At 42.3% G+C, this 63,018-nt stretch overlaps 1 protein-coding gene across 14 annotated transcripts; it reads left to right on the forward strand.

Moving 5' to 3' along the window:
• Nucleotides 1–951: 951 nt before the first annotated feature.
• On the forward strand, nucleotides 952–59,977 carry EZH2 (enhancer of zeste 2 polycomb repressive complex 2 subunit). 14 transcript variants are annotated; one of them, XM_057730805.1, is made up of 21 exons: nucleotides 1,001–1,049; nucleotides 20,746–20,825; nucleotides 24,881–25,004; nucleotides 25,608–25,736; nucleotides 36,912–37,028; nucleotides 39,722–39,842; nucleotides 40,621–40,761; nucleotides 41,676–41,778; nucleotides 42,329–42,507; nucleotides 49,467–49,558; nucleotides 50,921–51,161; nucleotides 51,791–51,960; nucleotides 52,517–52,611; nucleotides 53,541–53,581; nucleotides 54,000–54,125; nucleotides 54,853–55,031; nucleotides 56,842–56,937; nucleotides 57,541–57,622; nucleotides 58,464–58,544; nucleotides 58,668–58,752; nucleotides 59,656–59,977. In XM_057730805.1, the coding sequence occupies exons 3-21, from the start codon at nucleotides 24,888–24,890 to the stop codon at nucleotides 59,714–59,716; spliced, it is 2,256 nt and encodes a 751-aa protein (XP_057586788.1). In that variant the 5' UTR covers nucleotides 1,001–1,049; nucleotides 20,746–20,825; nucleotides 24,881–24,887; the 3' UTR covers nucleotides 59,717–59,977. The 14 variants fall into 14 exon arrangements, with proteins under 14 accessions (XP_057586778.1, XP_057586779.1, XP_057586780.1 ...); XM_057730795.1 differs by lacking the exon at nucleotides 20,746–20,825 and having other exon boundaries at nucleotides 952–1,049; XM_057730796.1 differs by lacking the exon at nucleotides 20,746–20,825 and having other exon boundaries at nucleotides 952–1,049; nucleotides 42,329–42,492.
• Nucleotides 59,978–63,018: the final 3,041 nt, after the last annotated feature.

The raw sequence follows: 63,018 nt of genomic DNA on the forward strand, positions 1-63,018 counted from the left end.
TGAACAGGGCGCTCTGACTGAGGGATCTGAAATAACTGCGACGCCGCTCTTCCCCAGGTTGCTAAGGCGATGGGCACGGCGGGCTGGACCAGCCGGAGTCCAGCGGGCCGGGGGATCGGGGTCGGGCCAAGCGGCCGAGGGATCGGGGTCGGGCCAAGCGGCCGAGGGGCGGCAGCAGACAAAAGTAGCGGGCAGGGCGCTCCGCTCGGCTCGGAGGGCGGCGCGCCGGCCCCACCGGAGCGCGGGAGGCTCGCGGCTCCTCGCCCGAGACCAGCCGGGGCCCCAGAGCGCCTCTGGCCAGCAAACGGGGCTCCATGGGCTCTCGCGTCCGGGCGCCTCTCGCGCGCCCGCCCGCCGGCCCGGGCCTGGGCTCCGCGCGCGGGGAAAAGAGCGCGGCGGTTGAAACCGTTACCACCCCCGAGTTTTGAACTGGTTCAAACTTGGCTTTCGGCCCCGCCCCGCCCCTCCGGCCCGGGAACTCCGAGGCGGCGGTTCCCGCCAAACGTCGCGAGCGCGCCGGCCCGCCCTCTGGCCGGTTCCCGCCACCCCGCCCTGCCCGCCTCCCTCCGGCGGCCCGGGGTTCGGGCTCCAGAGGCCCCTGGTCCCCGCGCGCCGGCCCACCGCCTTCCTGAGGGGCGCCGTGCGTTCGGCGAAAGAACAAAGAGCCGGCGCGGCGCTTCCACTCGGCGGCCGCGTCCCTCAGCGCCCGCCCGCCCGCGCGCACGCGCCGCCGGCCGGGCCCGGCTGAGTCCCGCGGGCGCCTCTGCGTGGGGCTGGCTCGGCGCCTCCGAGCCCGGCGGGCCCTGTGATTGGACGGGAGCCCGTCTCGCGTCCCGCCAATCGGGGCGGCGCTTGGTTGGACGGGGGGGCCAAATAAAAGCGATGGCGATTGGGCTGCCGGGTTTGGCGCTCGGTCCGGGAGCGTCCGACACCCACTGGGACGCAGAAGGCGGTGGAGCCCCGGCGGCGGCGGCGGCGGCGGCGGCGGCGGCGGCGGCGGCGGCGGCGGCGGCGCGCGGGAGCGGCGCGGGCTGGGGCGCGGGGCGCAGGTAACGCGCCGCTGTTGGGCCGGCCGGCCGGCGGGGCTCCGGACCCCGGCGAGGGGCGGCGGCGGCGGCGGGACATCCTCGCCGCCGCTCTACCCGTCCGGGTGTCGCCCCGAGCGGGCTTTCCCGGGGCGCCGCTCTGGCCGGCGGGGTGAGAGGAGACCCCTCTGAGGGGGCCGTGGGTCCGCGCCGGCCCACGCGAGCCCCGCGGGCGGGCAGTGCGAGACCCCGCGACCCGAAGCGGGAGCCCCGGCGGGCGCCGCGGGGGGCGAGCGGAGGGGTCCTCCCGCGCGCCCGCCCCTCCCGAGGCGCCGGGGCTGGGCTGGGGGCGCTCCGGTGCCTGAGGCGGTCCGGCTGCCCGAGCCCCGGTCTCCTTTGTGTGGAGCGCCGCGGCGGGAGCGCCCGGGTGGGACGGGACGCACACAAGTTGGTGGGACCTCGGCGCCGAGTGCGCACTCAGACAAAGGACGGACTGTGTCTCGGGGGAGCTCGGCGCGGGGAAGGGGCAGTGACACCGGGGCCTGACAGCGGGCGGGAGAGGGGCGTGGGGAGCGGCGGCCGCGGCGCGGCGGGCGGGCTCGGCCCCACGCCCCCTCCCCGCGAGCGCGCAGGCTCGGCCGGGGCCGCGGGGGCCGGGACGGCGCGCCGAGACCGGACTCCGGGCGGCCGCGCGTCTGATATTTCCCCGGAAAGCAGCCCCGGAGCCCCTCGTCTCCGCCGGCTCGAACCGGGCGATCCCGGCCGCCCTCGCCTTCTCGGCGGGCTCTCGGTTGTTAAGTTCGAGGGAAGGGTCGCGCTGTTCCCCGCCTTCCCGTTTTTGTTCGTTTCGGAGGGCTTCCCGTCCAGTTCCCGCGTCATGGTGTCCCCCCCTCCGCCCACCCAAACGTCGGTGCCACAGGGTCACTTTTTGAAAAACGGGAGGAATCGAGAAGCACGGTATTTTGGAAAACTTGGTGAACTCACGCCTGGTGAGTCCCCACTTTCTAAAGAATCATAATCTTAAAAAAAAAAATTACAGGCTGTTTCGGCCAACTTGTGTGCTACAGCTGAGACTGGCGACAGGTGCTAACGAAATCAACTGTCATTTAGTAAGCGATTATTCCCCAAATCCCTAGGGGATGACTGAGGATGAGATGGTAAAAGAGTTGATCACAAGAAAATGCTCATGACAAATCTGTGCTTAGATGGTATGGTTAGCAATTTCTCATTAATTGCTCTTGTTTTCCTGAACAATAGCTTTGTTGAGTCAGAAAAGACTGGCTCCAGAAATGTTTGTTGCCTAAGAAATCGAATGTGTGCTGTCCACAGTTAAGCTAAACTTCCTTTGTCACACAGGATCGGTAAAATTTAAATTCATTTGGAGGTAAAGATGTGTCTTTGGTATTTAAAAATATTTTACTACAAGGTTTACTTGCTGGGTTGTAAAAGTCATTATCAGCTTAGTTTTATGGCTTTTTAGTGTCACATAAAACAACATTTAAAACGACATTAAAAAAATCTTTAAAAAACTCTAATGTTGACACAGTTGAGTGTAGTTTATACTTTTAGGGGGTTTTGAGATCGGGTGGGATCCTAACCGTTAGACCACCAGGGAGCTGGGGGGAGGGGGTCTTGGAGTTTATTTTCCGTTACTCTTCATTCACGGCCATTAGCAGCTATTTTATGTTTGGGAGTAAAAGGTAGAATAAGTGTGTAATCCTAACTAGTTTATTGATCATTTTATTTGCTAGAAAATGAAAGTATTTAAGATGTATTTTAATTTCTTTTCCTATTCCCTAGAGTTAGGAATAGATAGGATTGTAGTCCTAGATATAAAGAATCCTGTTCTCTCTTTTTGGAGGCGTGTTAGAGAAAGTCATGTTTAAAGTCCTGGAAACATTTAGGAAAATGACATCTTAAATTCTGATTTTTGTGGAAAGTGAACATATTCAAAGAAACGGAATTTAGAAACACATAGGCACTCTTCTGATTTGCATTGTTCTGATGATCTAGTGTGCAACCTACTATCTTATGGTTTCATAAAAATGGAGACAAAGAAATGCAGTGTAAAAGTCTATCACATATTTTGCGGTATTGGACACCACTGAACAGACAGACATTCCAGGTGCTCTTCCTAAGTACTGTTTACTTTATATTAGCTGCTGGTAATTATATATTAAAAAGTCCTGCTGATAATCTTGCCCATTGTTATACATTGAGCTAGTTATGCAGATTTTGGCAGAAATTTGAATCTGTTAGGATATGAAATTCCAGTTTTTCCTTTCTTGCGTGCACTGTATTTGATAATTAGTGTCTTTGTACTTGCCACAAGATTTAAAAAAAATTTTTTTGGGGGGGAATTAGTTTTAAATTTTTTCTATTTGAAATGAGAATGTAGTTTAAGTAGCAGTGATTAAAATAAAACCAAACTTGTTGGTTTAGTGTAGTTAGGCCAAAAAAAACACCTCTCAATACTTTTGTACCAGCTTTGCCTTGCATGCATACGTATAAGTGATTATCTTTGTGTTGGCCACCTACAATTTTAAGCAGATTTTCCCAGGTCACACTGAGGTTTTACAGGATATCTTCCATCCTTTGAGCTGGCATGCTCAGAGTGTGAATTAGTTTCTGTCTTGGCCTAAAAAAGTAATTAAGAAAGTTGATCTGCTTTTAAAAAACCAGCAGCAAGAAAAAATCCTCTGACAATCTAATGCATTCTGGGGTCAATTAGAAATGATTTATGGATTTACCTTGAAGTCTTTGTGTCTGTACAAACGAAGAAAACATATTCTGTCAATGATGAAGTGTTCTAGATAGACAGGTGAAATCTTCAGTTTGGAGGAGAGCAGGAGAGGAACAGCTTATTAGGTTCAGAGAAAGCTTCACCTGCTAGAGGCCTTCCTTGTGTCCGCGAGGGCTTTGTTCATACCTTTTTTGTAGCATGTATCCAATTGTAATCACTTGCTGGTGCCTCTGACTCCTTCATTACACTCTTAAGTGCCTTGAGGCAGAGGCTCTGTCTTACTTTTATTCGCATACATGGTAGTTGCTAGAGAGCAGGGGTTAGTAATTGAACGAATGAAGGAAATCCGAACAATGTAGGAAAATAATTTGACAAAGGAACTTGCAAAGCAAACAGGATATATTCATATTTATGTTGTGAGGAAGTTTGGGAGGTGTTTTTTCTCCCCCTTTGAGAGGCAGTGGTTACAAAGAAAAATAATTGTCATGATGTACAGGTTCCAGGGTTTCTCCTAGTTATTAGTACTCTGAGGTATTGAAAATTGGATATCCTTTAGATGCAACGGTTGGTTTTCACGTTTGGTATTTCAGGCAGCTAGAGAGAAGTGTGATGTACCATCTGGTTACCTGGCATATAGTATCTGCTTACTTTGCTTGTAATGAAATTGATAATCATACACAAATGTAAGGGGCGAGTACATCTTTTAATCGAAAGGTGTCTAGCTACCATTAATGAGTTCTTTATTGGAATAATTTGAGGTAGGTTTTGAAGCTAAAATGGAAGGAAGTAGTGTCAGTGTAACTACAGACTATTGGGATGCTCTTCATCGTTGTTTAAAATGATACGATAAGTGTATCATTTTAAACAAATCCAATAATACCTTAGAAGGCATAGCTGATAAATTTGTAAGATGGTTATACTGTTTTATATCTTGCCACTGCACCACTACATGGTGTAAAAATATGACAAAAATGAAGCGATGGAAAGACATTAATATTAAAGAGCCTACTATTTTCCAGATGCTTTATTCATTCATCCGTTTGGCTTGCTTTTTATTGTGGTAACATTCACATCAGGTGCTTTGTTTTTAATTCTTGTAAAAACCACCTTGCATCCATCAGCATACATTTGGATAAAGAAAACATGGTGTATACATACAATGGAATGTTCAGCTCTGAAAGGAATGAGGTACTGACACATACTATGACACGGGTGAAACTTGACAGTGTTCCGCTAAGGAAAATAAGCCAGACACAGAAGGAAACGACTGGTTGATTCCATGTATAGGAGCTACCTAGAACAGGCAAATTCACAGAGACAGAAAGTAGAATAAGAGGTTTCTGGGACTGAGGGGAGGGGGGAATAGGAAGTTAGTATTTAATTGGGACAGAGTTGCTGTTTAGAACGTGAAAAAGTTCTGGGCATGGAAGGTGGTAATGGCTGCACAACATTTTGTGTGTGTTTAATGTCACTAATTGTGTGCGTAAAAATGGTTAAAATGGTAAATTTTATCTTATGTATTTTACAATAAAAAAAAGCTTTAACAATGACAACACACTCTGCAAACCTTTGCAGATAAGGAAGCTTTGATGCAGAGGGTTAAGAATTTGCCCAGGATTATCCAGCTAGGAATTTGCAGTCAGGATCCAAACTTAGATTCTGTTTGGTTCCATTTGATCTACTCCATGTCACCTGCTGGTTTCCTGGATGATTGAAGGCAGATTGGTTTCAAGAAGAGTGAATTTATTTGAATCAATCAGAAAGTTATATTTAAAAGTAGGTAATTGTAGTTTTATGGCATCTGATGCCCTAGACAACTAAAAGATGTCTTTGTGGATTTCAGCCGGAGTTGTAACAGTGCGTGCTCTGGGGGGAGTACAGGAGAGTTTTAGGAGTGTGGTCTTTGGAGTCATGTTCCTGGGATTCCAGTTCCTGAGCTGCCAGTTTGTGTCCTGTCACGTTGTCCTTGGTGTCTAAGTTCCCTATCTGTAAATTGGTGGTTTTAATGATAAGTGTTCATTCCATAAGGTTGTTAAGAGGATTAAATGGGTTAATACATGTGAAACCCTTAGAACTACACTTGGCATAAATTATTTGATAAGTGATTCTTAGTTATTGCGCCAGTATTGTTTTTAAGAGTTGATATATTTTCTCATTCATGGGACTAAACGCTTCCCAAGCTTAAATACGTGCTTAGAACCCATACGTAAAGAAAATGGTGCCACATATGCTTTATGTATTTCTGTTTACTTAGAATTCTGTTGATTAAAAATAGGTAATATGTGTTCAATTTAAAGTACTGAAACAATTTAGACATTTATATAGTGAAAACCTTTTTGATCCCTGTAACCCCATTTCCTACCCTTAACAGGTTGCTGGATATTCTTTCCAGACTTTCCAGTATGTTCATATGAATATGTATATATACATGTATTTCACAAAAACAGGATTAAGTTATTTTGTTATAAAACCATTTTTTAGGTCCATACAGAGATCTGTTTCATTTTAAGAAGCTGGTATTTCTTTAAAGCTTACTACGTGGTCAACACTGTTATAAGTGCTTTCATTTATTGTTACGTAGACACTGTAAGAACAAGAGATAGAGAGCTTAGGTAACTAGTTAGTGGTGGAGTACGGATTTGAATTTGGGCATTTGGGCTTCAAAGCCCTGATTTCTCAGCCTGGGGGGGGGGGGGGGATGTGTGTGTTTGTTTGTTTTTTGTTTTTCTAAGGCCCGTGAGCTACCCATGATTTTAGCATTTCTTAAAAAGAATTGTAAAACAGCAACAAAAACCCCAAAAGAATATGCATCGCGACTGGATGTGGCCTGCCTCGCCTCAAGTACTTAACCATGTGGCCCTTTGCAGAAGCTTGCCGCCCTCTGCTCTGAGCTCTCAGGCTGTTGTTACGTGGAATACGCAGTATTCCAGCTTCCGTGTCCTCACGCAGTGAACCAGCCGTCTGTGTGGAGGCTGTGCTCTCCCCCTAAAAAGCAGGGAACATCCTTATGTAGCTTTGAACATTTGTGTAACCGCTTTCTATTGGGAGAATTGCTGGTTCGAGATTATGCACGTTTCAAGTTTTAATAGATGTTGCCAAATCACTTTCTAGAGAGGTATCCATTTTTTTTTAGTGTTAAAAAATCAACTTTATTGAAGTGTAGTTTATATACATTAAAATGCACACATTTGAAGGGTACAGTTTGAGGACTTTCGACAAATGTAAACATCTGTGTAACTGTCAGCTCAGTCAAGATATAACCTTGCTATCATTTCAGAGTTCTCTTAGGCTCCCAACTGCCCATCAGATTTCTCCTGTTCAAGAATTTCACATGAATGGAATTATGCAGAATATACTCTTTTGTGGCTGGCTTCTTTGATCCAGCACGTTTTTGAGATTTAGCTATGTTGTTGCTTGTTTTAGTAGTTTCTCTTTATTTCTCAGTAATATTCCATTGTGTGAATATCCTTTGTTTTCTTCATTTACCTGCTGATGGGGCTGTTTCCCGTTTTGGCTCTTATTAGTAAAGCCTCTGTGACCATTCGGGCAAGTGTTCTATGGACATATCTTTTACTTTCTCTTGGGTAAATACCTTATAGTTGGACCACAGAGTCATGTGGTAAATATTGATTTAACTTTATGAGAAACTGCCAGGCCATTTCCCCAAGCGATTGGGCCATTTTGCGTGGAGTTAGGACTGTGTTGTCCCCGTGTGTGCGGGAGCTGTAGTTTCTCCTCATCTTTGCTGAGTCTTCACCAATGTACCGTGTTGCTGTCGTTTTAGTCACTGGCATCTAACGAGTGCAAGTGATCAGTGATGTTGGACATCTCTTTTTTAAAAAGAATTTATTTATATATTGGCTGCCTTGGGTCTTCACTGCTGCACACAGGCTTTCTCTAGTTGCTGTGAGTGGGGGCTACTCTTCGTTGTGGTGCGTGGGCTCCTCATTGCAGTGGCTTCTCTTGTTGCTGAGCACGGGCTCTAAGGTGCATGGGCTTCAGTAGTTGTGATGCGTGGGCTCAGTAGTTGTGGCTGATGGGCTTAGTTGCTCTGTGGCATGTGGATCTTCCCGGACCAGGGCTCGAACAGAGGCAGGCGGATTCTTAACCACTGTGCCACCGGGGAAGTCCCAGTGTTGGACATCTTTTTAGGTGCCATTTGTATGCATTTTTCGGTCAAGCCTTTTTGTCCATTTTGAAAACTGAGGTGTTTGTCTCATTGAGTTGTAAGAGGTTTCTGTATATTCTGGATACACATTCTCTGTCAGATGTATGTATTGCAAATGTTTTCTCCTTAATTTTCTACTTTGATTTTGTGTATTTTTGACAATGTATATAGGTCAAGTTAAGTAATAATACTGGAAGCGTAATTGTTTAAACTCAGTTAAATAGTGTGAAAACAAATTTGTTCTTAATCCACAGGTCATTTAGTTCTTGGTACAACAGAATGTCTTGCGTTTGCAGAAACATGGGCATGAAAAGGATGTTATTTATATTGATGGTATTAGGTGTGTGGCATGGGGAATTTTAAAATTAAGCTAACTAGTTTTGAAAGTGATAATATTTAATAATTCGTTAAGTTTTCATTTTGGATAATTTGGGCCTTTTCGTTTATTAGTTAACATTTTTCTTAAATTTTTTTCTTCAGAGGGTAAATGGGGATATTAAAAGTCACTTTGATCTTAGAATTTGGTAATGTAGAAGTGATTATAAGATTGCCAATCAAATTGTACACTTTAAATATATGCAGTTTATTGTATGGCAAAAAAAAAAAAAAAAAAGATTGCCAAGCTTGGTCTACCTATTTTGATAGTTAAGTACATTTTTTGTTATATAATCAGATGGGTTTTCAGAGTATATATACTTGATTTGTGTACAGTTTTCTTTTTAGAAGAAATCTCACATTTAATTCTGATCAAGCTTGTGTACTGTTTTATTTCTGCAAAGTAGCCATTCTTTTGCTTAACACCTGACTTACTCCCACAGTAGTTTTGAGTTTTTCTTCATTGTACAAGTAATACATCATCCTTCTTTTCCCCTGCTTAATTAAAAAAAAAAAAAAAAAAAGCGTTTGGGCTTCTGCTGGGTGTGGTACACCTCTGCAGGTGGTCCCCTCCCTGCTCAGCTCAGTCTTCCATGGCTCTGGATTCCATGAGAAGCTCCTGAAGCTAGTGTTGCAGGCTGGCTGTGGAACAGCCCAAGCTCTTTCAACTAATCTCACCTCTGATAGTTTTCTTATACTTTTCCCCTGTTGAGCTCAACTGGTCTTCCTACTTGTCTCCAGGAAGCCTTACCTGGAGAGTCTGTACTCTGTCCTCTTTCTGGAATGTTTCCACACCATTTTAGCATCTCAAGATGCTATTTAGCCTATTTGGCTTAAAACACCCCATCTCCCTCTCGCAAACTAGACAGCTTCTCTCTTGCTTCGAGGGAAATACCCAACAGTTTGTTGTCTTGTGTTTTTCTCTCTCCCTCTCCCCTTCACTTTAAGCTGTACCTTACTCATCTACATGGTATAGGTTAGAAAAGGGTTTTATATACAGTAGATAGAAATAAAATTTTGTAAAATTGATTTAGGACCAGAGCCCTGAAAACTTGAGGCTCTCTTCTTTAGCAGCAACTCAGTAAATAATTATTTAAATAGCACTCCCACCCTTTAAAGCAGAGCCTTCAAAAGAGTCTCTTTCAAGTGAGTTTTGTTCAGCTATATTGTGTATCACCCAATGAACTTTGCTATCTGCTGTCAGGTACCCATACAATTTTATGTCCCTAATGTACTCTTTAAAAAACAAATTAATTTATTGGCTGTGTTGGGTGTTCATTGCTGTGCCTGGGCTTTCTCTAGTTATGGTGAGTGAGGACTACTCTTCATTGCGGTGAGCAGGGGCTGCTCTTTGTTGTGGTGTGCAGGCTTCTCATTGCGGTGACTTCTCTTGTGGACACAGGCTCTAGGTGTGCGGGCTTCAGTAGTTGTGGTGCATGGACTCAGTAGTTGTGGCTCACAGGCTGTAGAGCGCAGGCTCAGTAATTGTGGCTCATGGGCTTAGTTGCTCCGCAGCATGTAGGATTTTCCCAGATCAGGGATCGAACCCGTGTCCCCTGCATTGGCAGGAGGATTCTTTTCTTTTTTTAAAAAAACTTTTATTGAGATACAGTTAACAGACAATAAACTGCATATATTTAGAGTGTACAATTTGGTGTCCCAATCTCCCCCTTCATTCTCCCCCAGCCCTCCCCACTTTCCCCCCCTTGGTGTCCATATGTTTGTTCTCTACGTCTGTGTCTCTGTTTCTGGGCAGGCGGATTCTTAAACACTGCGCCACAAGTGTAGCCCCCCTAATACACTCTTTTTTTTTTTTTTTTTTTTTTATAGTTGTGGCACATGCGCTTAGTTGCTCCATGGCATGTGGAATGTTCCCAGGGCAGGGCTCGAACCCGTGTCGCCTGCATTGGCAGGCGGATTCTTTACCACTGCGCCACCTAGGAAGTCCTAATACACTCTTGATTAGTTCGAAAGCTTGAGAAATTCTGATGATGGAAAAAAGTGAGGAACATAAAATGATTCTGCAAATTTATCTCAGGAAGGTCTTTATCCTTCTGTCGCGTTTATGTGGGCTAAATTCGTACGTAGCATGTCAGGATGTTTCCAGTAAATTAAAGTGTCAAACAGACAAACATCTAATGCTGATTATAAGCCTATGTTTTCCTCTTTTTCACCTCTGCATGATAGGCATGATGGCAACTAAAACTCTTTTAGGACTATGGTGTATCTGACTAAACTCACTTTGTAAGCAATCAGATTGGGATATTGTGATTTATAATAAGTTTATATTTGGTCTTTGTCCTGTTTCTGGCACAGAGGCCCTAAAACCCTTGGAATTTTCTAAGTGATTGAGTGATAAGGGTGTTTTTTGATGATTGTAACCAACTCCTTTCAGTGACACCTGCGTTTATGCTAGGAGATGACTTTCGGAAAACACCTAAGGATGGGGTGTTAGAGGGTTGGAACTTTGAGACACCACCCCCTCCTCCAGCCTCCAGGGAGGGGAGAGGGGCTGGAGATGGAGTTCAGTCACCAATGGCCAATTATTTAATTAACCAACCTTGCCTGCGTAATGTAGCCTCTGTAAAAACTCAAGGCGACAGAGTTCTGGTAGCTGCTGGATTGGTGGACACATGGAGATTCAGGAAGAGTGGCGGGCCTGGAGCGCATGGAAGCCCCTTCCCATACACCTGACCCTATGCACCTCTTCCATCTGCTGTTCCTGAGTTATATTCTTTTATCATAGGCTGGTAATCTAGTAAGGAAACGGTTTTCCTGAGTTCTGTGAGCTGCTCTAGCAAATTAATAAACAAAACCTATCTCCAGGTGGATCGTGTCAGATTTGAGTTCAAGTGTAAGGTACCCAGCTGGTGTCGCAGAGAATTGCTTGGTGTGGGGAAAACCTCTGCATGTTTGGTGACCGGAAGTATCAGACATGAAATGCTGTTCAGAGAATATTGTATGTAATGTAAATGAAAGCTATCAGAGTTACTCTTTGTACAAATCTGCATTGGCAAGTTCATACTTATTATTTCCCATTTTTCCTGTAGAGTTTACCCTTGTAGTTAAAGAAATAAAATAGTTTTTCTTTACCATTTGTCTGGTGTCACTTTGTTATCCCCTAACAGCATGTAACTGAATGGCTCGCTGTGCCACACCGTTTTCTAGAATAGAAATTTTTTCTGACTATTTATCGGTGCCTCAGTCTTCACCCATTAGGGCTGTTCAAGTGAAGGGTGAGACACTCTCTTCCTTATGTCGGAGAAAGAGACATTCTATTCCAACTTTTAAATCTAGATTACCAAACAGAAAGTCATGTCTTTTCTGTGCCCAGAGTCTAAAATCCCTAAATGGTAGGCACTCATTTTAGTCCCCTCCTTTTCTTTTCCCATAGAAAGTGCTGGGTTTGAAGTCTTCTTTCCTTGCCTAAAACCTTAGTGTTAATGGGGTAATTGCAGACAGATAACTGCAGGGATTATACAGCTGGTTTCCCTGTCGTTGGTGAATTCTTTATAGCATTTCCATAGGTACTTGGAGAGTCAAAAATGTTTTTTCTCAGGGCTTAAGTATTTGTGATAAGTGATGTTATAGTAATAAAATAAATAGACAACATACTTTGGTAGCAAATACGGAAAATATCATTGTTTGTAAGAAATACTTGAAGGGTTGGACGTTTTCTAGTACCTCAGCAATGTATTTATATTATTTGTCATAAACCTTAAGTATAAAAAAATCATGAAAAGACTGATAGCTCATCACTGCCCCTACTTCCTTATTTCAATGTTGGCCTAAAACTACTACCATATTTAGCAAGAGAATGAATTTCAGGGTGGAGATGAGCCTAAGGAGTTTCTGAAGGGTCTCTGAGGAGTTCTGTCATCCATGGGCTAAAGAAGTGGCATCTGCAAACATTTTTACCCTCTTGTGGTGTACACCAAACTCCAGTGCTGAAGCTACCAGGTAAGGGTTACTTGGTTGTAGGATGCCTGGAAATTCCGAGAGGTTCTATAAATACTTTGGGATTAGTAGTTTGAACTACTAAGTCCATTTTATGATTCTATCTTCAGAATATAGAGGGAATTGTATTTTCTTTAGGGGTTCAGATACAAGGTCGGTGTTTCAGGCAACAATAGTATGTTGGCAGAATTGCCCATGGAGAGTTTCTAGGAAGATGCCATATCATAAAAGCTTCTCTTTAGGTCCACGAGCAGCCTATCTTTCCTCTAGTATGAGAACAGATCCCTATTCTTCTGTTGAGCACAGAGTTCTTGGTTTGCACTTAGGGGCCAATGCTGTATGGAAGGCACTGAGCACTGGAATCACTCTGCGAGGCTAAAGAGTATCCAGGATGTGCAGAGCAGGCTGTGGGGGTAGCAGATTCCCGTCCCCATCTTATGCTCACTTAGGTAACTTATCGCCTGGAATAATGGGTAGATCCCTTGTATTTACCTAAAGTGGGTTTCTCTTAAATTTTTGCTCAATATATGTTGTTAAATTTGTACTAGATGTTGGCTTATTTGAGGTAAAAGATTTAAAATACACTTCCTATAAGGAAGACTTATATAGGTAAGGTAAGACTATGTTATAGGAAGTCTGTCATCAGACTTACCTTCCTTTTCTTTCTCTTGCTTATGTCAAATGGAGTGTTGAAATAATATGTATCCCATGTCCCATCCTTGAATTCCGAGTTGTGTATCATAGTTTTAGTTTCTGGAACATCAGTTTTTATTCTATTTCCCCTCCAACAGTATCTTAGTAAACTGAGTAGGTACCCAACAAAATGAGAGGATTTAGCTTATACAATAGGTTTGTAGTTTTCAGCTTTGCCCTCTAGATGTCATTTCAGTTAATCTGTTTTATCTGTTGTTCAAGCAAATTATTTAAAACCTTTATGTTCAGTTTTCTCCTTGGTATAAATTTATATGCCATTTCTAAGATGTGTCTGTGAATGGATAGAACTTTTGAATAAACACAGGAACGTGGGTCTGTAGACTCCATATTGAACTTAGGAGTTTAGTTTACTCTTCCGCTAGAAGGAAAATGATCTTATTTTTGTAGAAAATAAATTAGTGCAGAGTCTACTCCCTTTTGCCGAAGCAATCCAGTTAATGTTTTCTGTTGTTCAGCTAAGATTGCCACATTACTGTAATCTTCCTGTGACTTTTAACATGGCTCTGCCTTTTCAGCATTGCTTAAACCAGGGCTACAAATGTGATCTGTATTTTCCCTGCTTATTTTCCCTTACCACTAGTCACGGGCATATCTGTTTCCTAAAAACTTCTCAAATACAAATGCTGTTCATAATACTTTCCCACCTGTAGTCATATCCACTGAAGTTTAGGCACTAAGGTGTCTGTTGTATCTTGCAAACTTGTGTCTCTCACAGGATCTAGCACTTTCAGAATGTTTAATAAATTCTTATTGACTGGTTGATAATACCTCTGTTCCTGACTTTCCCAAGTCCTTCAAAATGAAGTTTCAGAAGTTTCTTTTCCTTACATTTTTGCAAGTCATTTGGGTGAACTGTTTGGGTCCAGCAGTAGTGAGCTTGTGCATTTTTGTCACTTTTTTCTCTTTTTTAAATAAAAATAGAGTCACGCCAGGATGTGAAAAGGAACAAGATACTTATTCTTTTATGGGGGTAGGGTGAAGTGTGAGTATATGGGGAGTTGGTTGGAAGCATGGGGTTGTTTTAGGTAAGCAGTGGGGTCAACAGTGACCATGACAGGGGATGATATCTTCTTACAGGGGTGGAGGGTAGGACAGATGGATGAAAACAAGCAATTTGTTTAAAACAAATTCTGTTAATGAGTCTCCTAATTTGGCACAGATGATGGTATCTTCCTTTTAGATTCTATAGTTGACAGTTATAGCACAGTATCCCTCCCCTCATTAAATATTCTTCACATAGAGTTTTGTGTGCATTTTCTTTTAGTTGCAAGAATGGTGACATCTAGGCTTTCATTCTTACAAACTTGTCTTTTAGAAAATATAATTTGAATATATGCCAGTTCCAGGCTCTCTGCTAGGCAAATGAAGAGGCGGGGTATTGTGATTTCTGATTCATATGGTTTTGGGTATACTTATGGGCCTCAGGGGGTCCATGAGGTTAAAACTATTTTTGTTTTAAGATGTTATTTGCCTTTTTTTTTTTTTTTTACTGTGTTGACATCTGCACCAGTGGTGGAAAAGCAGTGGAAGGTAAGGACTTGTTGGCACCTTAACACTTAGAGTTTAAAAAAAAAAAAAAAAAAGCTGGTTTTGAGAATGTCCTCGATGAAGTGAAAAAAGTGATTAATTTTATATACTCTTGATCCTGAGTGCGTGCGTCTTGATATGCTGTGCTGCAGAATGGGAATGTACATAAAGAGCCTCGACTGCTGATCTCTGGGAGCCACACTTGCATGATGGAGTTCCAGGCTGCACCAGCTGCTTTTTTTCATGGGGAACCATTTTCACTTGAAAGAGGGGTTGACAGACAAACCATGATTATTCCAACTTGAGTATTTGGCAACCATTTTTCAGCGAAGTGAGCCTGTCGCTTCAAGGAAAACAACTGACCGTTATTTGTTGCCAGTGATAATGTTTGAGTTTTCAAGCAAAAATTAGAATTTTTGGAAGACTTGTATCTGTCACTGTGCGGTTGACAGCTTTCCTAATAAATACTTAAAGACTTTTCTGATGACATCAGTGGATTTAACAAATGTGATTTTTTAAAATATGTGAATTTATGGAAAATCTGTATAACTCAGTGGACCAGTGTTTTTCAAATTGAGGAAGTGATACTATAAAGTCACAGAGGCATTCAAAGGAGACAGACCAATGAATTGTAATGTAGCAGGGTAGGGAAAGTTTATTGATACAATTTCAGGTTCCACATTGCAACTAATCCTTTAAGTAACCACCACAGTTTACTGAAGGGTAGTGCTTGTCTTGAGGAAAAGCACCTATGAGGCTGAATTACAAGCTGCGGTAGCCACTCTTTTCTTAAAACAGTTTTGGACTAATATCAGAGCATGAGATTCACCATTGCCTTGGAAGTCTGTGCAGATACTCTTCCCTTTTCTAGCTCAATATCTGTTTGGGAAAGGATTTTCTTCACATTCTTCAACCAAAACAATGTGTTGGAACAGATTGAATGCAGAAGCAGATATGAGAATCCAGCTGTCTTTTATTAAGACCGATATTAAAAAATTGGCCAAAATGTAAAACAGTGTCCCTCCCTGATTATTTTAAAAAGGAAAATAGTTTTTAAAAAATAAAATGTTGTTTTATTAACATGTAACAGGCTTCCTATTATTTTTAAATTAATTACTGTTTTAAAACTTTCTCAGTTTTAAATTTCTACTGTGCAAAATATCAGTAGATACAGCCCATATAAATGAAAGGGGTCCTGAGACCAAAATGCTTAAGAATGGTGTCTGGTGTTTTCTTTGAACATTCTGCCTGCTTTCTTTGTCTGTGCTAGTAACTGTTATGTGAGTAAGTAATGTCTCAATCTGTATCTAAGTCCAGATTCTTAGTGGTCTCAGTGGCTCACTTAGGGCATCTTATCCTCTTCTGGTCAGTTCTTCTTTCTCCTCATGAGTGCATCTGGTTTTTAAATTTTAGAATGTCTCTTGTCATCTTTTTTTCTCCATTTACGCTACTGTCAACCCAGTCAGAACTCTTATCACTTTATTCCTGAATTACTTTAGTACTCCAGTTGTTTCTAGTATATTTTTCAAACTTGAGTGTTGAATGCAACCCCAGGGTTGACTTGACTCTAATTTTATTCATATGCTCTCTAAAAATGTACAGATATAAACTTCTTATGGTAAAACCAAAGCAGAATGCAGATTAAACATGGACAATCAAATTGGCAACATGTAGTTAATGATGCTATTTTGTTAACACGAATAGCCAATCTATTTCTTTAATTTGGCTTAATGATACTGACACAGAGAATGGCTAATTGCATGTATGTGTTTTGTAAAATAATTAGACCTAGTGGTTAACCTGAGCTGTGACACCTAGCAATCTTTGAATGCCAGTTTTAATGCCAGTTGAAAATTCCATAAAGCTGTGTTGATCACTGGAGCATTGTGGAGTTACTGAAGCCTGCACTGGCTATTGAATCAATTATTTTTGGAGTCTTTACTAGAAAATATTATTGCATGTTTTACTACTGCGTTTGCTGGTTGGTGGGAACAAAATGCAAGTTGCAGAGCTCTCTGCATCCCATTGGCTTTGCATTGCGCACAGGGTGCCGAGCGCTTCGGCACAGGTTCCTTTGTTTGCCAACCTTACCAGACCTGCCTCCCCTTACTTTCCTGTTTGTTTTTTTGTGTGTTTTCCCCATAGCCCTCAACACCGTATTACATACTAAACATTTTTCTTTGTTTTTGATCATTTGAATCCAAGCAGACTTTAAGTTCTACGAGGTCACAGATTTTTGTCTCTTTTGTTTATTGCTGAGCCTTCGTTTCTATGAGTACTTAACATGTGTTAGATGTTCAATAACTATTGAATGAGTGAGTGAATGTATATTAACTTCTCTGTTAAAACCCCAGACTCAAATGCTCTTTTCCGTGTTCCGTGTTTAATGCTGTCTCCCAGCTGGGCAAAGACCTGTTTCTCCGTCCATCGTAATAAACACAACCCAGCTGGGCTTGAGTCGTATAGAATTGTTTGATTTCTTTGATCAGTACGTGTATAATCAGTGGCACAACTACTTTCCTGGGCTCAGAGTCTGTATTTCTAATAACATAGCCTGTAAGTGTGTTATCTTTTTAAGTGAACACCATCTTATAAGCTCATGTGGAGATCTTTTACCCCTTTTTGCAATTGTTCAAATAATGTCTGGGTTTTTAAATAGTAGAATTAGACATGGGAGTTTCCCCCTCAAATTCCATCTGTGTATTTTTTTTCCTATTTAACATTTCACATAGCATTTTAATTGTTAATATATCAGTATTTCCGTTCTGTTTTAAAAAGTAGCTGCCTAATTTTAAAATGAATGTCTTTACATTAGGTTGTTGTATAACTTAATTCTCTTCTTTAAAAAAGAAACTTTATTTTGGAATACTTTTAGATTTCTGTACCCATAGTACATTTGTCAAAATTAAGAAACCAGTATTATTACGTCACTGTTAACTAAACTGGAGACCCTACTCGGATTTTACCAGCTTTTCCACTTAGTCCTTTTTCTGCTCTAGGATCCATCTAGGACACCGGGTCGCATTTAGCTGTCTCCTTAGTCTCTTCCCATCTGTGACAGTTTCTCAGTCTTCCCTCCTTTTCATGACCTTGTTTATTAGTCAGGTGTTTGGTTGAAATGTCCTTCAGTTTGGGTTAATCTGATGTTTTTGAGTGACAACTGAAGAGAAGAGGTTGTGTGGTTTGGGGAAAGAATGCGACTGCAGTGCAGCGCCAGACTCAGCTCACATCGGGGTGCAGGTGGCGGGAGATCTAACCGTGGCAGGGGTGTCACCCGTTTCTCCGCTGGGATGTCCCCTTCCCCTCTCTGGACTCTGCTTGTAAAGTGACCCATCTGGGAAGGGACTTGAGCTCAGCACGTGGGCTTGGAAAATGTGCACATGGGTTTTGGAATTCCGTGTAAGGAAGACTTGCACCTCTGCCTGCATTTACTTCTTTATTTAATCACAGCTTTCTCTCAGACTCATGGGTACTTAGTTTATTAGTTCGGTTATAATACCGTTGTGATTTAGTTTGCTGCTCAGATCGCTCCAGCTTTGGCCGCTGGGAGTTCCTTCAGTTTGGTTCCTGTCCTTTCATCCTCTGAGCATTCCCTTACTTTCTGCTACAGGCTTTTCTCCTATTTTTCCATTCCCAGTCCTCAAACTGGCCCTTTCTGCAGAGCCTGGATTCCTTGTGCTGGAGAATGGGATTCAGGAAAAGAAGATGGACGCCTGGGGTCCTGCTTGGGGTGCTGCTCCTGGGGTCTGTGGGTGGAGCCTGGAAGTCCGTGTGCACCTGCTAACCCAGGGATGCACGGGAGTCTCTCTGCATCTTTCCCCTTGTGTATGGACATAAGAGCTCACACTGCTGTCTCTGACTTCTAGTCCATCACCACTTCTTGCTTATTTGGCCCTGGTACTCTGTGAGAGAACTTAACTAGAGGACAGTGTTTCTGTCCAGTTCTTTTCATCTGTCCAGTCTAAACGCAGATTTCCAAAGTTTTGTAGGTTGGCTCCTTTTCCCCACCCATTTCCCTGGGCGTATCTCATGTGGTTTTATTATACCTTGATTCATTGTGTGGTCTACATTCCTTCCTGAGATCCCCTGACATCCTGTTTTGTTTTTATATACTTGCATACAGTCTATCATTTAAGAAAATGACTTCTCACATTGATTTGTTGTCTGACTTAAATTTTTTGAAATTAATTAATTTGCTGCATTGGGTCTTCATTGCTGCACATGGGCTTTCTCTAGTTGCAGTGCTCAGGGCTACTCTGTTGCAGTGCACAGGCTTCTTATTGCCATGGCTTCTCTTACTGTGGAGCATGGGCTCTAGGCACGTGGGCTTCAGTAGTTGTGGCATGTGGGCTCAATAATTGTGGCGCACAGGCTCAGTAGTTGTAGTGCACAGGCTTAGTTGCTCCGTGGCATGTGGGATCTTTCCGGACCAGGGCTTGAACCTGTGTCCCCTGCATTGGCAGGCAGATTCTTAACCACTGTGCCAGTAAGGAAGCCCCTGACTTAAATTTTTAGTGTGAATATCTTATCCTGATCTCCCTCACCTGCTGTTGGGTGATGGTAGCCAGGACTTACGTGATGTAGTGCCTGCTGTGATGGGTGCTGTCCTGCAGCCTTACATCCTTACAGGAGTGGACTTCTCAGGACAACTCTGTGATGTGGACTTTCCTCACAGCATGCACACAGGGGGGCACAAAGAGGTTTGGGAACTTGGCCAGGTTCACATACAGCTGGTCCTGGGAGAACCGGAGTCCGACCCAGGGAGGCTGGCTTTGCAGGCCGTGCTCTTGCCTTTGTTTAAGTTGTGGATAGGACTTTGGATTTAATAGGACCAGATGCCGTCTTGTTGGTTTATTGTTGGAACTGAATTTGGAATGGAGAGTGCCGCTGCCCAATGTTCTCGGTCCCATGTCCATTAACAGGCGTGGTTGATTGCCAGAGCGCTCTTCCCGCTGAGCCAGAGCCTGGCCGGCCTGGAATGGGTCGCTGTAAGGCTCAGGGTGGTGACACGCGGTGGAGTCGTTTGTCCTTGCGGATCCTCAGTGGAGGGCGCAGGCAGCAGCCTTGTGTGCTGCCTCCTTGGGCTCCTGGCTCCTAGTCTCCTCCTCATGGGGGTGTTTTCTGTAAAGCCCCTCAGGCATAAGACCTACTTCTCTTAGGTAATTAATTTTTCTCTCTTACCAAGAGTTACATCTGTAGGTCTTTCTAAGTTCTCCTAACCCTTAGCCTTACCTACAAAATCTTACTTGCCATTAATTTACTTTTGAGTTTATTAAAGCAATGGATTTTAACTTAAAAAGATAAATGAAATTGGTAAATGAGACTAACAGCTGCCCTGAAAGCATTTTAAATATAAAAGCGCTATTGAAGACTGGTGATTTTTCAAAATTGGCAATTTAGGTAGGGAAGCATGTTGAGAATATTGCAGTCATATTACTTAAGTGGTGTCGAGTTTTGATTTCACCTTCCTTAGGCTGGTCTTCAGTTAAGAGTCAGAGTTAATGCTGCTGACTTAGTTGGGAAGGATAAGTAGCACATGTAATTCATTTTTTAGTTTTCTTCAGACAAGTAGGAGCAGAACTCGACAAGACGAGTGGATGGCGGGTGCCTTCTCTTGGCAAACCCGTTAGGGATGAAAAACCTTTAAAGAAGGACATCACGTGCACTGAAAACGCCTGGGGAACCTTTTTTTTTTTTTTTTTTTTTTAATTTCTCAGTCATTGGCAACTGGGTAAGGAGGGGCAGGAGTGTTACCTTTTAGGTAAAGGCCCCTCACAAAGTGGACTAGAGTTGGACCTGATAGAGGAGGATGCTGATTCCTGGGCTGTGTGGCCCAGTCAATGCTGATTCCTGGGCTGTGTGGCCCAGTCACGGGAGGTGGAGAGGCATGTCTTGGTGTTACCAGGGCTGTCTAAACCCCAGGGCAGGGGCGGAGCTCCTCACCAGGTGGGAGTGGAGCTGTTGACTGTGAGGAATTAGGGCTGGAGAACCTGTCATCTGCTCACTCAGGCGTTGCTGTGTATATAGTCTGTCGGACCCCTTCTGTGTTTCATGTGGTGAAAAACCTAATCCAAACTGGTTTAAGCAAAAAGGGGGACTTCCTTGGCTCACGTAACTGAACAGTTGTAGAGTTGGTTTGGCAAAGCATGCCTGGTTCAGGGCTCAGTGATGGGACTGGAGTTCATTTCTTGGCTTTGGGTGTGTTTTCTTTTTCTGTTGTTGACTGTTCTTTGCAGGCCCTCCGCTCGTGGTTGCAGCTGGCTTCCAGCGATTCTTTGGGCATCGTGTTTCCAGGTTCAAACCTAAGTGGAAAAGGGTGAGCATTCTTGACCTTGCAGGGAACCTCCTGAGACTTTCACATCTGGTCGTGTATTCATCCCTGCACTGGTGACTACAGGGTGCTGTGGGCCGGGGCCTTAGGCTCCCTCCCATGGAGGTGGCAGTCCTCAGAGAAGGGTGGGTGTGAAGTTCCCGGAGAAGGTGAACTGATGTGGGGTGGCAAAGACATTTTGAGTTTGGTTGATGTATAAAATAGACTCTGGGCCATATAATTTTCCTCTATTTTATTTAATCTACATATTTGTAATCCTGTAAGGCATTACTACATTGTATTACGATTTTGATGGTGCCCTGTCATAACCTGGTTGGTCTTTTGAATTAAAGCATAACTGTTTTGGTTTCACTGTATACAGGTGGACCTGACCAATAATCTGTTTTGAATAAGAGAAGCTGTTTTTTTCCTGGATAAAAATCATACTCGTGTCATTTTGAGTGAGAAATTAAAAAAATCAGATTTTTTCACAAATCCCCATCTATTTAGTTAGTAGCAAGTCTTTTTTTTTTTTTTTTTTTTTTTTTTTGGCACACGGGCTTAGTTGCTCCGCGGCATGTGGGATCTTCCTGGAGTTGGGATCGAACCTGTGACCTCTGCATTGGCAGGCGGATTCTTAACCACTGTGCCACCTAGGAAGCCCAGTAGCAAGTCATTTTAATAAAAGTTTCTTTCTGCTAATATATGAGTATTCCGAGCTGTATCTTAATACTTACTGGGTTGTGATGTAGTGGGAAATAGTCAGAAGACCTGATTTGTCTGCCTTCAGGGTGGGAAGGAGCAGGGGCAACTCACAATTGAAGGCTTGAAGGCTTCTGCAAGCCAGGCCGAGAGGTAGGGGAGCCTGCCTGTGTTTGGTGTCTGCACCCAGCTGTGGGGTAGGTGGTGTTATCGCGATTGTTTGGATAAGGTCTTTCAGGCAGTATCAGCTTCCTTAAGGAAATCCCAGAGGCTCCAGATTTTGTACTCAGGATCTCTTGATTCGTAAGGCAGCTGGACCACAGGTCCTGACTACCCCTGAGACTCAGCTCCTCCTGGGTTTCTGGATGAAGGGGTGACTCCCCCTCCCTTCCTGCGCTCAGCAGGCAGCCACCTTCCTTTCACACCTTGTGGCACAGCGACTAATCATCAGCGCTTGTTATGGACCTGCTTTTTGTTTGTTTGTAAATCTATTTGTCAGACATACAGCCAGGCACTGGGATTTTACAAATGGAGAAAAGTTGTTCTTGAGACTGAGGAACTTCCAGTGGGGATGAAGTGGGGTGAGGAATGTGAAGATGTGATTTTAATATGTTGTAAGTGCTGTGATAGTCAGAGGGAGTTTGTTTTATGTAAAACATCCCTCTAATGGTGCCTTAAGTTTTGTTACTTTTTTTCATGGATCTACCTGTTTTTCCCTATACTTTTGAAGAACAGTCTGTGCACTTCTATTTCTTATCCTAATTCAGAGGTCATGATCCTTATATTTTGATAATTTCCCCTAAACGAATCACTATACTTTTTTCTTCTCCTGTCTATTGTGCATATTTACCAGATCATTCTATAGCTTAAAACCTTCACTTATGTACTTCTTTATTTGGAAGAGCTTTGTGAAGTTTATAAAGGTGGGAATTTATCCACGCATGCCCTCTTACAGAGAGCTTGGCTCCGATTCAACTCTGAGGTGTTCCGTTGTTGATCGGTGCCAGTTGTCAGTTTAGTAGCAGCTTTGGTTTTGTCCTGACACACTTTTCTAGATGCGTTGTTATTAGTGGTAGGAACACGTAGAAGGTATTCCAGCAGAGGGTTCTAGTGGGAAACATGAAATGCTGATGAAATTATACCTCTTCACCACAATGTAAAAAATGCACTGTGGTGGCACCCCTGTTGCACATCAGTGAAAACGAAAGCTGTGTTCCCGGTGCAGGTTTTATCAGGCGCAGTGGTGCCGCCTTCCAGGACCAAGAATTTGTGGCGGCAGCAGATGGGACGAGTGGCGATGCGTTCATGAGCTAATGAAGCAACCCATCATCCCTTTTTCTCTGATTCCTCTCCTTTCCAGCTAGGCCTTTGAAGTGCTAAAATAATTTGCATGAAATTACCTGAGCTCGTCTGTTAACTAACCAGCAGATAGGAAAGCAAAAAATTACCACGAAGTCATTTTTTAAATAAAGCTGCAGCCTCTCACTAACTTTGGCGTCTTTTTGCCCGGCCTCACTGTCTTCCTAACTACTTCTTCCCCGCTTTCTGTGTTTCCGCCAAGCTGGGCTTGGCTGTTGGGGTTGAGTCTTCTCAGCTCCGGGGACTCATCTTTGTTCCACTCAGCAGCCCAGGCAAGGTCGCACTTTGAACCTTTCACAGGACTCCTATCTCTGTGATCTCATTCAGCTGTCTTTATCTTAAGCTTTGGAATTTTTTCATTCTTCTCATTCCCTCAATCCTTGTAATTTGGGCTCTTTACCTAACTTGGGGTCCACCTTTGTTTGCAGGGTCTGCTGGCGGCCCGGATCCAGCTGGCTCCTGCCCTCACCTGAGCTCCTTCTGCTCTCTCTCTGCGTCTGAAGTCGACTCAGCCTTTGGCTTGACTTGTCACTTGCCTGCCGTCCTTCTGCAGCTCCTTACTCGTCCCCGCCACCCAACCCCAGTACGTTTGAGTATCTGTCTTACATTGTAAAGTCTCTTCTTTTAGGCCTTCTTAGGTAGGATGTAAGTGCCACAAGGGCAGGTTCTGCATTTCGTTCATCTTTGTGTGTTCATTGCCTGATTCTTACTAGTCATTTGTTACATGCTTCGTTGGGCCCTCTCAGCTCAGCTAACCCTCCATTTGCTTTCTCTGTCGCTGGGTGGTGGTGGGATATCGCTACAGAAAGTCACCACTGACCTCTGGGCTCCTTTTTTTTCTCTAATTCCTCTCCTTAGGCAATTTTCTCCATGCCTGAGGGCTGTATGTAAACTGGTACGTGAAACCCTACTCAGTTACTCAAGCTGGAAAGCCACCTTCCCCATATTGAAACCCTCGCCAAGTTTGCTCCCATGTGACTCTTGAAATCCTTTCCTTTCTCTCATCACCGGTGTGATAGAAGCTGTGTCGTCTCTTGTCTAGTGAGAGTCCTGCCTTCCAGTCTCTCCTGGCCTCATCTTTGCCTTTTACTGTCCTCCAGCCCCTCCTGCCGCTGGGCTTTCCAGAGTGTAAATCCCCCTCCCCCTTTACTTAAACACTTGATGACTTTCCATTGCGCTTAGATAAATTAAAGCACAAATCCCTAATGTGGCAGCTTGGCACCATCCGACAGAGGAATGTCCTTCTAATCTTTTGAAGATACAAGTACAATTTTAACACTTTGATGAGAAAATGTTCTAGAACAGGACACCAGGACGAGCCCACGTTGCACATAGCTGGCTTCTAGAGCCTCTGTGATCACAGATAGAGTGGGGAGGGGTCCCTGCCTGCCTTCTCCTCCAGCTACCAGAGGAGCCCCCGTGGGAGGAGAGGTGGTGCGAGGCTGAAATGCAGGCTTTCATCCCAGTGTTGAAGGTGGGAAGCGTGGTTGAAAGTGCGTGTAGGGGGAATACTCTGATTTGTACATTTATCATATATTGTACTGTATATTTTCTCTCTTTAGTGCTGTATGTAGATTTTACTTTTTCAGTCATTCGTTTATGCCTGTAACAGCTAATTTAATGATGAAAAACTTAGAATGTGTCTTTTTTTTTTTTTTTTTTTCTCACTCCACGAGTATGGGTCTCATAGCTCATTACTGTATATACTTAACTCCTATAATGGGTCACAGTTCTGTAGGATGATTGCAGTTTAGGAGTGGAGTATCTTTGTAAATAAAAATGTCTTTTAAATGTTGTATTAAATAAAAATTTATTCTTGGAATGAAATGTTTTTAAGGACTTCACCATGCAGAACAAATGAGCACCCTTCTTGAAGATATGAACAGCATAATTATCTGTCATTTCTTCTGTTGATTGTTAGTTTGCTGGGGATTAAAACACAAGTGATCATATTCAGGCTGGTTAGATTAGTGATTTTAATATGAAACCATTGCTTTTAGAATAATCATGGGCCAGACTGGGAAGAAATCTGAGAAGGGACCAGTGTGTTGGCGGAAGCGCGTAAAATCAGAGTACATGCGCCTGCGGCAGCTCAAGAGGTTCAGGCGAGCTGACGAAGTCAAGGTATCCTCTGTCTTCTGTGAAAATGCGGGTACAGTTAAGGATAGTTTCCCCCCTGAGGATAGTTTACCTAAAGATAAGTTTTAATTTGAAAGGGTAAATGGTCTCATTTACTGTTAGGTAAACAGAAACTTGGAAGTTAAGGTCCTTGGTCTGTCTTAATTAACATAAAAATCGTACCATGCACATTAGTAAAATGGAAAGATTTTAATCTAATGGTTATTCACCTACTTGAAAATCATCATCTTTTCAGTATAGCTTTGTACTGCATGTGGAGACCCAGGACCCAAATGTAAAGGAATGTGTTCGTGGTACTATGTTCCTAAAGTCACTGTGATTGAAAAATATATATATAGATATATGCAAAGTTAAAGAAAGGATGGAAATAATTTGCTATTCCCCTTCTACTCTCAGTAAAATAATAGACGTGGTGTTTTTGTAGTATTCGAATGTGGGGAATCCACAGTTTAGTGTAGAATCCATATGCTTTTGAAGGAATGTCCCCGATACTTTTGAGGAATCACTCAATTTTAACCTTCATTAGAGATGTTACAAATTTTCTAACAATGAACAATTTCTTTTCTCCTCTCCTTCATTTTTTTAAAGAGTATGTTTAGTTCCAATCGTCAGAAAATTTTGGAAAGAACAGAAATCTTAAACCAAGAATGGAAACAGCGAAGGATCCAGCCTGTGCACATCCTGACTTCTGTGAGCTCATTGCGCGGGACCAGGGAGGTTGGTGAACTCACGCGCTGTATGATTACTGTGCATTTTGGTTTTTGCTGTTGGAATGTTAGTTGGTTATTGAGAGGAAGCCATTGACCTCAGATGTCCCTTGTTTTATTGCTGTTTCTCCTTAGTGTGCAACTGTTAATGGCTGCTAGCTATTCCTGTAACAGAGCTCTGGTGTTTAGAATCTACTTTCACTGTTATTGGGTAGATTCCTAGATTTTTATAAGACTGTTCATTAAAAAAGAACTTTACTCTTGAATGTCCTCATCAGATCACAAGTTAGAGCAAGGCTTTCTGATGCATAGTTGTCTTTTTTCCTCCCTCTTCATATGAATTAGCCATGCTGTAAGAAATGTTTCTTTTTCATCCATGCTCATAGAGTAAATAAGCTTTTTATTATACATTTTGTTCAAATTCCAAGGCTCTCTCTGTAAGAATTTTAAAATTTGGGGTTGAGAGGTCAGACTTTCCTTTTTTAATATCATTTTTTGAATGAATGAGGTAGATCTTAATCACTCCCCAAAATTATTGTTTTCAAAGGAGGGCAATAAGTCTCCAGTAGATTTTATAATGAAATAACACATTACTGTAGTGGCAGCAAGATGAAAAGAAAGTGGCAGAAACTTACACAGTATAGAACCAATCAATAGGATTTTGGTTAAAGCATTTCTGTCTAAGTACCTGTCTTATACACGAAGACATGGCGTATGGTACGGAATGCTATTTGGGCATGGAAGCAAAAAGACAGAAGAAAGTGATTTGAAATTTAGATTACACCATGTAGTAGATGATTGTTGACCTGAGTGTCTAAACATGAAAAGCATCTAAACAATGGAATTTGTTCTAAAATAATGTTTTCAAGAGTAGTCATTTTTTATGATATTGTAATAATCAAGCACTAATTTGCTGTCATATGAGACCTGTTGAGATTGTGTGATGTGCTGGCTTCAGAGACTGGTCAGTGCTATCACAGCAGCTCAGTCTGCGCTACAGACATGGTGCTAGTGGTGCTTTCAGTGATGGTGTTGGTGGTCTTGATGGTGACCCATGGCTTGGGATAATTCTTAGTTATTTATGCATTTTTGTCAGGTGACAGCTCTCTAAGCTCTGACTTACAGTTGTATAAATATATGTTATATGTTATTAACACCTTCCAGTCACATGCAGCAGGTCAGGACCTTTACATTAGAGGTAAAGGACTAATACACTAGGGGTGAAAGGGATTCTCTTCTATGCCAGTCAGAAATTTCTCAAAAGGGATCAGGATGGAGCCTCTAACTAAGTCTTTCGAAAGTTTTGTCTGGTGACCTTTTGGAAATCTTGAAATGAAGGAAAAAGAAACCTCGTTTTTTCTCTTCAGAGGGATGAATCTTAGAAATTTGGATAAAGTAGGAACACATGGAATGCTTATTTTTGCCACCCATTACAAATCTCAAAATGCTGTTGAAAGGCCAGGCTACATTTATAATAAAAGTTAACAGCAGTAATGATTTCTGGCACTGCGTTATGTACTCTACCTCATTTTGTCTTTGTGATGCTTGTATCACCCCTTTTTTATTCCCAAGTGAGGAAACTGAGCCTTAGAAGAATTAAAGTCAGTTTCCTTGCTCTAATGATCTGATGTGGGCCTGGAAGAGGACACTTTGCTCAGACATATTAAGAAATTATTAAAGCTCGTTATATGTGTACAACTGGAATTGCTCATGATACAATTTTTGGTGTTAAATTTAAGAGTATAGTTTATTTAAAGGAGTATTTACTAATTGAATTTTGCTTTTAATTTTGTCAAGTGGAGATAAAAGTCATTGAATGTAAAGATAACTTTTTATTGAGTTTATGGGAGAAATTGTAAGAAGAAATTAGCTTTTTAATAAAACAGATGTTTTCTAAACTTAGTACCCCGTGCAGGCTGAGAAAAAACATTTTCACAAAATAGGAGGGAAAAGGAGAAAAGTAACCCCCAGCCTCAGGAATTCAGGCTTTGTTGCCTGGAAGTCTGGTCAAGCTCGTGGTTTTGGGCCACTCTTGATAAGCGGGATTCTGCTTTAGCTGGTTTGTCTTTTACTCCCCCCCGCCCGTACTCTTTAAAACCATCATCACTGACTTTTGGAAGCTGAAGGTTTAAAGTTTGTGATAAGCTTTTTGGTGTTATCACAATAAATAATAAAATTTTAGGGCTGGAAAGGACTTTAATGATCTCTGCCTAGTCTCCTTTACTTTTCAGATGAGATTATATCCTTGTTTATTTTTCCTTCAGTTTGAGCATTTCCAGCAATATATTTCTTTTATATGCTTTAAAGGTTGGAGTCAACTAAGTCAGAAGCAGGAGGATAAATGTTAGCCTGTTTTGCGAAGACTTTCCTAGTAACAGGCTTGTAGGCTTGGCAGAACTTGGGACTGCACTGTTGACCCGAACACCTAGAAAGTCTGTGGTTTTCAGCATTTGGAAGTGCTGTTGTAACATTGTTTTAAGTCCTTATTTTTATAAGCTGATCCTTTCTAAGTGCTGTCTTAAGTTTAAACCCTTTGAGCAAGATGACAGTTCAGTGACAGTTTTCAACTCAAGTCTTCTACTTTATCCCCTTCTGTACTTGTGGAAGGGGGTCTGCTCAGTTTGCAAATGACCAGTTTTCTCTAGGTTATTTTAGTAAAGAAAGTCTGACAAGTTTGCTTTCTGGTCTAATGAAGTGACTGCTGTAGATTCTGACTTCGGATTAAGGAGTCCTGCAGTCAACCTGGAGACAACGTCTTTAGTCTGTTGCTTCCTTAATGCGTGCTTTCAGGAGACTTGATGGTACTTATTTTTTGGTGTTGAAGTTACAGAACCCATGCCGTGTTGCCCATAGGATTTTAATACAAAGTATGTGTCTATTTTTTCTTTTTAAAAATACTCCTGACTTCTTGAAGAAGGTGACTATAATATACATTTATCTCCTTTGCTCTTCAGTTTATCTTTTTAAGGAGCATTCAGCTTAAAAATGTTATTAAATGATACAGGCCAAGGGATGTACCCCGTATTGCCATAATATGTGGCTGTTTATCCAAAAATTATTTCTAGGTGACATTCATTACTTTGTCTTACCAGTCAGTAAAGAACTTTATCCTCTGTACCGCTGCACATTGGTAATCATGCTCTTCAGTGTGTCTGTCTTTACAGTTTTGATGAAGAAGCTGGTTTAGGAGTTACTCTTGTAGTTCTTACTAGTGCATTTCTTTTTGTACATTTTCCATTTCTTGCTAAAAACCACAAGGCACTTTTCCCCTTCATTGATTCTTCATATCAAGATTTTTTATTACTTGTACATATTATGACTATGAAAGGGAGGCTTGCTCAAATGATATCTGTCTTCTGGGCAAGTGGTGTGATTGGTTTAGTAATTTAAAAATATCCTGCCATTATGCATTTAGATTCCCAGGAGAATGTAATGTTCTTGTAAGAATTCTGTGTCTTGTTTACTAATGAAAAGAGTAAGAAATGCTGGGCTTCTTCAGAATGTTTAACATACAAGCAGCATCAGAAGGACCTCCTAGTCCTCATATTCATGAAGAATTAAAAGTCTTTTGGACCTTTCAGTACATACAGGTTTGCTCTTTCTAGTGATATCTTAAAATTTTAAGTTCATCACCTATCATTTGATATTTGCAAATGAATTTTTTGGGGGACTTCTATCATAATGCAGAATGTGTAAGTTCTTTCATAAGTTTACAATTTGGGCTTTTGTTGAAGGAGAAGAAAAACATTGTCCTGTTTACCTGAAGACACTTGACTGCATTATTTATTGAAGCAGTAATGCACTTTCCTCAGTTAATTATAAATAGAAATTTAGTTACTATACACACCGAGAAAAAATAACATGCTAGTGTACCCAGTGTGCACATGCCCTTTACTTAAATATACTCCCAACTTTCAACACAGTAACATGCTTTCTCTCCTTTGTGAATTTCAGGGTTATAGGACTAATATGTCCTGCTCAGTAGTGGAGCAGATGTGACAGGGAGCTGGGTCATTTTTCTCATGTCTTAGAAATAGATGCGTGGCTCTCCCAAGTGTGTGTCTTTACTCTCAGTCTGAACATATCCATCCTTTCTTGGTTCCTCAAGAAACTGGTCTCTAAGTTGCTTTCTTCTGCTCTTTGTCTCAATCATTTGTTGGTTAAATCTTGTGTTAGCTCTTCCTGCCTGTGTAATTTTTTCAGATCACAGCAGCCGTCACTTCCTTTCTGGCTTTCTTTTGCCTGAAATAGATGGAACATTACTTAAATGACCATAAGGAGGTGTTCCTTTTCTTTTGAAAGGAAGCTAATATAAGCATTTTATGTTTTCCCAAAAAGGCCATTTAAAAAAAAGATCACTTATGTTGTTTGAGTTTGTATATTATTATCGTATATTAAAGATGTATCATACACTTACGATGTTTGAGTTCATATTTTAAATTTAAGATTATATATCTTAAGTTTAAAAAGTGAACTTTTCAAAAACGTCAAATGTTTATTTTATACAGCTAAGTAAAGCAGCAGAAGTTGTGTTTAATTTGCTGTTTTTCTCTAGGAACATTGTGTATACAGTTTGTGTTTTAAAAATTATTGTTAAATTGACTATTACAAGGATCAAGTCTCTTTTCAAAATGCAAAACCAAATTTTGACAGCTATTTTAAAAACAAACAGCATGAACCAAAACCCAAAGAAATACTTGTCTGGTCTGCAGTGTTAAAAGTGGTTATTATTGCTCTGAAGAAATAAGAAAATTTTATTAGACTAGAACTATTGTCAAATTTAGCTTGATAATGTGGATTGACTTAAATCCACTGCTTAGGATTCTGTTTTCTCTTACTAGATTTTGTAAAATAATATTATTTGAGTACCATTTTAGGAGGGTTGGGCAGATTTTGTGAGCTACCTTGGCAACCGATGAGGCACTTTCATACCAGCTAATGTGAATATCTGTTGGGTTACTGAAAGTTTTGTTTTTTATCTTTTTCTTCCGTTAAAAGGTCATTGCAAAATATTAACTGTAACAATTCAAATAACACAAACATATGAAACAGGAGGCAAGTGGCCCTATTGTCCACCCCTTGTGACTTATATTCTTTCAGATTTCTTTTTCTATAACATGTTAATAATAATGATAATATATATTTTATTTAAAAAGTTATTCCCAGATAAAACATGCCTGCCATTTGGGGCCATCACTTTACAACTTCTGTCCAGGTCTTTGGTCTCCTCAACAATGCACAGTGCTTGGTCCTGTGGGTTTACCATAATTAATTTCCCTATTCATAATTGATGAACATTTAGGTTTTTATTTTTTCCTTTTGCATTTAGCATTTCAGTAAATATCCTTCATATACATCTTTGCATCTTTTGAGTAATTTTGTAGGAAAAGTTCCTAGAAACAGTATTACTAGGTCAAGAGGATGTGCATATTTAAAATCTTAATAGATATTACCAGCTTGCCCCTCGGAAGTCTTACATTTACACTCTCGCCAACTGTTTATAGTGGTGTCTCTTTGTCTATATTCCCAACATAAAATGTGAATCTTTGTCAGTATGATAGGTAAAAACATTATTGTAATTTGCTTCCCTGTTGTTCATCAGTGAAGTTACGTACCTGTTGTTTGCTTATATTTCTTATATGAGTTGGCTGTTATGGTCTTGGATCTTTTAAAATTATGTTGGACTTTTTCTTATGATTTTTAAGGACTTTTTGGATGTTATAAATACTAGTTTTTAAGTCATCTCTTCTGCAGATTTTTCTCCCCATTTTGATGTTATTTCTGGTATATTTTGGGTGTTACAGGAGTTTTTAATGTTTGTGTAGTCAAATTAGAATTTCTTCTTTTGATTTCTTTGTTTCTTTAATGCTTACAAAGCCTTTCTCGACTTCAGGATTATAAATTATCCTTCTTTCCTTCTAGTTCTGTTTTCATTTTTATACTTTAACATCATTTATAACCTGTCAGGAGGCTCCTTTGGTATAAAGAGTGAGTGAGGGATTTCGTTTTCAGGTTTTTTCTGTCTAGCTGTGTTGCTCTTTCAGCACGATTCACTAAATGATCAATCCGTGAGCAATTGGGAAGCAGTTATAAATCTGTTTTGCAAAGATCAGCAGAATTGGCCTGATTGGCGGTCATGGGGCCGGTTTAGCATCTGAGCAAGGACTTCGCGCTTCTCCTGACACTACGGTCGGGTGGCCGTCCTGCCTCCTCACTTTAGTCTCAGCTCTGCTGCTCCGTGGCGTTCAGCCCCACGTTCACTCGCGGGACCAAGGCTTCACAGTGGCTGTGCCGCCACAACTGATGGAAACCATGACTGTGTTCTTCATTTTGCTTCTTAGTTTTTGTTTTCTTTCTTTTTTTTTCCAGTGATAGAAGTGGTCTTATTTACCACTTACAGGACTATTATTGAATTAGGTACTTGAGTTTGCATGTCATAGACAAAGGTGGCTCTGGTTACCTGCTTTACATGCTTTGTTGGGTGTTTTTGTGGTTTTACCAATTTATTGACTATTATTCTGTGTCTGATCTCCAGTATTTTAGCCAAACTGCAGATTATGAGGAGCTGATTTACCCTAGCAGCCCCCTTCAGACCCAGACTACATTGGGCTTTTAATAGTTACTGTATTAACTAGGTTTATAGACTTAGGACCTCTTTACTCAGGCTCAGGCTTCTGAAGCTAGGATGCAAGGAAGAGCTTTAAGGGTCCAGACTTCCTGAAATTGTATTTCCCATGTTGGCTGCTCTACGTGAAACGCTATATATGCACCCTTCCCCGCCCTGCCCCAGAAGTGTAAGACTGGCGCTTACAGGATGACATCTGTCTGTTGTTCTTCAGGGAGCTCAGAGCAGGAGCCTCATGTTGCTGAGTGGAGGTTCTCCCCCGTCCAGACAGCTCTGTGGCATACATATTCAGCAGCAGAAATGGAAATAATGTACAGTCCGGTGTGAACCACTCTTGTATTCCTTAACTGCTTTTATTGAATGTGTCTGTGTCAAGATCTGATCAGGATGTTTTGTTTCTGACCCTTTCCTTTAACCATCCTTCTAAAGCTTGTTAGGTACACACTTCTACTGTGAGCTTTTCTTGACTCAAACTTGATACTTACCTCATTCCAGTTTTTTCTTCAGTACTTCCTTCACATAAAAGCAGTCTGAAATTAAGTTATGTACACTATCATTTTCACCAGAAGGGCTACCTAATTTAAAACTTGGTGTGTCATCTTTTCTCTCCTCAAATCTTGAGGAATATGGGTAGTTTCAGAAATCATCCTCAGCTTTTCCCTGGAGGTGGGTGGCAGCTGATGCTCTTTCCTGCACCTTAGATGTGAGACAGTTCCTTACTGTTTCTACTCGGAAAAGCTAAAGGATGTTAGACTATATCAGCAGCTCATTGTGTCTCTGACTTGAATGAAATGGACCAACCAGGATCTAAGAATATTTTTAACTTGGCTAACTGAGTGTATTTTTTCCTTCTACTGTACGGACTTAACCCTTCTAACGTTAAAGATTGTCGCGAGACCGGATGGCTATAACTGTCGGCCTTTGGGATGTCCCACTGTAAGATGGGGAGTCATACCTACCTCCTAGGGTAGTGGTGAATTTTAAAGAAGTTAACTTTGGTAAAGTCTCTAGCACAGTGCTTGGCACATAGTAGGGTGTGTTAATTTCTTTCCCTTCCCTGCAGGCCATTCACCTGCTCTTCCCTCTACGATTTTCCATAACACAGTTTTTACTTGGAACCAGCCTTCTGCCAAGAGTCTCAGTTTGGTTGTGTACTCCTACAACTACTATTTTTGGCTTGACTTCCCTCTCCAGCTCCCAGTGGTCCAGCCACACAGTCGCCTATTGTACCAGCTGGTTGATGTAAGTCTATCCATCCTCAGAGGAACCTGGTTACTTACCAGTAAGCTGTGTTTCTCTGAAAATGTAGCATCCTTGATAACTAATACAGTCGTCTTCTTTACCATCAATGATGGAATACCTGCAATCACTTCCTCGTGTGATCCTCAAGTGGGAACTAGCATTAGAGAATTTAATTTGTTGATATAGGTCTCCTAGTGAGTTCCTGAGTCCAAGACATATGACTCTGATCAGGTAAAGTGCTGTGGAGACCCGTGAGGTCAAAATCGCATTCAGTGCTCTGAGTGATATGAGACAGCAATGTGAACTGTCAAGGATGATACATTTTCAAAGAAAAAAAGTTACTGGTAAGTAATTGGGATTTTTGAGTAATTTTCCTGTAAGTCAATAAATAAGAATTCCCAAACTTGTTTTACCAACAAATGCTTTTGCATTTGAATATTATTTCATAAATGAAAGGGATATGGTTATTAGTTAAGGTTACTAGTTAGAGAATGGGATAGGTTTGTAGAGATACTACATAGATAACGAGGTGGGTATAGACCTTCAATTTGCTGAACAGGTGTTCTCTTAAAAAGAAATTGAAGTTGAAGTCTCCATTAGGGAAAAATCGGCAAATGCAGTCGGTTCATTCCAGAAACATTTTTTGAGTGCCTACTCTTTTTTGAGACACTGTGCTGAGTATTGATGCGAGACAGAGGTAAAACCAGACTCTGCTGCAGCCGCTTTTGCCCTCGGAGAGCTTATTTCCAGCCCCTTGGTGACACTTTTATGACTCAGAATTGAGGTGATGGGTCCTGAGGGTATGGCAGATGCGGGGTGGGAGACAGTACTTAGTGCTGCAGCCTTTGCTGTCTTACTTTCTGTGCTTCTCTAAGTTCTTTCTGTCCACGGAAGAGTCAGCTGACCTCATTCAGTAGACTCAGAGCATTTTCTCTGTCACTAGAGCAAACAGGCGAAGCAGAGCCAGGTCCCTCCTGTCTGGTAGTTGAATAGGATATTCAGCTGTCCTACTCTAAGTGTGACCTTGGATTTAGATGTTAAAGCAGGTGAGTAAGTCAGAGTTGGAGAGGTAGCTGCTCCCCCTGGCTTTAAAGGGGGCCAGTCTTCAGAATTAAAATCACAGAATTAATTTACCTCCACCAAGAGTAAAACAAAAATCAAAAACTCCAATTTAATTGTTTTGCATGAAATGAAATTATTTTGTACTTAAACCACTGGACAGTGTATAACACTTTATTCTGTAATTATAATCACTCTTTGCCCCAAAGTTACCTGGTTAAGTAACTTAAGAAGAAGGAATGAAGATGTGGTAGGAATAGGATGAAAGGAGGATGCTGGGGGAGGAGATGCCCTGTAACATTGTTGTGTGACTCTCTTACACAGCACCCATTGCATGAGCATCTCAGGGTGAGAACTAGAGCATAGGGATGAAGTGCGTGGGTGTTGGAGTCAGACTTTGGCTTCCATCCTGGCTTGGTAATTTACTACCTTTCTGACTAGGCAAGTTATTTAACTTCTCTGAACCTCAGTCTCCTCCTCATTTTGTGAAATAGTGATGATAAAGGCTAAGATGAGGAGTGATTAAGATAATGTATATAAAGCACTTAGCACAGTGCCTGCAACGTAGTACGTGCTCAATAAATGTTAACTGCTGTTACTATTGGACGGATGGATGAGGAATTGCATCAGAGGCCAAAGGAGGAAACAGAGAAAGATTGCGGGTTCTGGTGTTTTAGTAAACTGTTCACACCTTCTTATTTACTTGAGCTGTGAGCTTTCTAGTATTATCTTTAATCTTTGCCCTTTTGGAAAGCAAATTGATGGATTAGTCACTGTCACAGTTCTTCCTAACTACTCTATCTTTAAACCTCCACTTCCACTGAGGAAGGAACTATTTTTGTGCTGTGGTGACTGTGACTGTTGGAAGATTATCCCCCTGGCCCGAGGAAATGCTGAGGACCAGGTGGGCCTGGATGCCAAAGACTTCCACTCTGATTTCACCAAATCTAGACCTGTGATTTTTAAGTCCTCTTAAATAAAAATGAAACACTTAATAATTACGTGTGTTGTATAGATATGACTTTTTTGGTTTCATTTTACTGCTTCAATTCTACTTCTTTTTGCTCTGTTTTCTTTGATTATATGTCCAGGGTATTTTTGAGAAGGCTCTGGAGACCTGATAATTGGGTAATGGTACTCCTTTAAGAAAAGCTGGGTTCCTAGTCAGGATGAACAGTGCTGTGGTATTTGGGCACAGATATTTACCGTATTTCATCAAATCAAAGATGCAAACTTTTTAAAATTTTCACATCTGAAACTGGCATGCATCTTAGAATCACTGTGGTAAGAAAGTACTGTTATAGTTTAATTGGCAACATTATATTCTTAATGATACAGAAGATAATGGTGTGCTTTGAAATTGATGTCATCATAGATTGGATGAAATACCGTATTTCAGGGGAATATATGCACTTAGCTGGTATTAGAAATGTATAGAAATGTGGTATGGTGACAGTGTGTGTAGTGGGTAAGAGCAGGGCCTCCAAAGTTGGACTTTCTGGGTTTAAATTCTAGCCCTAACTAGTGTATGACTTTGGGCCTGTTACTTATCCTTTCTCTATCTTAGTTTTCTCATCTGTAAAATGAGCGCTAAGAATAGTCCCCATCATACAGTGCTATGTAAGTGTTTAAAATAGTGCCTAGCACATAGAAAGTGCTTAATAACATTAGCTATTATTGTCAGTAATTTAGAGATTACACTTCTGCAGAATTGATTTGAATCTATTTTGTTGTGATTGAAACTCAGGTCTGTTACCTTTGGTATTTGTGTATCATCTGATAATATCAGCAAGTGGCACTTGGGTTTTTAAAGAGGGAAGGTAAAGGTAAGAAAGGTTAACCTAACAAGTTTCTATATTCTTATCAAGTAAGATTTAAATGGCATACTTGGTATATATATTATTATTCCATGTGGTTGAGATGTAAATGAAATTAAGGCGTGAGGTAGAATATCTATAGTGAAAGCAAAGGAGCAGTTAATCTGAGGCCCAACGTAAATAAAATATTTGATTCTTATTGATACTGGTAAGTATGGGAAGTGTTGGAAGGTTTTGAAAATTTGCAAAATCTGAAGCTTTTTCTGTCACTAAGTAAAAGAGAGGAGAGAATCCTTTTTGGTTTTTATGAACTTACTGTCTTAGGTAAAGAAATTTCCTTTTCACAATGATGTAAGGAGGCAGCATCTCTTTATAATATGATGACTGCAGCTTCAGGTGGTCCTTTTATTCTTACAAGTCAATTTTATTTTTTCTGTTCTAGTGTTCGGTGACCAGTGACTTGGATTTTCCAACACAAGTCATCCCGTTAAAGACTTTGAATGCAGTTGCTTCAGTACCCATAATGTATTCTTGGTCTCCTCTACAGCAGAATTTCATGGTATGTAAATAATGTCTTCTTATTTGATAATTACTTCTTTTAAATAAAAAAGCATAGGTAATTTTCTTGTTGAGTCAAGATAGTATAAGTAAAAATAGGTATCGAAATGGGAGTACTTAAATTTTTTAAACCAATTAAGATAGGTATGTTTAAGCCTTTTCAGTGTTGATGTTATTCTTTTCTTAGTCCTTTCTAGTTAAAATATTCTCCAAAGGAAAAGTATTAAGCAAAAGCCATACTGGGATTAAAAACATATTTAAAAGATGAAGCTTATAGTTCTTATCCTTGAAGATGTTCGTCAGTATCCTGTAATCTCAGTCTGACTTCGAGGTTTTGTTAATTGAGAACTTATTATTTAAAACAATTTTAGGCAGCATGTTATTAAATGATAATGCACACTGTGAACTATTCTCAGGGCAAAGTTAAGCATTTTTCCACAGATAACACTGGCACAATAGCTTTTGTAATGAAATGCTAGTATTTAATTCTTTATGGAAGTAGGATGAAGGAGGATGGAACAAAAGAGAAATTTGAGTGTGCATTCTTGACTTGTGTTGTTAAATTAAAAATACATAGTTTTATTACTTGGTATATAAAATAATAGGGCTGTTAAAATGTTGATGGAAGTACTTGTTGAGACTACTTTAGAGAATTGCCTGCTAGATTTTTAAATAAATAGATGTTTCTAATGTCTTCAGTAACTTTTTCTTAAAAATTTTACAACAGAGGCTTAAAGGCAAATTTCAAATTCTTTTTTGCCGTTGTGTAATTCTGTGCACTTAAGGCTTTATTCAAAAACATTTTGTTCAAACATGATCCTCAAGGATCATGTTTGCAAGAGCTTCTGGGAGGGCTCATATAGTCACAGACTGAAATTCTGAAAGCATATGTTTAACGTTGTCAATAAATTTTATTTCTTTTTTTTAAACCAATTTAAAATATTGAAGTATAGTCAGTTTATACTGTTGTGCTAGTTTCAGGTGTACAGCAAAGTGATTGTTTAGGATTCTTTTCCATTATAGGTTATTACAAGATACTGAATATAGTTCCCTGTGCTCTACAGTAGGTCCTTTTTGTTTATTTTTTATATAGTAAGGTGTATATGTTAATCCCAAACTCCTAATTTATCTCCCCCTCCAAAGTTGTCAGTCAACACTATGAATCGTCCCTGGGTTTTGCTGGTGACGAAAGCCAGATTAGGCAAGCTGTCTGTATTATGGCAAGGGTGTGTTTGAGGTGCAAAGGTTATATGGATATAATTAGGAAGACAAAACAGCCAATTGTCATTTAATTTTGGCTTGTGTCCAGAATAATTAGCTCTTCCAGTTTAAATGGGATTAGTGCAGGTGAGGTGTGATGGCAACTAGACTCATTAGTTGTATATAAGCCTGAATCTGAATGGAGCAATACATTAACATCTACATTTGCATTTTATACCCCATATGCTCTTTTCTCCCAGTTTCCCTTTTCCTTGTTTGTCCTAAATTTGTGATGTAGGAGTTACTTGAAAATTGCCCTTTTCTTCCTGTTTCCTGACAACTCCTTGTGTATGCCCTGGCCTTTTCCCAGCATATGCCTCCCTGTTGATCATGGGCCAGCCTGAGGCACCCCACACTTTACATTTGAGCTTGGCCCAAAGGCCGAGAAGTGATAGCACCTCACACTTTACACAGTCGCCAGGTCCTCCTGTCAGTCACAGCCAGTCCACTTTGTTTATCAGAATTATCTTTCTAAAATTCTGTTTCTAACCAATACCTTGTTCAGAGGCCTCTTAAGACTTAGACCTATCCTTGTTTTAAATTAGTCTCTCTATTTAGATCTGGACTTCATAAATTTTGTGCCTTTATTATTACTATCTTTTAAATTTTTTATTGAAAATTCTCTTCCCCCATGAATGTCAGCTTCCTGTCCCTTGTTTCTTAAGTACTCTGTTCTCTCTGAACTTTTCTTTGATTGGCTCTTGCTTCCCTGTTGTCTTCCAAACCTTGACATAAACTCATCTGTCACCTTTATTAGCACTATCAGTTTTGATATGTGTCTTGTTCATCTTAGTATTGAAATAGTTTGTTATCGTAGAATAACAATTCTACTTTATGAATAAGAGTAAATCTTTTGACATGAACTTTAATGAACCATCAATATTTTATATGCCTAGAATTTTATTATGTTGAATGTCTCTTAATAATTAGGTCATCAAGTGAAGTTTGTGAATCCTTACTTACATTAGGTGTTTTGTTTTTTTTTTCCTTTTTTGGGGTTATGGTTATATATGGTTGGTTTTGATAAACCATATTTCATCAATCCTAAGACACTTTTAAACATCTGAAATAGGAATATATCTTAAAGTTGATGGTGAGTCATATTGTAATTTGCAGAATTTTTTCCTTTCTTAGAGGTACATAAAATAATGGTAAGTTTTAATGATTGATGACAGATTAGGTAATAGTATTTTTTGTTAAATTTTTTTTCCTGTGAACAGTTAGTTTTCTCAGATACGCTTATTGATGAGAAGGGTCTTTTACTTCTTTGTGGCTTTTAAGAATTTTCTCTGTTATTTTAGATCTGGAGAACTGGGTACAGACATCTTATGAAAAAATATTGTTGTAGTTCAGTTATATTACATTTACGCTTTAAAAAAACTTTGATACTTAGGATAAGCCCGCTTTCAAATTCTTTTTTTTTTAAACTTTTAGGTGGAAGATGAAACTGTTTTACATAACATTCCTTACATGGGGGATGAAGTTTTAGACCAGGATGGGACTTTCATTGAAGAACTAATAAAAAATTATGATGGAAAAGTACATGGGGACAGAGGTGAGCTGTGTGTTTATTCTCTTGGAAAAGGGGCCAGAGAATTGATATTTTGATTTTTTTTTTTTAAACATAGGTATGGAAAAGATTTTTTTATATTAAAATTGCTGGACTGGCCTGGGCTCACAAGCCTAAAATTTTCAGTGTTTTCCCTATTTTTAAATTGAAGGGTCATGTTTGCCACTTGAAAATTGTGCATAGTTGGTTATAACAAACTATAATGTTAATAACATGTAAAGTAAATAGAATTATTTGAGTTTATGTAGATTTTAAGATTCTTTAGCAATAAAATCAGTTAGGAATAGAGCTTCTGCTTATGTGACATGGGCTCCAAAAGGCCCTATGTTCAAAGAAACCTTCCCCCCTAGGCAACCGCAGGACCTGAAATCCTGTCATTAGAATCACGGCTTCGGTGATTTAACTGGAGGCCCTGTTAAAGTTCCTGGCAGGAGGGTAATGTGTAACCTCCTCATCTGTTCCCATCGCAAGTGGACAGCAACGGTCTGGCAAATACACTGTTTTGATGGAGGCGAAGGCCATAGTTAGTTTCTAGAGAATCAGGCTGTGGTAGCTGGCACTGGAAACTTGTGAAAATGACAGATGTCGAGGATAAGTTCTACTTCTAACTTTGCCTCAGGCCAGTCCTGAAAATGATCTTTCCTCCCCACATTTTAATAATAGTGTTATAGTCTGACTGATAGGCTCCAGCTGCTGCTTACAAATTAGAAAAAGCGTACGTGAACTTTTGTGTATTTCTGATATTTGACTTGGTGGATTTCAGAATGTGGGTTTATAAATGATGAAATTTTTGTGGAGTTGGTGAATGCCCTTGGTCAGTACAATGATGAGGACGATGATGAGGATGGAGATGATCCCGATGGAAGAGAAGAAAAGCAGAAAGATCTAGAGGAGAGCCGAGAAGGTATGTCTGTTACGAGTGTGCAGGTCTTTTTTCTTTTGTTAAATATCACATCGGTGGTAGCATGATCAAAATTAGAATATTATTTGTGACATTTCCTTCTGCACTTGTGCGTCTTTATTTACCTTGGCTAGCGAAAGAATGTGTTTTTTGGGTTGCCCTGGGCAGTCATCATAACCATCTATGTAACGTGTATGACGTACTAATCATGGACTGTGTGCAGGCGGTGCGCTCATCACTGTGTATCACTTTATATGCGGACAGGCATTCATTGCTTGTGATATCCCATAGGGTGGACTCATCATCGGATCCACTTCATAGTTGAGGAGATGGGTTTAGTGAAGTGAAGTAACTTAACATCACAGTATTGGGAAGAAACAACCCAGAAAATGCTGTGTTGGGAACCAGCTCTAACTGACCCTAGAGCATATGTTTGAACCCCTACAACTAGTTACGGTTTACCAGAAAATTAGAGGGTCCCAACCTGGAGCTGGCAGTTGGTGGAGACTTGATAAAGCTCATTATTAAGACAGCAGAGAAGAATTTGGGGAAAAATTGCAATTTCAAAGAAGTGTACAGTTTTTATAACAGGTACCTTAGTGATCATCTAGTTCCTCATTTTGCAGATGAGGAAACACCAGGTGGATCAGCAACCAGACAAGGTCACAGCATCAGGTAGTGGCTGAGCTGGGGCCAGAGCCTTGGCTTTCTGCCTCCCAGTGCACTTGAAACTTTGTGTATTTGATTTTGAATTTTGTCTGACCTACCAGTATTCCAGATACTTGTAAAATATGCTGGAAGTAAGTGAAACACAGAGTTGGTGATTTCTTGGAAAATCCGCTTTGTTAGGTGTAGAGGACATGAAAGACTGACAGACTTGTTCACTTTCTTTTTTCCTCTTACGTTTCTCTGTTTAGATAAAGAAAGCCGCCCACCTCGGAAATTTCCTTCTGATAAAATTTTTGAAGCTATTTCCTCAATGTTTCCGGATAAGGGCACAGCAGAAGAGCTAAAGGAAAAGTAAGATTTGCTCTTTTGCAGTGATTTTGCCTGGCATGGTATGTAACTCATCATTTCGGTTTGTTAGTAATGGAGCTAATGTAGCCGATGAGCTCCCCGCTTCGTGTGTTCACAGTGTCTGCAAGATACTCGACCTGATGTGTGTGTGTGCCTAGTACCCTGTACTATGTTTATTGTACATGGAATAGGTATGCATGTGCGTGAACACATGTGCGTGCACGCACACACAATTTATAGAAGTGCGTGTAAGAGGAAATCTCTCTGGATACCTGTGGAAATTTTAGTGCAGTTGATGTTTCATTTTAATGAATATAGTAACGTTTTTCATGACAGATCTGAATCACATCAGTGAATTTGTTTCTTGATATACCGTGCATAATATTTAATTGGCTCTTCATCTTAATAAAGACTGTCGTAGGCTAGACCTTTTCTTGTGTGTTTTAGGCAAGGTAAACATCAAAAATAATACACAGAAATCTTGTAGAAACTTTATTTTCAAAAATGTAATTCTTGTTTCACCTTTACTTCCATTTTTCTTGGTTAATGTTAGGTACAAAGAACTCACTGAGCAGCAGCTCCCGGGCGCACTTCCCCCCGAATGTACCCCCAACATAGACGGACCAAACGCCAAGTCTGTTCAGAGGGAGCAGAGCTTGCACTCGTTTCATACGCTTTTCTGTAGGCGATGTTTTAAATATGACTGCTTCCTACATCGTAAGTGCAGTTATTGTACGTTTTCAGTTTCTATCTTTGTTGTGGAATTATGTGTTAAAGCAGCTTGGAAAGTGTTGTCATTTATTACCTCTAGAATTTGTCATTTAATCTTGCAGTTACGACTGAAAAATATGTTAGGATCAGAGCATGGTTATTTGTTAATTTGTTGCTTGAGGGTTGCTCTGAAGTCTTTTGCACATGTTAAGCTGGGACTGCCGTCTCCCACTAACTTGGAATACAGATCACTGATTTTTCCATAAATGCTAACTGAACAGTTGTTTTATAGTAAAACTTACTATGAACGAGCTGATGGGCCAGAGCGACACTGCTGATGAATACTTCTGTTGAATGAGAAATTGGCTAAAAAGGTGTTTATATATATATTCTTGTCTCTTTAGTGTTAAATCGGGTTTGTTTGTTTTTTTGGGGGGGGGTCAGGGCAGGGGTGGTCCTCTGAATAAGTTGCTTTTAAAAACACCTGGATTTGAATACAGTTAAATGTTCTTAATTAAATTTAAGTATGGAACAGATATTACTTTATTTTTCCGACATTGCGCGGAATGAGGTTTTTTAGTAAAATTTCCAGGTAACTGGAACTTATTTAAGTACAGCTTAAGAAGTACCAGCTACTTTTGGGGCATGTATTTTGAAAATACGTTTCATACCTCCTGGTTCCTAAGCAGAGTGTACTTAACATAGGTTAGCCTTTTCCGTGTTGGATTGTGGTGTGGCCACTGTGGCACAACACCTTGTCCCTGGTGCAAAGTGGGTCATCCTTTGGAATCCTGTGCCACCTTTTTACATGTTTTCCCTCATTATCCACTGGTCCTTCTTAATGTTGATTAGCCTGCCTGAGCAGCTGTATCTTGCCTCATTTTGAGTTTTTGCTTTATCTACTTATATTTGCTACTGCACATAATTTGTGTGGTCATGTATCTTGGTCTGGAAATGATCTTGTGTGTGTGTGTGTATTAGTGGTTTAGTTATCTTAAATTAGAAAAACTTGAAGCAGACTTTCAAAGTTACTGATTGTCATAGTATCTCCCGTAACCTTGCTGTTGTCATCCATGCTCCTAATCTGGTTTAAACCGATGACTTGGTAGTGTTAACAGTCTTTAAGCCAGCCATTTGTTACCCCAGCCATTGTAGGGTTATCAGATACCTTCCTTGGGCTTGGCAGTGTTGTCTTCACACAGCCCTTGAAGTAGTCGTCTTCTTTTTCTTTTAATTAATTTTTATTGGAGTAGGGTTGCTTACGATGTTGTGTTAGTCTCCGCTGCACAACACAATGAACCAGCTGTACACATACAGATATCCCCTTCCTTTTGGTGAAGTAGCTGTCTTGAATTGCATCTAATTCCCCTTGGTACACATGCTCATTTTATAAAATAATGTCCTTTAAGAATACTGTAAATTGCATTCAGATATCACTACAGCGAAAAAGTTGGTGGGAGCTCTTCTTGGAGTCAGTGAAATGGTGCCTCCAGTGTGTTGTTTATAGGTGTAGGTGTTATAGGTGGAGGTGTTGTTTGTAGGTGGAGGTGGTGTTTGTAGGTGGAGGTGGTGTTTGTAGGTGGAGGTGGTGTTTGTAGGTGGAGGTGGTGTTTGTACGTGGAGGTGGTGTTTGTACGTGGAGGTGGTGTTTGTACGTGGAGGTGGTGTTTGTACGTGGAGGTGGTGTTTGTTTGTGGAGGTGGTGTTTGTACGTGGAGGTGGTGTTTGTACGTGGAGGTGGTGTTTGTAGGTGGAGGTGGTGTTTGTAGGTGGAGCACCTGATGGGCCTTTTTGTTGTACAGATGAGCCAAGGCAGGAGGACACTACTTTTAAACATCATTACAAGAGTTATTTTGTTGTGCTATTCCACTTTGAGTAATGTGGATGAACCTTGAAGCTGCTCATCGTCTCATTATTCAGGCTGGGGAGAGGAGGAGGAAGGTGCCTCCCTTCACGAAGCTGGCTTCTCTGGGACTGACGGGTGGGCTGCACACTGCAGCGCGTGGGGCCATGGGTCCAGCACTCTGCGCCCACCCTTCCCTCTTGTTCCACTAGATCCAGGCTCTTCATAACGTAGCCCCAACCAATTCTACAGGCGTTTCATTGCTTTACACTGACCTTGACAAAATATCACGCACTATATATTTTTCTTAGGTAAAAGAAGTCATTAAGTAAATTATTAAACATACCTCTTAAATATATATAGCACTTTATGCTTTTTGTTCCTTGTCTGTATAATGGGAATAATATAAGCTGCGGTGAGGATTAAATTTATTACTTTGTGCAAAATACTTAAACTAGCACTTGGCTTGTGTTTAGCTATTGTTATTTTTTAAATAAATCATCATTCACGACTTACATTTCAAAAAGGCATTAAAAGGTGTCCAGTTAAGTCCCCCACCCCCCGTCCCCATCCTCACTCCCCACAGGTAAGCCACTTCTGTGTCTTTCTGTGGTTCCTCTGGCAAACACAGATTCATTCTTCTTTTTCCAACCACCTTATTCAGATGGTGCTGTCCTGTTCAGCCTTTTCCCTGTTGGACTTGTAGAGATAACTGCTGTCTGGACAGCTGCATGGTCTCCTGCTGTAGGAGGCCCTGTAACTTACCGAGCCCATCCCCTGACGGTCAGTGTTGACAGCAGTGGCGCCACAGTGCACAGCCTGGCATGCTGGACCTGCACGTCCTTTCCCACAGGGCAGGGAAACCTGGTCCACGCTGTGTAGACACTGCCATGGGGGGGTCTGCCAACTTAAGAGCTACCAGCACAGTGACAGCACCTGCTTCGCCGGAGCCCAGCCAGCAGGCTGTGTTAGCAACAAGTGATTTTATTGATGGAACCAGTAAAGTGTTTTTTAGCATAATTTAATTTGCACTTTTTCTTCCTGTATGATTAAGAGATTTGTATTTTATTTTCCCTGAACTATTTTTATTCTTTTGGCTTTGTTGGTCTTTTTGATGTCTTGAAGCTCTTTGTATAGTCAGGAAATTAGTTTTTTTGAGATGAGTTGCAGTGTTTTTTTCCAGTTTGTTGTTTGGTAAAAATCCCATAGCAAAGTTAAGGTAGTTGAATTTATCACTTGGCTTTCCCTACTCCAAGGTTTTAAAGGGTGTCTCACTTTTTTTCTAGTACGTCTTATGCTTTGGGGTTTTTTTGTTTTTGTTTTGCTTTGTTCTGTTTTGTTTTCAAACATTAACCCTTTGATTCATTTGGAATTTCTTCTGTTAGAATTTTTGATCCAATCCGTCCCCCCCCCATCTTCAGGGCTTACTGTTTTCACACCATCTATCGCCAAGTGCCTCGGGGGCTGCCCTGAGCCGCTGCCTCTGTCCCTGTCACCACAGGTGCTGGGGTCTGTTTCTGGTCTTTGGGTTCCGTTCCTTGAGTCCGACTGTCCAGGGGCCTTTATTCAGAGATCTCCTGGCCATTCTTGTTTTTCTGTATAACTTTTAGAATCAGTTTGTCTAATTAAAAAAAATCTAGGTGGTATATTTATTGAAATCTCATTAATTTATAAATTACCTAAGGGGAAATTGACAATTTAAAATAAGGGTATATCTAACTGACTGTCTCCTTTTGCCATTTAATAACCTTTCAGCTTTTCTTCCCTTAGCTCTTGTACATTCTTTGGTAAGAGTGTACTTTTCCCCTTGTAACATATTTCACACCCTGCTACTTTACTGAGCTGTTTGTAATAGTTTCTCAGTAGATTCTTGAGTTTTCCAGCTATAAACTATCTACAGTAATGAATGGTTTTGTCTTTCCAATCTTTGTAACCTTACTTTCTCCTGTCTAACTGTATCTTCAGTGCCATGTTAAATAACAGTGGTGCTAGAGATACATTTCCTACTGCTCCTGGATCAGTTTCGGAAAATAACCTACTTCATCCAGGTTTTTTTATTTTTATTTTTTTTTATTTTATTGTTTTATTATTTTTATTTTTTATTTTTTTGAGGTACACCAATTTCAGTCATCTGTTTTTATACACATATCCCCGTATTCCCTCCCTCCCTTGACTCCCCCCCCACCCTCCCTGTCCTAGTCCTCTAAGGCATCATCCATCCTCAAGTTGAACTCCGTTTTTATACAGCAACTTCCCACTGGCTATCTATTTTACAGTTGGTAGTATATATGTGTCTATGGTACTCTCTCACTTCGTCTCAGCTTCCCCTTCACCCCCTGCCCCCGCAAACCTCGAGTTCTCCAGTCCATGCTCTGCATCTGCGTCCTTGTTCTTGTCTTGTCACTGAGTTCATCACTACCCTTTTTAGATTCCGTATATATGAGTTAGCATACAATGTTTTTCTTTCTCTTTTTGGCCTACTTCTCTCTGTATGACAGACTCTAGGTCTATCCACCTCATTACATATAGCTCCATCTCATTCCTTTTTATAGCTGAGTAATATTCCATTGTATTTATATGCCACATCTTCTTTATCCATTCATTTGCTGCTGGGCATTCATCCAGGTTTTGAAATTTATTTGTATAAAGTTGACCTGCTTGTTCTAATAATTCTTTTAATTTCTTTTATTTCTGTGATTATTTTTTTGTATTTCATTCTTTTTTTCTTAATGAGATTAAGAAGTGGTTTATATATTTTATTTAGAAAATCTGTTTGTGTGTTTTTCCCTCAGAGAATCAGCTACTGCATTAGTTTCTACTGGTTTTCTGTTTGTGAGTCTGATGTTTGTGCTATTTTCATCCTCCTCTTTTTTGGGATGTATGTATTTGACACAGTAAGTCATCTCTAGAGCACTGTTTCAGCTTCTCTTTTAGGTTCTGATATTTGGTGTTATTACTAATTTTTTTAAAGGAATTTGAGGGAATGTTTTATATTTCCTCTAACTCATTGTATAAGGGAGATTTTTAAAAACTTCAGTGTGAAAGAGGCCTATCTGGATGTTAGCTGCTTTCATTATTTCTGTGCAGGCAGCCTCACGGACATTGGGCCTTGCTTATTATTAGATGTTGGGGCGTCTCCCGGTTTCATCTCTAAGGAAGATGTTTTGATGGCAGTTCACCTGAGCCAGAAGCCGTTATCTGATCATGGATCTTTCCTATTAGAGGGACTTTATTATCTCGAATACAGGCCTAGAGCATAGCTAGAATTGTATATTATAATTTATAAGTCTTTTACCTTTGCTTAAAAACCTTTAGATAAGGTTTTTCACCAAGATTTTATAAGTTGCTTTTGAAATTAGAAAAAAAAAAAGCCCTCAATATCCATGTTCTCTTCTTTTTGTAAAATTTTGAAGTATCTTGCTTTAATTTTCCATTTGATAATTTTCCTGATCAGGGAATTTTATATACCCCATACTGTACTTAGTTTGAAATGTATTTTAATAACTTACTTCAAATTCTAGTATTTTAAGATGCCTATTTGAAAAGATTATGTTCTTCAGTATTCTGGAAGTCTAAAACTAAGTCTAAGTCAAGACACCTCTAGAAGAGGGAATTCTTTATATACTTAGTTTTCCTAAAGAATTGAAGTTTGAAATTCTGCTGAAGGAAATCTAGTATTAAGAATAGTTCTATTTCTTTGGCTAAATGTGATGTGAAATGAAGCATGGTACTTTAAAACCTTAAACATACTTTGATTATTAGCATGCTGGTTTTTCCTTTAATGGCCTAAGTCTGTTCTTACCTTGGAGACTGTATAATTGTGGCTTATAATGAGGGTGCTGTCACCTAGTCCTGACTTAGTGGCATCTTCTGTCTCAAGACCAGCAGAAGCTGCTGTCCTCATTTGTGTACATGTGTGTGTACAGATACATGTGTCTTATTCAGTGAAGTGGGGCAAAAATATCAATCTCTAAATATGTGCTAGAGGAGACATCCAAACTAGAAACAAGTTTCACCAAAAACATGTCAATCAGTATGTGCCTCTGGCTCATGACGATCTTGATTTTGGGTTGATGTAACTGCTTCCGCCTCTGTGACCTTAACCTTGTATGTGCTCATTGTTTGTATTTCAGGGGTCCTCACCTGTGCAAAATGTAATCCAGTGCTAAATCAGTCCTATGGTATCAGGCTCTTATTCTGGGAAAAACCAACCCACATACTTGAAACAGAATCTGAGCCTTGAAATTTTCTACTTTAAAAACATGACTTTGTTCTTTTTTCTTTTTCTTCCCTCATCAGTCTGTCTTTATTTCCCATTTAAGTGCTACGGGTAGAAGTATGGCTTTTTACAAATATTTTTAAAATGGTATATTTCATGAATCTATCACTTGTTTTTATCCACATTAATTTTCATCTTGTGTAATTCTAGACAGAGCGTTTCTAGTATTTGCCTTTGTACACTGGAAGCAAACTTCCCCAAGCTGTCTGAAGTTCTCACTGCTGTGCTTTCATACTTTGTTAGTATACCAGTGTGCTGTAGTTGGAATCTTTCTGTTATATTATTTGGGAATCTTAAGTTTCAAACACTTTATCTTTCTAAAACCTGTTTTATCTGACCATTGTATTTCCCTGCAGAAAGGGTGCTCACTCTGCAGCCTCCCCCTGGGTTCTTGAATTCTGTGTGAGTCAAAGAAATGGACTTGTAGTATTCCGAGGCTGCCCTCACTATCTTTGAAAACTGATTTTTAACAAGTGGCGTCCCACTCTTCTCCCCCATTTGACAAGCTGATTGCTGACCTTTCTTTGGAAATCGATCAATTGTAGATGTCAGAATTCTTTTGGTAAAAAGAGGAAATCTGATTTCTATGTAGAGGATACATCAGTTGTTTCTATGGAGACCTTAAAGACTGAAGTAAATGTTTATAATTAGAGCTCAGGTGTTCTGGGGGAGACCTGAGGAGAATACATTGTGAGAATTCAACAAGAGCTTGACGTTCCATAATGTAAACCTTATTAGCAGAAGTGTCATGTAGTAATTGGCTTTTTCCTTTGGAAGTGGAGAAATGAAAAAGTAATGTTATGTTTATATGTGAAAGTGATGTTACTTACGTTTGGATATTTTATGTTTATCTTGCAGCTTTCCATGCGACACCCAACACTTACAAGCGGAAGAACACGGAGACGGCTCTGGACAACAAGCCCTGTGGCCCCCAGTGCTACCAGCACTTGGTAAGCGTGTGCAGCGGGGCTCCAGAGGGAATTGGAGAAGTCTTAATTTTGAACTTTGGTGAGGTCTGTGAAGTCAGCGGTAACCTTGTCGTTCCCATACTTCTATTGGCCGTAGGACAGCAGAGACTTCTCAGCTGTGTTCCTTGGCAGCGCGTATGTGCGTTCCAGCCCCTCCCTCCCTTTACCTGTGTCCGCCTCTTCAGCAGCGTGTGGAGGTCTTTAGGGTCAGGACTCCTGCACCTCCACACAGAGAACCCTCTGAAGCCCCAGAAGTGCAGTAGTTCCCGAGCCTTGCTCAGAACCATAGCCCTTCTTTGAGTTGTAGACCCACTGTAGTTGAGGTGTATTATATGTAGGTCCCAGAGAGGTTCTGTATGTGTTGGTTTTTTTTTAAATGATGGAGAAAAGGTAAGGGTTTAGGAAAATAGGAGGTAGAAAAGTTGTTTTTACGGGTACTATCTTATTTTTACCATTTCCCCTCTTTGAACCAAGCCCCTCCTACTAGGAACTAATGGGTATGTATTGCCTGTTGGATTTTGGACAGAAGATGCATTGAATGGCACCTGCAGAAGGTATCCTATTTTTAAGCAATTTGGTGTTTGTAGAATGAAGTATAAAACTGTTGGCTGCTCTCAAACTTCTCCCTTCTATTGCCACTAAAAATGGAATTCTTGAGCACTGTTTTATCATATTCTTCACAAGGCAGGGTTTTATTTGGCTCATCTAAAATGTGTCTGTGGTCTCTCTGCAACACGTGCTCTCACCGTTGTTGTACACTTTCCGAGCCTGGATCATTGCCCCTGGTAACACAGACTGTAACCCTCACCGCCTTGTTCCTCGGGTTCCTTTCATGTCCTCCTGGGGCCGTGCATCCCTCCCGGGAAAAAAAGTGGGATGTTTAACTAGTAAAGCAGAAAGCGACAGAGTCGAGCACGTGTACATGTTCTGTGTTCTCCTTGTGTACTTTTAAATACTGCCATAGAAAGGGACATGTTAGCTTTAAACCCTGAAATAGGAAAGTCTGACTTTAGATGCACCTTCAGTGTATGAGTCCTCCTAAAATTCACTTTTAAAAAGATTATGTTGCCTGAAGTATATTTTGTATTTTAACTCATACTCAGTTACTGTAGAACTGTCTTGCCTGATTTTGTACTGTTCTAGCACTGTACAGAAGCCATATTTATCTTCCTCAAATCTTCAGACCCTCAAAAGCAGATAGAAAACAGCTGTATTTAGACATGCGATTGTGAAAATCAGATATTGTGATAAATTTGACTAACATGCTTATGCAATCCGTTTTTTCCTCCCCATCAGAATGAGTTGTAGAACTTTACCTTGATGTCTGCACTTTTCGCTTTGTAGGAGGGAGCAAAGGAGTTCGCTGCTGCCCTCACCGCTGAGCGGGTGAAGACCCCCCCGAAACGCCCTGGAGGCCGCAGGAGAGGACGGCTCCCCAACAACAGCAGCAGGCCCAGCACCCCCACCATCAACGTGCTGGAGTCGAAGGACACGGACAGCGACAGGGAGGCGGGGACCGAGACCGGCGGGGAGAACAACGACAAGGAAGAGGAGGAGAAGAAGGACGAGACCTCCAGTTCCTCCGGTGAGTCGCGTCTGGTCGCAGGTCTTACTGCTGCTGGAGGGCTCCGCGCTGTGCCGGTTCAGGGTGTGTAAGGTCCCGGGTACGTTTCTTAGTTGGCTAGTTGTCAACACAGTGAGAGATCCAGGAGCGGAGCTGTGTGCAGACTCTCACTGCCGTCCTCTGCCCCGGGGCCAGCCCTTGCCCTGTGCTGATCTGTCCGGGCTGCTTGCAGGTTGATGGCCCAGTTTATTGTCACTCTCTGGGTCATTTCCCTTTTCTCCAGCTCTCGTAGAACAGGGCATGATGCGAGGCTGTCACTCAGTTGAATATTCTCGATGCTCTGTGGGTAGTTTTGTTAGGAGAGACGATGCAGACTACCAACGAATGTGTTACTGGTTGTCTTTTCAGCCCTGGGATTATACCACGAATAACAGCAGTGTAACCCCATTTGCTTTCATTTTAGAAGGCTGAGTTAAAGGGAGACTGCTCTCATGATAGTTTCTAGCCTTAGTTTACTCTCACGAATGATTCACTTCCTGTTATCTTAAGCACACCGAGCTTTACTTCTTCATACAGTTCTCTAACTGCCATTTGTTTCTTGCATTCTCCAATTGCCATTTCTTGACCAATGCTTACCTTCGGTTTCATAGAAGCGAATTCTCGGTGTCAAACACCAATAAAGATGAAGCCCAACACCGAGCCCCCCGAGAACGTGGAGTGGAGCGGCGCGGAGGCCTCCATGTTCAGGGTCCTCATCGGCACGTACTATGACAATTTCTGTGCCATCGCCAGGTTGATCGGGACCAAAACATGTCGACAGGTAAGTGTGGCTGATGAAAATACTGCCAGAGAGCTTCAGATGGAGAACTGTGTGGTCAGTGTCCAAACGTAGGGACATTCCTGGTTATTAAGCTCCTGTTCATCTAAAAGACGGATAAAAAGTTTTTTTTCACTGACATGGAACTGAAAGGAAATTATTCTTTCAACTCTAGATGTTTCAGGTTAGGTGGCGATGGGTTTTATTTTATTTTATTTTATTTTATTTTATTTTATTTTATTTTATTTTATTTTATTTTAATTATTCGTTTGTTTTTTGGCCCTGCCGTGCAGCATGTGGGGTCTTAGTTCCCCAGCCAGGGATCAAACCTGTGTACCTTGCGGTGGAAGCGTGGAGTCCCAACCACTGGACCGCCAGGGAATTCTGGCAATGGGTTTTAAAAAGCGCAGAGAATTTAGATTTAGCCTCATGCCTCCTGATAAGAGTGTAATCACAGCACTGTCACAGGACAGACAAATAGTTTCTGGTGGGATTGAGTAGGAGATTGGTTTGCTTACCTAGATGGTCCTCACGGCCCTGTGACCGTGCCCCTTGTCAGGTGTACGAGTTTCGAGTCAAAGAATCCAGTGTCATAGCACCGGCCCCCGCCGAGGACGTGGACACGCCGCCCAGGAAGAAGAAGAGGAAACACCGGTGAGTCTGCTGAGGGACGGCAAGGCCGCTGTGTGCCGGCGCTGGTCCCTCGACAAGGAGAGAAGCTTACGTGGCCTGTAGACCTGTGGAGTCTTGTTTCCAAGGGCATTTGCTGGCATTTTTCTGTAAGAGCACAGCAGGTGTCAGTAGATTTGGTGTGTCGAGTCATGAAAGTTATGGTTACTGTGCTACATCTTGGTTATGAAGAACTGTTGAGTAGCTTCTGCAGCAAAGACTGCATAAACCCTTACTTGGCATGTGTGCACATCTTGGGAGGCTGTGAGCTCTGAGCTGATTTTCACTCTAGGAGCCTGACTTTTCCACACCCACCCTGATGTGAGCCTGGGTGAGCGCGTGCTGGGGGGTGGAGGTGGGGGAACAGTGAAGGTGTCAGGCTGACTGGATGTACGTGTAGAGGCAGAAAGTCCTGGATGGGTTATTCGTTCTAAGCTCCCACCCCCACCTTTTTTTTTTTTTTTTTTTTTTTTTAAAGAGAGAAACATAGCTGGGTGTTGGGTAAGGGGACATTTAGATTACGCTTCAAAAATTGTCTACATGTTCAACTTAATTTAGGCTTTAGTAGATGCTTCTGCATTTTTTGCTTGGATTATTTCTGACTACATAGCTCAGCTGAAATGGTTAAAGATTCCAGAAATTAGAGCACGTATGCTGTACTGGTGTCATCCACACTAGAGTAAACCTGCCACCATGGTCAGGCTGGCTGTCCTGAGGCCGCAGCCATCGAGCTGTCCCCAGGTGGCTCCACGCCTGCGCCAGGTGTAAGCCGGGCGGCGTGCGGCTCCTTTCTCATAGTTCCCTGCATCTGGAGGCCTGCTGTATTCAGGGCCCAGGCTGACTCCTTTAAGCTGACACGGGACTGTACGCCCGAGGGCCACGAGGATGATGTTGTATTTCTTTGTGTTTTGCAGGTTGTGGGCTGCACACTGCAGAAAGATACAGCTGAAGAAGGGTCCGTATCTTTACGTTCAGCCTTCTTATTAACTCAGTGTCTACTTCTCGTGTATCCTAGAATACTAATTGGATTAGAGGTTGGGATATTCTGATATAACTGACTTTTGTGCACTAAAGTTTAATGCACGAAGGGCATTACATGGAGACCATCTGTTGATAAATTTCCAGTCGGTTAGAGGAGAACGACTGGGAATCTGACTGAGGTGTGTGTGACAGTCCCCGGGGTTCCCGAAGCTCTTGGCAGGTGGAGGGTGATTTCTGCTGTCATCTTGCAAACAGGAGTGTGTGTAGCGTTGTGGACACGGCAAGGACAACCCGCTGAGCTCAGAAGGTCACGGGGAGAAGGTGTGCTTGTTGGGTGTGTGTGACCACCTCACTGCTCTCTGGATTGATGTGGTGCTGTTGTCTTTGTGCAGACGGCTCCTCCAACCATGTTTACAACTATCAACCCTGTGACCACCCACGGCAGCCTTGTGACAGCTCATGCCCTTGTGTGATAGCACAAAATTTTTGTGAAAAGTTTTGTCAATGTAGTTCAGAGTGTAAGTATTTGTTGTCTGGAGGTAATTGCGTGAGAATTACACAGGCTGTGGGTCAGCCGTTGAAAACCGTACCCTCGATTAGCACAAGGACGCGGCAGCTCCTGTCGTTCTTCGGGACGTTCACGCACACCACGAGCATGTGTGGAGCCCAGGCGTGGCCCCGGGCCTGCGTCCAGCCAGCCCCTGGCTGAGGCCGGTATGTGGGCAGGCCCAGGCGAACGTGGATTAGAGGAGCTTTTTCCCCTTTGACCATTTCACTTAATGAAATCGTAGTAAAGTTGGCACAGAATGGAAGGGGAATCTAGAAAGAGCTACCCAAATAGTTTTTGGACACCAGAAATTGTCAGGAGTTACGTGGGTTGTCTTCAGAATAAAGGAATGTAGCGTCAGGGTATAATGACTCTAGTTATTTAATGAAACTGCACTGAAGCTTGGATACCAAGGAAGTACCTACAACTCTATCAGAATGGTTGAGAACCATGGATATTCACACCTATCTTATAAATCAAAGACCTGTAAATACACGTGCCCAAAAATGGCGAAACGGGAACTTGGTGATCTTTTTCAGTACGGACAGCTCTAGCTTTCCTGTTACTTCCCTTTCCTCGTGTGTACGATGGGATAAGGTTGTTGTGAGGATTCTGTGAGTTCATCGGGGGCTTAGCGCCCAACTTGAGCTGCACCGGTCAGGCAGGGTTTTTGATTGACCAAGAACATCTCTCTGAAGGTCAGAACCGCTTTCCCGGATGCCGCTGCAAAGCCCAGTGCAACACCAAGCAGTGCCCGTGTTACCTGGCTGTCCGCGAGTGTGACCCCGACCTCTGTCTTACTTGTGGAGCTGCTGACCACTGGGACAGTAAAAATGTGTCCTGCAAGAACTGTAGCATTCAGCGGGGCTCCAAGAAGGTAGGGCATGAACATGGTTGGTGGGCTTTTCAAAGTGGTCAGTGCCGGGATAGTCTTAGGCCATGTAGCTGGGGCAAAAAAGTGATTATTGAATGGTGCAGCAAGGGTTGATTTTTCTATAGAATACTTTAGTTTGGTATGGGATGAACCAGTAATTTCTGAGAAGCAGCTGTTAATGAATAAGAGGTATTTTCTGGAATTTTTTTTTAAGTTAACAGAACAAGTAGTCTCCTTAAAGCAAATCAGTAGTGGTACTATCAGAATAGAGAGACCCATTCTTATCAAAGTGTTCAGGATTCCTTTTTGCACAGAGTAAAGGTGTAACTTCCCACAGTAGTTTCTGCAGACTTAGTCCCTGTTTCTGTAATAACCTTGAAAATAACACACCCAGGAATTACATAACTGAAGCCTGGGAATTGTATGGAGGTGACTAATTGTTGCAACCAGGGAGTTTATTATTGAGCAAAAAAACCCAACAGCACGTAGGGGGGAAGCTCAGCATCTTAGTTTTTAGGGTAGATGATGGTGTTCTTCAATTAATCATTTTTATAATAATAGCGGACATTTATTATTTAATATAGAGCAGGTCCTGGTCTGAGTGCTTTGTGTATTAACTCATTAGTCTTCTGAACTTCCTAATTATTCCTAGTTGGAATAACCATTAAACCCAAAGTTCTAAGACTTGTCAGGAAAGGAGCAGGAACTCGGAGCCAGGCATTCTGGCCCCAGACCCCGTGCTGTGAGTGCCACCCCACGTGTGTGTGGCATGTTCATCTCTTAGGGTCTTGAACTAGTGTGTCATGTAACTGAGGTCGCACTGTCGGTCCTACTCTACTGGAAATTGTTTATGGCAGTGGCTTTACTTATTTTTGGCTGTGATGTTGTCAGGAGTTCAGATAGTTTTACTCTGGGCCCTCCACATCACAGTGATGCTGGCAAGGTTTCCCAGAGATCAGCCCTGAGAACTCTCATTTCTCCCCGACCCCCATGCTCTCCATTGTATGATAAACCCCTCCCTCAGCTCAGAACTAATGCCAACATGTCTTTCTAGACATCTTTTACCTTCTGAAACAAAACTATGTAGATGCTTTTTACCAACTGAGTTTCATTGCTTCACAGTATTTAGCTGGTGGGGAAGAAAACTTGGTTCCTTCCCCTGACAGATGGGTGGAGGGCTGGGTCAGAACAAGCACAGATCAGGAACTTGGGGATCAGGGAGTCTTTTTCAAGGTCACAGGATACTGGGAATGAAAGCCTAGAGCCGTGATGAAAAGTTATAGAACTGACAACGGTGATCTGTCATCTTGGCATCAGCTAAGGACAAAAGGCTGCCCACGGGATCGTGCTCCCCCCTCGTGGTGGTTTTTTGTGTTTTTGTGAGGAAGGGCTGTGGAAGGACCTGCCCACAAGGAAAGTTCCCTGGAAGGAAGGGCAGCGCTTTGGGAGGAATAAAAGCTGGTGAAGAGCCAGGAGCGGGCCTGGCAGAGCCAGTGATAGAGGTCCCCTCGGGGAGGTGCAGGGGACACAGAGAGGGGGGGAGCAGGCGTCCCTGTGGGACTGGCTGCGCGTGAAGTCAACCAGCCATCAGTGCAGGCAGTGTTGTTTTTCTGTGAAACAGAGGACACTTATGCTCCGTACTTGATTTACAAAAACCCAAAACATGGTTTTTTGCACTTCGTCAGCCCCTTTGGTAACATGGGGGAGCTGAGCCCTTCCCCACCTGCGGTCGAGTTCCCCTGGTCCCTCCCCTGGTCTGATCTGTCCATCGCCCCTCTCCCTTGATTACATGATTGTGTCTGTTACTCTCTAGCATTTACTGCTGGCACCGTCTGATGTGGCAGGCTGGGGGATTTTCATCAAAGATCCTGTACAGAAAAATGAATTCATCTCGGAATACTGTGGAGAGGTAAGGCGGAGCCCCCCAGTTACTCATGGTGGCACGGCCACTGTCATGTGTGTTCACATGGTGTCATCTCTAATCACTTGGCTTTGGACTGATTTTCATTGGGCAAGTCCATTGGGTTTGATTAGAAATGAATTGAAAATGCCTTTGCAGCTCGGACTTGTGGGTTTGGTTTGCTTGGAAGCTACACGGCTTCAGTCCTTGTGACGTTTAGGTTTTATCACCCGGGGAGGAGGGTCAGAACGAGAGCTTTACAATGAGGAGTTTGTCCCACTTAGTCCACAGCCTAGTTGATAAGGACCTAGAAATGGTGCTTTAGTTCTAAGTTAGGAAAACCCTGGGGCTGGCTGCATTGTGGGATTAACCCTGCCAGTTTGTATTTTGTAAGTAAAAGACTTTTGTTAATCACTTTCTCCATGCATAGTTACTTTAGGTGTGTAAGTATTTCTAAGTCAGTCCTTAAAACATCACTGTTCTTTGACAAAGAGAGAAATTGGCCACAGTGAACCTTTGTTGAGTGTCCCCAACGTTCCTGATGAGCTGGTGTGTGTTCTCCTACCAGGCTCACCTGATCCAAAACCACCTCATCCTGTGTCTTTCTTTTAGATTATTTCTCAAGATGAAGCAGACAGAAGAGGGAAAGTATACGATAAATACATGTGCAGCTTTCTGTTCAACTTGAACAACGGTATGTTGATGAATTTGCATTTCATTCCGGGGTTGCACTTGGGGGCCCTTCCTGTGGCTGAAGCATCAGAAATGATGTTAGGGGCCCCCGGTGTCAACAGCGTTTGGAAGGAGCCCCGGCCTGGGCTTAGGAATGGGCTGTTTGCTGCAAAGCCACCCAGGGTGGATGAGTGTCACTTGGGGGCCGGGGGGTGGGAGGTTGCGAGTCCCGTGGGCAAGGGAGCCTTCGCTGCCCGGGCCCTGGGCCCTCTCGCCGCGGGTACCACTGGGCTGGGCCCACCTCCTCCAGTCAGAGCCTCTGGCCTGGGAAGGGCGTGGAGCACCGCCGTGTGAGGCCGTCTCCACGGCATCCTGGGGGCCCTCAGCACCGTGAGGCCAAGGGCGCTGCGTGTGCAGACGTGATCCGGGTGGGAAACGCTGGGTGCGTGCTCCTCACACCCCCACTTCTCAGGGTGCCTCTCGGCTGAAACCAGGACGGTGGGTTCTTTATGAATGTGCTCCACAAGCAGTATATTGAAAAAAACTAATATAATTTAACATACGAAGATGCTGATTCTTGATGTTGGGAAGAATTGTCAGATTTCATTTTTTTGCCATTTTGTGCAGTAATATATATTTATAGCTGCTATAACGACCTTGAGTTTCTGAAGAATGTTTACCTGGAGCAGCATCTTCTTCCAGGTGTCACTTCACACCGAGCGAAACTGGTTGAATGATATTTGCTTTTGAAGGCAAACCCTTAAGAACGACAACCAGTTGTATTTCCAGAATCACAACAACTTTGTGTTTATTGATCTATAGCTGAAGTTGTATACTGGATTGTGCTTATTTTTTCTCTTTAGATTTTGTGGTGGATGCAACCCGCAAGGGTAACAAAATTCGTTTTGCAAATCACTCAGTAAATCCAAACTGCTATGCAAAAGGTAGGTGCTCCCGGAGGTGGAGGTACTGCAGGTTGACTCGCATGGTTCTGGACGGACACTCGTCACTTGAACCATCCGCTCCCCTCCTGGGCCCACGTCACTGACCACGGTCTCTCTCTGCAGTGATGATGGTTAACGGCGACCACAGGATAGGGATTTTTGCTAAGAGAGCCATCCAGACTGGCGAAGAGCTGTTTTTCGATTACAGGTTGGTAACAGTGCATGTCTAGAGTCAACAAGGGCTTATCCTCCCTGGAATCTGAGCTGTGGACAGAGGCCGGCTTCCAGCTCCAGGCCGGGGCTTCTGTGGTTGGAGGAACTGACTTCCGGTCATCATGTGTCGGGGGCAGTGGTGGCAGTTAGGGACCACTGTTTGGTTAGTCGTGTTTCCATTATACAAGGAATGCTTGAAAATCGTTACAGAATGCACGCAGCTGCAGCTTTACCTGTAGGGGCCTTTCTGCGGGAGGAGCCATGCCGCCCATCAGCGTGCTGAGCACAGACCCCGGGGTGGCTCTGCTGCTGGGCGTCCGGCCGGCAGGTTACACTGTCAAGCTCTGGGGGAGAGATGGACACCTCTGTGATATTTATTTAAATGCAGTCAGAGGACTGTCTAGTTAAACAAATCCTATGGCTCATTGTATGTCCCACCCAGAAGCTGTTTTTTGAGTGCGAGCTGTCTTAAACTAGGGCCCGTGTGGAGCCACTTTCAAGGGCAAAATCTGCAGCACAGCTGAAGGCGAGATCTACCCAGGGCTTGGGTGGGAGGTCACCGGCTCTGGCTGCTCCCAGGCCCTGTTTACTAGGGGCCCAAGTCAGGGTCTGGCCAGATGGCAGTTCCCGTGCCTTCCCTGTGTTAGGCCTAAATGCCACGCTGCGGGCCTGCCTTCCCAGGTGGTTGCTTTCAGGGGCACAGGGCTGGCCTACCAGTTCTGTCCAGTTCAGAGCGCGGCCACTTTGCACTGGCATGTTCCTGGTGACGCAGCTGTGTCATGGGATGCGTGTGCGCGTTTCCTCGTAGACGTGAGTGCACCATGCTAAGCTAAGCAGACTTGGTTGAGCTGGCTGTCACCCGGGCTGCAGGGCGCTCACCTGTTTCATGCTGTTGCAGATACAGCCAGGCTGACGCCCTGAAGTACGTGGGCATCGAAAGAGAAATGGAAATCCCTTGACGTCTGCTACCTCCTTCCCTCCTCCTCTCGGAACAGCTGCCTTAGCTTCAGGAACCTCGAGTACTGTGGGCGACTTAGAAAAAAAATGCAGTTTGAAATTCTGAATCTGCAAAGTACTGTAAGAATAATTTATAGTAATGAGTTTAAAAATCAACTTTTTATTGCCTTCTCACCAGCTGCAAAGTGTTTTGTACCAGTGAATTTTTGCAATAATGCAGTGTGGTACATTTTTCAACTTTGAATAAAGAATACTTGAACTTCTCCTTGTCGTTGTCTTCTGTCACACAGCTCCCCCAGCTGATTTTTAGAAAATGGGAAAAACGTGCAACTCCTTTGGGTTTTCACTAGCCATCCTATGAATCTTGACTTCACTAATGTTGCCTATTAGGTAAATTAATACTAAATGCAAGTATATCTATACCTACATATTAAATATACATGTAAACATATTGTATAATACACGTTATAATCAAGCGAGGGCATGGTACCCATACGTGACTCACTACTGGCATCTGAGACCAGGGTGGGGCCTGTCCCGGCCGCAGCCGCTGGGCAGCCTGCAGTTATTTACCCTCTAAGCCTCATTCTCCACGTGAAATGACAAACGATTGGACGAGGACGCTTCTGAGACCCTATCTAGCTCTAAACTCCATTAGTTTAGGTACAGCCCTCCAGAAACAGGACGAGGATACCTCATGGCTCCTTGAAGGAGGAGTAAGAATGCCCTCTTAAGGCACCGGGAAGCAGCTACTGCTCCCCGGGCCAGGCGGCAGTGGGACAGGGATGTTGTTACGGTGGGAGAGCCCAGAACAGCTGTCTGGGGGTGTAGCTGCCTTTTCTAGAGTTTGGTACATTTTCATTGATTTATAATGTGGTGATACTTAATGGGAAGCTCAGTTAAAACTCACCTCCCTTTGCAATTACACAAAAACCGACAAGACTGGTTTCCACGGCATCGATGCCCAAGCCGTGGCCTCCTGAGTCCTGGACTACAGTTCACTTGCCCCTTCGCTCAGCTTTGGCAGGAAAAGACCGGCCTTGGGTGCTCGTCTCATATGTCGCCCTTGTCTTCTTTTCCACCCTGCTGAGGTGTCTCATCTCCACGGCCCCAGCACCACCACCCACCCCACCCCTCAAAGCGGTACCCTGCGCTCCGCTGCCTGCCGCTGACTGGCTCATGGAGGGTCACCCCAGTCACAACCCGAGTGGAGCCTGTTTATTCCCTGTTCAGGATGCCTCAGGGGAGACTCACCCCCATAATATCTGCTGACGCAGAGGTCCATCCCAGCCACAGCGTTTCTGCTGTTTGCAGCTCCCAACATGTCGCCAGACAGCTGCGCTGGGTCCTTGAGTCCAGGAAGGCTCTGCCCGTTTCATGCACCAGAGACGCCAGTGCAGCAAAAAGACAGCAGCTGGATGGAGGGATGGCGGCCCCGTAAGCCGCAGCTGGTGTGTGTGCCTCGTGCGCCGCAGGCTTTCGTACCCCGACGTGCAGTGTCCCTCCGCTGACCTCATGGGACACTGAGATTCTGACCAAAAATACTTGACACGCAGCCACGGCTGCATCTCAGGTGATTAAGAGCATGCTCAAGTCCAGGCCGCTTTAGAGCTCCGTTTATCTGTAATGGGGGGAAAAGGACAGAGCTTGACACAAGGTATTTACCCAGTTAACAAAGAAAATTCGGGCAAAAGCTAAGTTTAAGTGTATGCTTTTTTCCTCTTTCCCCTCACTTCCCCACCGAGGTGATAATGGCTCTGTATGTGGGTAAGCCTGGTGGTTCGTTCCCTACCAGGGAAAATAGAGAACTAAGTATGATGAGTGGAACAAGTTATCACAACAGGATACAGATACGTTCCAAATAGTTTCCACAGTTTAGGAACATCACATGCTGTTCACGGATGATAAAGAGCCTGACAACAGGCTGCCCAGGGGGTCGCTGTCTGTGGTCCCCAAGCTTTCCCCCCCGATGGTCATGGAGACCCACATGTCTGACCACAGTCCTGATGTCCACATACAGGCAGCACCTCAGACCAACTGCCTCAGCAACTTTTAAGGCGCCATGATAACATTGCTTTGCATGTCAAAATTCTCTCCAATCAATATTTTGTAATTTATAAAAATTATAGGGACTTCCCTGCTGGTCCAGTGGTAAGAAATCCGTCCTGCAATGCAAGGGACACAGGTTCCATCCCTGGTCTGGGAACTAAGATCCCACATGCCACGGTGCAACTAAGCCCACAGCACAACTACTGAGCCTGTGTGCCACCAGAGAGCCTGTACGCCACAACAAGGAAACCCACACACCCCAACTAGAGAGAAGTCCACGTGCCACAGTAAAGAGCTCGTGGCACTGCAACGAAAGATCCCACGTGCTGCAACTAAGATCCAACACAGCCTGGGGGGTGGGGAGGGGTTAAAAACATTATAATTATTTACCTCAAAACTGCTTCCTAATCTTTTTTTTTTTTTTTTTTCCTGGCTGCACTGTGTGGCATACGGGATCTTAGTTCCCAGGCCTGGGATTGAACCCGCGCCCCCTGCAGTGGAAGCGTGCAGTCCTAACACTGGACCACCAGGGAAGTCCTGCTAATTATTTTTTGATGTTGTCTGAATCATTCAACCTCCAGCCTTCACTGTAACCAGTCATAACTCAAAGTCCTGATGTCCACCTCTGCCCTCGATGTTCAACTGCCCCTGCCCCGTCCCCGCCAAGAGGCAACTAACAAGTCATGTGATTTAGATTTATAAATGTGTTGTCAAGAAAGGGTTCAAATGTGGACACTTTGAAAGAAGCTAAGCGTTTTGCTGGAAGTTTTATACGCTTTGGACTCCTACTGGAATAAGCTCAAATAAATGCTTGTTCCTCCAGCCTCTGCCACAAACAGTCCCAGTGAGGGGTGTGTGTAGCACCTTGTATTAGAAATGATGCAATACACCAAATCCGCAGTTTTTATATGTGAACCGCACCTCCATGAAGAGGTTTTAAAAAACCATCCACATTCACCTATTATAAGTCATTGTTTGCGCTGCCACCCGAGAGACAAGATTCGTGTGTATAAAATCAAATCACCCAGACAGACGGGTGACCGCCATTCCTTTAAAAAACAAAAACTGTCTTCATTAGAAGGGGATTCAGTTCAAATGGGTCAGCATGTTGGATTTTTCATCTGGGTGTGGTAAAATCTTAACTTCATAGGAAAATTAAGATACCTCAACAAATAGGTAGCCCATCTTAAAATGCTCAGTCCACTAAAAATATTTCAAATTCAGGTGCCTCTTGGTCCTGTCTCCTGTTCTGGTG

Source organism: Hippopotamus amphibius, chromosome 4, assembly GCF_030028045.1.
Source record: "Hippopotamus amphibius kiboko isolate mHipAmp2 chromosome 4, mHipAmp2.hap2, whole genome shotgun sequence".
Classification (NCBI taxonomy): Eukaryota; Metazoa; Chordata; class Mammalia; order Artiodactyla; family Hippopotamidae; genus Hippopotamus; species Hippopotamus amphibius.

What these genes read in the sequence shown, in the direction of transcription:
- EZH2 (XM_057730803.1), top strand. Translation starts at nt 25,667, where the DNA reads ATGGAAACAGCGAAGGATCCAGCCTGTGCACATCCTGACTTCTGTGAG. An exon ending in AAAGATACAGCTGAAGAAGG is followed by an intron (nt 53,582 to 53,999) that starts GTCCGTATCTTT and finishes GTCTTTGTGCAG; the next exon opens with ACGGCTCCTCCAACCATGTT. An exon ending in TTCAGCGGGGCTCCAAGAAG is followed by an intron (nt 55,032 to 56,841) that starts GTAGGGCATGAA and finishes GTTACTCTCTAG; the next exon opens with CATTTACTGCTGGCACCGTC.